The sequence below is a fragment of the Colletotrichum aenigma genome (genome assembly GCF_013390185.1).
Source record: "Colletotrichum aenigma strain Cg56 chromosome Unknown KSG_Cg56_contig04, whole genome shotgun sequence".
In the NCBI taxonomy this organism is placed as follows: Eukaryota; Fungi; Ascomycota; class Sordariomycetes; order Glomerellales; family Glomerellaceae; genus Colletotrichum; species Colletotrichum aenigma.
Window position 1 is genome coordinate 2,875,929 of NW_023500910.1, and position 66,905 is coordinate 2,942,833.

Here is a 66,905-nt window from a genome sequence, read left to right on the forward strand (position 1 = left end):
TAATATAAAAGCTACTTATTTACTTTAATAAAGCTTTTTATTAAAAAACTAGATATATCTACTATTAATCTTAATATTTACACTTATTTTAATAATATTCTTAGTAAAGTAATATAGCTGATTACTTAATTAAGCTAACTATTATAATACTATAAGTATTATTAATAAACATAAACTATAAAAATACTAGTTTAGTTAATAGAAGGCTTAAATAGAGATAGTATAAGTAGTAGAAAAGATAACTAAGCTAATAGAAAATATATAAAAAAAGTTAATAAGTAGGTTAGAAGGTTAAAAAAAACTCTACTATAGTAATTAAACCTAAGTAAAGTTATAAAGTTATTATTAAAGTAATATTAAAAGTAATAAGATTATAATAATATATTTAAGTATAAGTAGGAGAAATAAAGCCAAAGCTAGAAATAGTAATTTATAAGATTATAATTATATAACTTATAAGCTATTAGCTAAAAGGAAAAGTTAGAAGTTATTATAGTATAAGTTTTAAGTAACATTTATAATAGCTAGCTGAGAGCTATATAAATAATACAGTAATATAAGTATTATAGAGGTAGACTTATATTATTAGCTATAAGAAGGTATTATAATAATAATAATAACTTAAACGTCTATAATAATATTAATAATTTTATTAAAGGAAATAGTAACAATATTACTTTATATATTAATTTAGTTAGTAATTTTAAAATTAATAATAATGTTATCAATATTAATAAGCTTAAATTACTATTATTATTAGTATTAGCTCTACTAATTATGTTAATACTTATAATAATAATATATTAAGCGCTTTATATTACTTTATAAAAAAGGTTAATATGTTTTTATATTAGTAATATTATAGAAAATAACTTGTAATAATACCTTTATCAATTTAAATAATAAAAAAATAGAGATATATTATCAATAATATATTCTTAATAATCTAGTTATTTTCTAAAATCTATTAATACTTAAATAAAATATATGGATATTATATATATAGCTAAATAGCTTTACTTAAGAGTAATATAATAATATTATTTTTATTATTATATTATATAATTAAAGCTAAAATATTATATTATTAAAACTTATTCATTTAATAGCTAATACTAAAAATACTATTTTTAGTTATATATATATATATAAAAGTATATAGAAACCCTGTTTTTTCGCCCCTTATGTGAGTAGGGGGTCTAGCATTAGCCTGCCACACGCTTTGACCCCCGGGTACACACTCACAGACGCAGCATTACCAAGTGACGGTTTACAAACCGGTCAAATGGTTATAGCAATAATCGCGCTGCCTGTCGTATCATGAACGACCCAATCAAACCGCCATTGCCTGCTCTATTGTCGCCAAAGCCTCGGCGACAAGATGCGGCTCTACGGCCCGGACTTGCTGCATAGGCAATTACCCGTCGTCGCCGCATTTATCCTACATCTTTGCGTTCAATCGTCAGCTCAACCGTCGACCGTATCCAGTACTCACCCCGCGGACGCATGTGTGGGCGTTTGCGAATTTAAAACGATTAACTACATCACACACACCCTCCCACAGCAGTGTCTGAAAACTAGCTGGCCTGGAGAGAAAGCCGCAACAGACGGAATAGGACTTGGTTATGATGCCGCCGCGGGTAATCCAACAGCCGAGCTCAGCGCCGAACATGCGACAACTACGACAGATGCCGCCGCCAATTCTTCGTTGAGCGGAACTTCGATGCCCTCGCCCACGGACATAAGTAGCGACGAGGAACCAAGCCCAAGGCTCTTCATGTCATTCGAAGACTGGAAAGAGATGATGCTTCGCAAGGCCGGGCAGGATCCATCCGAGTTGAAAAGTCGCCGGACATATGATCGAGGTGAAGATCATGATGGAGCAGCGAAGACCTCGGGGCTGGACAGTCTGGGTGACGATGGCGAGATTGATCTAAATTTCGACGTTGTCTCGGAGAAAATCAACAACATTGCATCGGCGCCGCAAGCATTACCAACTGAGCCGGGAGCGTCAGACCTCCAAGAACCGGTGCTCTACGACGATGGCAGGACCCAATACGATCGAAGCAAGGATGCTGGGAAGACTTGCAAAGAACGATTCTCGTACTCGTCATTTGATGCTGGTGCCACAGTTCTGAAGACAAACAAGGGTGCGAAGAATGCGAAAGCCATCTTAGTCGAAAACAAGGATTCCTATATGCTTTTAGAGTGTTCGGCGGAAAACAAGTTCGTTATCGTGGAGCTGAGCGATGACATTTTGGTTGACACTGTGGTGCTCGCCAACTTTGAATTCTTCTCGAGCATGATCCGGCAATTTCGAGTCAGTGTCAGCGACAGATATCCTGTTAAGGTCGACAAGTGGAAGGACCTTGGCACATTCGAGGCAAAGAACTCTCGAGACATACAGCCTTTCCTTGTACCCAACCCTCTGATCTGGGCAAAGTATGTCCGCGTTGAGTTCTTGAGCCACTATGGGAACGAGTACTATTGCCCGGTGTCTTTACTACGAGTCCATGGCACTCGAATGTTGGAGTCCTGGAAGGACACCGAGACACCCGCCGACGAAGAGGACGTAGCTGATGAACCGCCAGAGAGCATTTCCGGCTCTGTAGGTAGCTCTGATGCGGCCGCCGACTCGGCAGCGTGGGATAGCACATCTCTCTCTTCAACAGGCCGTTCGGGCGAGACCATAACAGCTTGCGATCTTGACTACTCAATGGACCCTTTCCAGCCACTCAAACTGTTCAGATCCTCTGTTTGGGATAATTTTACTTGTCCGAAATTTACAAGGGGTCCCGTCGCAGGAATGATCGCGACGTCACCATTGTCAGAAGCCAATATCGCCGACAAAGGGCCCAACGCTCAGAAGAAGTCGGCATCCGGAATCCCCAATGGGCACATGGGAGAAAACAAACTACCTGTCGCCACAATCATCAGCGGCAATCAACCAGAGATTAGCCCCGAATTGACAGCGGCTTCGGCCTCTGCAACTTCTCACCAAATCAACACGCCGCCGGCCCCCCGCCCAGTAGGAGCAGGGACTGAGGATATGAATGCCAGCTCTTCCCCGACCAAAGCAACATCGCAGACCAATGCTCAGTCTCGATCCAAGAATAACTCAACAGCAGCCCCTGCTTCTCCTACTGTGCAGGAGAGTTTTTTCAAGGCTGTCAGTAAGCGGCTGCAATTACTGGAAGCCAATGTGACTTTATCACTCAAGTACATCGAAGATCAATCACGTTCGCTGCAGGCGACCCAATATTTGACCGAAAGAAAACAGTTGTCCAGAATTGATTCTTTCTTGGACAGTCTAAACCATACTGTTCTCTCAGAGCTGCGGACAGTACGCCAGCAATACGACCAAATTTGGCAGTCGACGGTCATTGCACTGGAAAGTCAACGGGAGCAATCACAGAGAGAAACCGTGGCGCTGAGCTCACGACTCAACATTCTTGCCGACGAGGTGGTGTTCCAGAAGCGAATGGCAATTGTACAGGCCATTCTCCTACTTTCTTGCCTTGTATTAGTCATTTTCTCGAGAGCTATGGCGCAACCCATCTTGACTGGCTCTTTTGATGCCTATCGATCCCCAAGCCTGAACCACCCCCTACCAGGCCTACCAACTGATCGCAATGTCGATAGCTCTTTCACCCCTCGGTATGACAAGTTTGGGCGGCTTGTTGAATGCAGCGACGGCGGTCACTTCGACACTGGCCCATCTCTAGTAGAAGCGCCGAATGAGCACCGTCAGCTACTCACGCCAACATCGGACAGGGCACACGGTTCCTACATCGATGAGGAGGCTGTGCCCGACCCAGATCAAATCTCGGGGACAGATCATGTCCGAGACGTACAGTATCTCGGAAATGAGCCAGACATTGGTTACCAATGCTCTTCTTCCAGCCACAGTACTCTTTCCACAGAGGAGGGAGGATTTTTAACAGATGAACCCTTGACAGCCCAAGACTCTCCCACCCAGGTTACAGAACATTGTCCACCAGCAATCTCGTCTCTGGAGACGCCCCCAATCGCAGTGCCGGATCTAAGGTTCCTGCCATCCAGTCGTGGAGTTGGTTCGCTGACAACGCGCAAGCCACTTCCTGCCCTGCCGGAGTACCCGCCTTAAACAGCACTTGGCTCTGATTGTGGAAGCCGAAAAAGAGTGCATCCAGTGGGACTGCAAAGAAATAAGTATCGGGTCCTCGGTCGGTCTAGGGATGAGAGTATCAGAGTAGACAGCCATGATATGTCTGCGGGCTCTAGCTAGTTATTAATGATTACACATGGTTGACGCCTCCAGAAAGCTCCTGTAATATAGCAAACAAAGCTGTGGGCCCATGCGTTCGGACAACCCAGTTTCATGCTAATCTCCCAGACAGTATGACGACCAAGCGTCGTCCAAAGATCCTTTTTCGCTCACTGTTGGTGGTACATGTATGACTGCATATTGGTCTCGAAGTCGTGTTCCTCGAGGGCGGCCAGCCTTGTTCCTCGGTCGTACTGCGAGCGTCTACGGCGTTGCTCGTCACGGAAATGCTGGCCAGCGTTGGGCGTGAAAAGACCTGAGTCTCGTGTGAGTATCTATTGCCATTCAAAATCCTCGTCTGTCTTACCGACGTGCTCTGCATTCTCGCAACTTCGCTTCATCTTGGACTGATTGTCTGGCTGGGGAAAGGGTTCTTCCTCTCCAGCAAGCTCCGGGATGGGACCGTTGGATGTGTAAAACAGCTGCGTGATAATGAGCAGAACTTTCCATCTCAGCAGAATGCAGAACCGTACCTTGGGACGATAGTGCGCTGCTTCAAGCATGACAGAGCTGTTTCTGAATTTTTGAACCAAGCAATCCTTGCCTTGGATGGCTTCACGTGTCTGATTAGCGACTGGGTTCGACATTGCAACTCAAAGTCTGGATGACTCACTGGCGTAGGAGATCTCGGCGACCTTGTCGCTTTTGAAACAGTTCCATCTCTGGTTGCCCCTTGTGTTGACAAACTGTGGCTATATCAGCACTGCACCGCTGGGCTGTGGGGTATTCACCGACATCGATGATGTCCAGCGGCTGGATGATTTGTTAGCACTCGGCCTTCCCACAAGGTCAGAAAAACACTCACGTCTACGAAGTTGATGAACGCATATCCGACGCTGTGTTAATCTTGCGGTTAGCCTTTGCAAAGCGAGAAGGGATGAGAGGGGGAACGTACTTGCAGTCATTCGCAAAGTCGATCCTCAGATACATGAAATCGTACTTTCCCCAGCTGGACTCGTCTACGATCCGCTTGAGCATGGCTTGATCAACCTTGTTGGGAATATTACGAAGCATGATCTGGACACAGTCAGCTTTGAAAGTCGGATCCATTTGGTCTACGTACAGTTGTGCGGACGTCCGTTCCTTCGCGGATGCGATTGACGTCGACATGGTTGTGATGGCTTGTAACGTTGTAGTACGGGGACCTGTTAACACGGGAGGCGTTCTGTCTTCGAGGCTCGGGTTTTGGGCTGCATGACATCGATCCAGCCGTAGACAGACCTCGTGCTTGAGGCGAGAAGAGCGGACTAACAAACTGGAATCCAGCAGGACTCGACGTAGCTGGCGGCAATGACAAGCGAGAACCACCATCGAGGAGATATCCCATTCCCGGTTGGAACTGCGGCTGGCACAGAATCGGCCACATCGCAAATGGGGGGACCTGGATTCCGAAAGGAGGGCACGTGGAGCCTGGTCCCATCATACTTGTCCCATGTGGCGACATACCCATCTGCGTCGGGTTCTTAGACATAGCCAAAGCCTGGAAGGCGTTTGTCAGGTCCTGGCTAGGAAGGAGGGGGCCAGGAGCTTCGACGGAGCCACCAGGCTCCTCGTGAGTTGTCTGAAATTCATCGCCAGTGTCAATGGAAGACAGACTGATGTGTGCTCCCTTGCAGTCAAATTAGCGTCTGGTGCAGGTGCCGAGAGGAAGAGCTTTCTAGAGGCCAGAAACTCGATGGCATACCTCGATGATTCTGTTGTCGAGCGAGACGACCGCAGACAAGGCTTCTGACGCATCGCTGAACTCTGCGAAAGCCTTGTAAGTGTCCTCGTCGTGTACTTGTTGCGTGTGATAGGCCAATAGATGGCCCTTTGCTTGTAGATGACGCTTGACAACTGCTTCAAGGCGGGATATGTCAAGGACTCCCAAAGGTGTGGCAATGGCCAGGATCGACACCCACGAGCCACACTTCATAGGGGTCTGTCCGGCGTGCTGCGTAAAAGTCAGAAGGATTGTTCTCGGGTGGGAGGGACGAGCAGCATGTACCTCGGAAAAATGAGCTTCAGACATGTACTCCACCTCGAAGTCTGCCTGGACGCGGTGCAGATTGTCGTGGATCAGAACAGAATCACGTATGTCACCGAAATGGACGATAGCCCTCCCACTCCGATGATGGATCTGCCTTGGCTCTTGAACTAAGAGACCTAAGCGTTGGAGCTTCTGGCTGGGTGTCAGTCGGCGCAAAATTACCTGTGGAGATATCGACACTCACCGTGAAACACGACATAAGATCAGCTCCGTTCACAGTCCGACTAGACGACCAAATACTGAGGTACTGTGACAGTTCGCCCTCTTCCTTTTGGCTGGGCGAGAACAGATTGCGGTTCCTGCGCCTGACATGATCAGGAGTCGCAACGGGGCCGACAAAAGGCTGAAAAGCTGAGGCTGTCGGCGAAAGCTTCTGAAGAGCAACATTCGACGTGGTAGTAACGAACGGGTCCTTGTCAGCATTGGAAATTGCCCCACCAAAGGCGATGGAATGAAACCTAGACGGCGTGGTGTCTGGGGAATCTTGTCCGAGGGACTTGAGGAGACGAGACGATCTCGCTGAGCCCTCTTCTGGAGAGAAAGCCGTGAGTCTCGTGTCTGGAGTTCCCTTGAAGGACTCGGCTCCTCCGACAGAAGACCGCGGGGAAGACGGGTTGAAGACCACCGACTCGCGGTTGTGCGCCATGTTGCGTGCCGTGTCCCTGCTCTACGGCGCGAATTGAGGACAGTTAGAATGAAACTTCCCTGTCGGAGTAGAGGAAGGGTGGACAAGAGAAGACAGAAGTAGTGGCGTCCCAATCACCACATCCGGCAAGGGAGGGGGTAGCTGAGGCAAAGGCTTGTCATCACGTACCTGATCGGAGAAACGAGGCTTTTGAATATCAAAGTTGATGCCGTTCTTCCTGTCCTCGAGAACCAGTCAAACACCCCGCAGCATACACCGTAAGGTAGATCTGTGACTGCGGATGGAATGGAGATCGAGAACACCGAGTTGTGTGGGCCTAGACTTGGGGATAAGTAAGGTAAGCCTTGCCGCCAGAAACGGCAGGACAAGACAAGACAGATTTGGGTTGTTTGAGTGTTTGTCCTTGCTTGGCGAAATATTGAGAAACTGAACGGGTGAGTATCTCAAACGATGGAATGGCAAGAAACAATAAAGGAGAGGAAAGGAGAGAGGAATAATGAGACTGAAAGGTTGATGAGGTAAAGGAGAGGAAGGGCGCGCGAGGGCTGCTCGCAGGGTCGGCTGAGGGCGATGGGCTTTCCCGCTTCCTTCCTTTTCGCGAACGTTGTGTGCGTGGAATTAGAAGGCGCAGTGCCCAACGAGAAAACCACAGTAAGTGCTGTTGGTTTAGCGAAGGTACTGAGATACGAGGCCTGTATGCGGCAGTCGCATTTCCTTCCTTCCTTCCCTGTAAAGATGATATTTGCAGGATAGGTGGATTGCACCTTCCACGCCTACATCTTCCAACCTACCTACCATAGGTAAGGAACCTTGCCTACCTACCTAGGTAGGGCAGGTGCCTCCTCACTAACCCTGCCTACCTGACTTACTCCGAGGAAGCAATTGAAGAGTTCCCATGACATGCGTGGAGCTCAGCCTCTGTCGGAAGGCACTCTCCTTTCCCTACCTTCCCTACCACCCTTCCTCTGTCCTGTTTACGATGATACGACCAGTTCACGGCCGACAACTGCAGTTCAGACACATACAGACCACGTCATTCTGCGATACACGATAGCCATACTTCCAGCTCCAAGATGGTAGAGACCAAAGCACCCAGTGCGCCATCTGTGTTTCTAGTCAAGATGCCTGCTCAACCTTCTATCTTGCTGCCTTCTGATGTTAGCTGGTGCTGCCTCCCATAAATGTAACTGATGTACTTCAAGATGTAACTGTCTTTTGGTAGCTAGAGACTTATGTTTCAATAAGTTATCGTCAATATTCTAGGGTGTATTGATCTAGGCTGGGTTGATGTAATGTTAGAGATGGAAGGGGCATTGAATGACGAAAGACGCTTCCACAGACCAGACAAGTGAGAGCACCCCTTATATACCTATGGTTATAGGTGCTTATGTTCCAGGATGTCCCATCTGAAGAATGCGCCAGTCTACACTGGACGGGAGGTTGGAAGTGCACCTTAGGTAGAAGGTCAGTTGTTGTGCACGTTCTCAGAAGGTACCTACTGGCGGGTGCAATGTACCTGGTGGGTGGGGCTGTAGGTAAAACGCTGCGGCTCAGGGTGCGCACTTGCTTCCTCCCCTGCACCTGCATTAGCGGAGGTCCACCAAAGAGCCTCAAACCTCTGACCCTCTATCAACACAACTTCCCCAGCATTTGATCTCAAGCCTATGCTAGCCCACCCTACCCTTGTTCATAAACGTGTCTCAATCAACACTTTATCTCTGATTACACAGCTTTTGTTTTCCACAGAATCGCAGGTAACAAAGGTGGCCTGACGGAAACGAAGAGACCAAAGGGACGCAGCCAGCCTGAGCACACCAGATAGCAACAAGGAGCCATCGACAGTACTGCTGGCTCCGATTAGCAGCCTATGGACGAAGATGCCCCGTCGCCCGCAGACCTATGATGACTATGGTGCTGCTGTACAGCAGGTTGGGCACCTCATTTTACCTTTGGCTGCATTCCCTTCTAGAATGCTGGCGATGCTGATTTATCAACAACCCTTAGATCATTCTGACTTCCACAGACTCGGACTTCCTGGACCAGCTTATCCCCGTGCTCAAAGACGCCTCCAATTCGAATCGAACGCTGTCACTCACACAGAACCTCGCAAGATATGCCGAGGATAGAGAGTCTGATATTGAGCGGATCGGCTTGACGAAGCATGAGGAATTTCTGGGTTCCGTCAACCAGCTACAAACTGTCCGCGAAGGTACCGTCGCTTTGACGGCCGAGATCCTTAGGCTAAATCAGTCCATCCAAGCAAGCACCGAAAAGCTCGCGAACCAAAAGCAAGCCCTCGTCGACACGCGCGCTGTGCGCCAGAACATCGCCGATGCTTCCGAAGCCCTCAAAGAATCTCTGAAGATTCTGCACGCAGTCAACCATGCCCACGATCTGATCCGCAAGAAGAAGTACTACGCCGCACTCAAGTCCCTCGATGACCTGCAAAACGAGCACCTCATACCGACCATTCAGAATAAGTACGCAACTCAGCATAGGCTTGCCGACGTAATCCAGAAGTCTATTCCGGCATCGCAGAAGATCATCTCGGAAGCTGTGATGGCGGATCTGAATACCTGGCTCTTTCGAATCCGCGAAACTTCGCAGTTCCTCGGCGAGGTTGCGTTCTACCATACCGAACTGAGGAGAGCGAGACAAAGAGAACGTGTGGAGCAAGACGGATACCTTACCAAATTCAAGCTCAACTCCTCCATTGAGCTCGTCTTTGATGAAAGTGAAGAGTTTGACGTGTTGGACAATGAGGAGCTGCAGGTCGACTTCACGCCTCTATTCGAGTGCCTCCACATCCACGACGCCCTCGGACAGAACGAGAAATTCCGAGCAGAATACGCTACTACCCGCAGGCAACAGAAGGATCTTCTATTGCCTAGTACCGTTGGACTAGTGGCAGACGATGAAACCTCACTCAGCAGTTTGCTCGAGGGCATCGCAGGCTTCGCCATTATTGAAAAGGCCACAATGCGCCGGGCTCCTCATCTGCGGTCCGCCATCGACGTGAGTAGGGGGAAACGACACTGCCGCGCCTCAAATTGCTGAACTACCACAGGTGGACGAGCTATGGGACTCGATGTGTCACACCGCCATCACTCTGACTTCGCAAGCCCTGAACGAAGTGAGCAATGCCGAGATCCTCCTCAAAATCAAGGGCGTCATAGCTTTATTCATCCAAACCATGGAGGTACTTTTCCCGCTCTGTCGTTACGCTGGAGTTCCGTTAATGCTGAGGCAAATCTAGGGATGGGGCTATTCTGTATCTATGCTCGACAACTTCCTCCTCAAACTTTTCGACAAGTATGCAGAGCTTTTGAAGCGCCGTTTCAGCGAAGACTTCCAAGAGGTAAGCGCCGATGTCCCGCTTGTAGGGAATAGTTCGTAGCTGAGGATTTTAGATCGTCTCAACAGACGACTACATGCCCATGGCAATCAATACGCGCGAGGAGTACGAGAAGGTGGTGAATGTCAGCTGGTTCTCCCAAGAAAAGACCCTGGAAGAGCTCAGGTAAGCCCATCCTTCACGCTAGTTATGCCTCATCATTCTAATGCTTGTCTAGCTTCCCATGCGTCCTGCCCTTTTCCCAAATGTACCCCTTGTGCTGCATCGATATCCGGAACTTCTTGAACCAGTTCTACTTCTTTTCCGACGATCATTTTCAGCATCCCAATGTTATTGACGAGACACTCCGCAAGGTACGATCTTCACTAACGTGACTCTGGAGAGTTGGCAACTAATCGAGCACACTCTAGTCACTTGACGAGTTATTGACAGAGAAAGTGTGCAAGTCCCTCGTTGAAAGACTTAGCTCGCAATATCTGGGCCAAATCGTGCAAATATTGATCAACTTGGAGCACTTTGAGGCAGCATGCCAGGAACTGGAGCAGCTGCTCATCAGAGCAAGGTCATCGACATCGGCTGGTGGCCCCGTTACACTGGTGGCCACAGAAGAATTCCGGAACAATAAGAAGACTGCCGAGAAGCGCATATTCGAGCTCGTCAATTCCAAGATCGATGACCTCGTGGATACTGCGGAGTACGACTGGTATGTGTTGCTGTTGCTGCTCCCGGGGAACATGGCCGCAGTAGTTCATTGCTTTTCGCTCTCGAAACTAACAACACGGCGTAGGATGGCATCAACTACATCCCCCGACCCAAGCAGTTACATGCAGACCATGACACGATACCTTTCCAATATTATGAACTCGACGCTTTTGGGCTTGCCACGGGAGATCAAGGAACTTATCTATTTTGATGCTCTCAGTCATGCTGCCAACAAGATTCTTGTACGTCAATTGATGCCCCATAGCCTTGCTGTTCCCTGTTGACAGGCTGACCCACAAACCCACAGGCACTGCCGCTGTCTCCCGACGTCAAGCATATCAACACCAATGCGGTAGCTGCACTCGCAAAAGATGTCCAGTATCTAACAGAGTTTGTCGAAAGTCTGGAGAATGGGGCGATGCTTCGAGAGAATCTAGACGAGCTCCAACAAACCGTGAACTTGATGCAGTCCGACAACCATGACGAGTTCTTTGACATTTCCATCCGGAACAAGAAATTTGGACGTGTCGACGCCATGAATGGGCCAATTCTTCTAGAGAAGTATGTACTTCGACTCTTATGAGGCAACTCGAATCCAAGTGTCAACTGACATTTATGCAGACTTACGTCGAACGCTCAGGGCCCTACTCGGAGTGCCCCTCTCGCCAACTTCTCATCACGATTTGGCATCATGAAATGAGTCGCGAAGTATTTGGAGACTACAGTGTACACGAACCACGCTCAGGATCATCGATGGACTGGCAGACTGGCATACCTGCCATCTACAGATTGCCAGCTGTGTGACCTTTTTCTTTTCTGACTGAAGCAACTGAATAATTCTATCATCAGGGCGTCATTAGACTGGCATATATGTAGGACATGCTTCATCAACCGTGCCTGGGTACAAAACCTTGACGAAGGAACGCCGTTTACCAACGTGTTAGATGTTTCCATCGTCAACCCTTACGGTCGCCGGAAAGCCTCGAACGCCACGACGCCACCAATAAAGCCACGAAGGAAAAAAAAAAAAAAAAGGGAGAAAACCGAGAGCGGCTCATTCCCTCACCGACCAATCGCCTTTCTGATTCATGCGGGCCTCGAAACGACGTAAAGATTGAGCTTTCCTTTACGCCTTTTCATGTCCAAGTCGGTCCGCCACTATTCAAACTCCTCCGACGACATGGGCGGCTGCTGGACTTGTCAGTCTTTTGTTTTCAAAGCTGGTGTTCTCCTTCAGTCAACTAACCTGCTGAGGTTGCATGGTGCCGTATCCGTACATTCCCTCAATTTCGCCGTACATACCTTGCTGCGCCTGACCATATGGCGCAGAAGGCCCAGGTTGTACTTGGCCAGGATACATGTTGGGGTTCTGGCGATAGTCCTGATCGGGGCCAAGAGCATGTCCGGCGAGTCCGTAGTCGGTCGTTGCCATAGGATGAGATGAGGAGGAATGGTTGGCAGCTTGTGGAATAGCGCCGTGTTGGCCTGATATCTGGGAAGCTGCCTGCGCCGGCACGCCCTGGCCAGCAGGGGCAGCCTGGCCTGCTGTTCGTTTGGCATGAGAAGAGGCTTCCTCTCGAGGAACTATGTCAATCAGGAAGTCAAACATGTCTGATTTGGCCAAGGCAGATGCAATATCAGACCGCTGCAGGGTTCTTCGCTTATTCTCTTCGGCGTGGATCCAGGCACGCATTGTCAACTCGGTGATGAAAATATCGCAGCCCTTGGCGAAGAGAATGGGTGCTTCTGCCGATATCATCTTGACTTCAGGGTCGGCCTTCATGACCTTCTTTATCCGCGCCAAAGGCAGCTGGTGCAGCTTGTAGTCATGGTTATCGCTTTCCAGGTGGTTAATGGTCTGCTGCCAGTAAGTCGTCAGGATGTCTTTGTACTGGCCCGTCAGGCCTTGGTGGACCTGTTGCGATTGAGGCGCATGTCAGCAAATCAAGTAGGAGGGGTGTTCTCGAGTTTGATGGGCACGCACATTAGCCCATGGACCGGTGTACAGTTCGGCGGGAGCAAAGCCCTGGGCAGAGAGCTGTTCATATTGTCAGAGGTGACCGAATCATCAGAAGCTAACCAGCGCCAAACAACACCGCGACCGGTGGTTGGATAGCCGCTGGACGATTGTTTGAAGTGAAATACGAACCGCAGCACTTGCACCTAGTAGCAGAGCAGAAGTCAGCAGTGGCAACAACATGTGCTTCGAGCGACAGCGACGGGGATGCTTTGCGCAGGCACGCGCGGGCTTGACGCGTTTGAATTGCGCGAAGAGCTGTCTTACCGTAGTGACCTCCATGAGACGTATCGTAAACAGGCTGGGCGCGGCCTTGCTGCGCGTGAGAGCCGGATTGGTTCTGAGGGTCCATTTCGATCTATGTGCAGATGATTATTGTAAAGGTTGAGATTGTTGCAGCGTTGGGTGTATGGTGTGAGTAGCGCGGGCACCACGATTGTTGACTAGGGACGGAAGCTTGGTTGTACGGAGGAGACCCGAGGACGTAATCGGGACGAAGTGAAGCGAGGCGTGTGGCTAGGCTGAGATGGGAGTGGAGGATAAACTGGCTGGTGCGTGGGGTTCCGATGGCTGGCATTTGTACTTGCCCGCTCTGCAGCGCACACATGGGTGCTGTATGCCTGGCGACTTGCATGCTGGGTCGGTTCATCGTCTGACGTGCCACCTCCGACCTACCTTATGTGGTCGGGCACCTTACCGAGGGACAACCAGTCCATCGGCAGCTTCAGAGCAATGGTTATCGATTCGCTTGAACGATCCCTTGTCTAGCTAGCGTTCTCTTTTTGTTTTTTCTTGTCAGGTACCTACAGCTGTGCAGCACCTAATCATTTAAGGCGTTATGACGCTAGCCAGCAGCTCCAGAGTGACGTGGCTTGGAGCCGTATGGTGTGTTACACTGTGCCTGATAGATACCTAAGGCATTATGGTACTTAGCATCTATACCTTATCGAACCGTCAGCCAGCGAAATCGCAGGTGCATTATTGTTTGTATTATCTGCCTGTGTTGCTTTACTACGAGGTCGCAATGTCGTCCTAGGAGTGTAAACCTGAAGCTTGGTTCATGTCAGATTCCCGCGCCCGCGGCCCCCGCCGAGGCTCAATCGCGGCTGATTTTTCCCCCGACACATTGCGTAATCCAATCGGAGGTTCGTCCCCGTCCAAGGCACCTTTCCTGATTACACGCCCCACTTAGCCCCAACTTTTACGAGGAAGCTCCATTTGAAGAGAAAGAAAAAAATCTCTTTTACATCGCTAATCCGTCCTTCCTTTCGATTGCTCGTTGAGCTCTTTTTCGACTCAATCAGTCCAATCGTACTTCACCGCTATGCCGGAGTTGTGCGATGAGCGTCTTGACGAACTCTTGAAACAAGCGGCCAGCCGGCTACTGACGAAGAAGTCGTCACAGCCGAAGGATTGCAGCTTGATCGCGGTCGCTTCAACAGAACCAACCGCGGAGCACCAGGGCCAGCCAACGGTACGAGACCAGAAGAGCCTCACGCTTCGTGATCCTAGGCCGACAGAAGAGAAGGTACGTTTTTCGCAACTTTCACCATCATCTCGCCCCAACATCTCGTGATGAGAAGCAATCCTTGCTTATTCTGTTGATGTGGTGTCGGCATCCGTCTTGGACTGCCGCGCCACGCCCAAATGATACTCCTATTTCATAGTTACTCTGAAGCGAAACTCGCCCTCGCGTTTAATGTCTCTGTTGGTCGTTTATCCTAGTATAGCAAAGCTGACGCGTCTTCTCAGAATCTTGACAACGCTGGCCCTCGTTGGTTTGGCATCCCTAAGACGGACCCCAATGATCCAGAACTCAAGCGGGATTTACAAATCCTGCATATGAGAGGAACTGCCATTGACCCGAAGCGACACTACAAGAAAGAGTCTCTGAAGGCCAAAGTGCCTCGTTATGCTCACATTGGACGTATCGTCGAAGGGCCGACCGAGTTTTACAGCGCACGCCTGACCCGCAAGGAGAGAAAGCAGACACTAGTAGATGAATTGTTGAGTGCTGAAAAGGCCTCTGGCAAGTTCAGGTCTAAGTACGAGGGCATCCAGCAGAAGAAAGCGAGCGGCAAGAAGGCCTTCTACAAGAAACTGGTAGAACAACGTCGCCGTGGCGGACAGTAAAAATAAATAAAGGATTCTCGAGACCTCTATTCGTCGCAATGTCTCCGACGCCGTGATTTCTAGCCTACATTGACCGGGCGCTTTTCGTCGAATAAATTGGCTATTGTTCCATGTCGCAGGTGATTCTCATTCACCTTCGCAGGGGACTATGCGAGGGGAGAGAACAAAAAGAGTAATAAAATGGCTTAAACCCTTTAGTCTTATAATTTGGGCTACACCCGGATAGTGTGATTCTCAACATGCGTCTGCACGCCTTAGGCCGTGCTCTTATATGAATAATATATGGAACCCGAAATTTAGCGATTTCTTTGCCGTTCATGGTCTCGTCGTCGACAAGTCCTCTAATCCTATCTGGTTACCCATGCAGCGACCAAAATGCGCGTAACATCGCTATTGCGGCCAACAACCCGCTTTCTGGCGCGGTCAACACCACAGGTGCGTTCCCATCTTTATCACTAAGTGTTCTTGGGTGGCTTCGGAGAGTCGTTCTTTAGCTTACATTCCATTTCCAATGCAGGCCGTCGTCCAGCGACAGCCGTTAACGCGATTTCTTGCCACTGGAGCACCCATCGCCGAAGAGAGCATTGACACGCCCATCGACCAGATTCCCTCTGCAGAAGCTCGCGAAAGAGTGTCAACTACTAGAAAGGCCCTCCCCAATCCCCAACAAGGGTAAGTCAATGACCTTTTGAGGACGACATCCCAAGCGAGCCACCCGATTGCGGACATTTAACTTTTCGTCAGGAAGTCACCGACATTGCGATTCCCACGAAGTGTTCAGGCTCTCTATCTTCAGCCCTTGAGATGCGAAGCTGAATACGGCATTCCCTCATGCGACCTGCAGCTACGTTCTTTCAGTATAAGAAACCTCGAATTCTTCGTCGATTTCGCCCTTCGCGCAGCATACTATCTCAAGCTTCCAGCTTTTGGTCCAGTACCGCTACCTCGTATTACCGAACGTTGGACAGTCCCTCGCAGTAGTTTCATTTTCAAGAAGTCTCAAGAAAACTTCGAACGCATCACCCTACGTCGCCTCATCCAGATTCGCGATGGCAACCCGGAGACGGTGCAGTTATGGCTGGCTTTTCTCCAAAAACACGCATACTATGGCATTGGTATGAAGGCCAACATCTGGGACTTTGGCAAGCTAGGTAGGATCTCGCGTGAGACGTCTACTTGTGCAAATGTTGACGTTCTTCAACCAGGTGAAGGAAAGTCGATGGATGCCATCTCCGAACACGCACTTGGGGCTATCGAACCGAAGTGGGAACATCTGAGCCAGCTCAGAAGTCTGGACACGGTCGAGAAAGTTGAGGAGTTCCTGGCCACCTCGCGGTTTAATACCGACAGTGGTAAGCGGGCGGAAGGACAGCGCCGCTTCGTAAAGGAACAGTTTAAAAGAGAAAAGATGATGAAGAGAAAAGAGGCTGAGTGAGCACGATCTGGGCGGAAGTCCCCAAGGCGCCTTGCTTTGCTGGCTAGCGCCCAGTAAGGTTAGGACAGCAGTAAATCAGGAGGCAGCTCAATTGCCTTGTACTTTTTAAGACTATTGTGCGTCAGCCCGTGCCTGAGTTTCGGACGGCATGAGCATTTGCATAGTATGCTGGGCCAAATGTTGGGGGTTCCTGGTGAAGGCTAAGGACATTCTGCTGTACTACTATTAGTGTGCCCGTCACAACAGTTCAGTTCGCAAGCTGGTCACCCAGTGGCGCCGTGTACCGAAGGTGATTTGAGTACCTGTTGTGTCTTTTTTGCCCGGCGGAGCCTCTCGCAGACATGGCGACCCCGGTACAGCAATATATTCGATTATCCGTCGTTTCTCATCAAATTTGGCCGGAGGTCGTACGTGGCACGCCTTTTGCTCCCAGGTATTATAGCCACTTTCGACATTACACAAAATCACTTTCGTTCTCAATGTGGCGGCAGGCAAGGTCGGGAGCCCGTCAACTTGTGGTCGGCGTGCGCGAATTCCGACGTGCCTCGTCGACGAGCAAACAGAAGGTTGTCTTCTCTGGGATTCAACCCACAGGAACGCCACACCTGGGTAACTATGCTGGTGCCATCCGCCAATGGGTTCATCTCCAAAGCGAACCAGCAGATCAATGTAAACTCATGTACTCTGTCGTCGATCTCCACGCCATAACCGGGACCCAGCAAGCAAAGCAGCTCAGACAATGGAAGAGGGAAACACTGGCCGCCTTGATCGCCGCCGGCATTGATCCCGAACGTTCAACATTGTTCTATCAGTCTTCGGTACTAAAAACCGCATTGTCACTTCGTTGATGGATCGAATTCTCAGCACGAACAATATCGCTGACGGTATCGCTGTTCTAGGTCGCGGCCCATACAGAACTTATGTGGATCTTGAGCTGCACAGCTTCCATGGGTTACCTGTCGCGCATGACGCAGTGGAAGGTCAGTGATATCAATGTCCCATTCTCTTACTTCAGCAACAAAAGTTCCAGCGACTTACCCGCAACAGAGCAAATTATCCTTATCCTCTGATGCAACAATCCTTGACGAGAGTGCCAAAGCATCATTGAAACTCGGCTTATTTTCTTACCCCGTTTTGCAAGCCGCCGACATTCTTGTTCACAGGTTCGTTAGATTCTCTCATTATCCGACCCAGGAGAAATTGTAAGAAGGCAAATTTATTCAGTCGATAATACAGGGCAACTCATGTCCCCGTCGGTGACGACCAAAGGCAGCATCTGGAGTTTGCTCGGGAATGCGCCAACAACTTCAATCATACCTTCGGCTCGCACCTTGTGCCACCTGAAACCATCACTCGTAAGTCTTGCCATCCCAGAAAAGGCGCGAAAGGTCTTTGACATTGATCCTTCAAGCGCCTACTCGCCGGGTTATGTCATTACAACGCCCGGCCGAGAAGATGTCAAAATCGGCGAAAGATTCCAGGTCACGCATTGTTATCACAGACCGGCCAGAAGAGATCCACAAGAAGGTGATGAGCGCCTTGACAGATTCATCAAATGTAGTTTCTTACGACCCCCATGAACGCCCGGGGGTGTCAAACTTGTTGGAAATCCTGTCCGTTTTCGATGGCAAGGGACGGACCCCATCCCACCTAGCCCAAGAATACTCTCAAGCTTCTTTGAAGGATCTCAAGCAGGCTGTTTCTGAAGCTGTCATCTGTGGTCTATCTGGTTTTCGAGAACGATACTTAGACCTTATCTCGACTGATGAGGGAAGGTACCTCGACTCCGTTGAGGCCCGAGGAGCGGAGAGGGCCCGTCAAAGTGCGGAAGAGACCATGGTTGTTGTCAGAGAAGCCACAGGCCTGTAGGCTCGCTCATCTGGACATTTTCGGATGTGGTATTATTGTATCAATGTGTACAGAATGGTCCCGCGGGTAAAATTCTATTTTTTGTAGGGATTCAGCACTTGAAAATATCGTATCCGTGGCACAGTCAGATTTCCGCTTTCATGCTGCGCTCGTGGACAGAAAAAGTCCGGCATACTGCAAGGTTTCCACACCATTTGCAGGCCCGCAGAAACCTGGATGTAATAGACCGTGAGATCAAGACGCGTAGGTGAATTTGGATCCTCTTGAGGCTAGCCACAACTCTCGTACCACCTGTGCTGTCCCTCTTGCGCCTCTCAGGCTATCATTCAATCATACGAAGTTAGTGATTATGATGCATGCGCAGAGATATATTGTCGAAGAACAGTACTGACTTGATAATCTTTTTCAGGAAAACAGCCTTCTCCTCACTCGAAATGTGCTGGCCGGGAAAAGAAGGGTCGAACAAGGCTTGCTCGAGCCAAGCGCGGGCCTTTACCTGATTGCTGACCATCTTTTTCAAAGGTTCACCGAGCCTATCCAGCTCACTCCTCGAGGCGTTGCCGCCAATATTTTGAACAATAGACTGTGCAAGCATCGGCCCCAGTTGAGCAACGGCATGGTCAATTGTCGCTTGCGCTTCCTTATCAGGATCCTTGAGTGACACAAACGTAGCCTGGGTGACTCATTAGTAACTTATTATAGAGACGATGGCTGAAAACATGCCCAAAAATCGGCGGCAGCAGCCTTTGGTAGAGGCTCTCGTCCGTCCAGCACCCTCAATGCATATACGAAGAAGTATTCAGCTAGCGGGAGACATTCGGGACGAAATAGCGCAGTCGGCTCGCGAGATACCAGGCGATTCGTGAACTCGATGCCATTTTGCGCCAGTTCTGTGTCATTCTCTGGTTCTGTGAAGGTTGCTTCTTTAGTGCTGCATCTGAGGCTTGGAACTATTGACTTACCCGGCAGTTGCCGCAAAAGTCCTATGACCCATCTGAGTAATTTGGTTCTAATGCCCTCCACGTCGTTTCTTTTCAAGTTTCTCAGAGAACTCAGAAAAGAGCAGGCAGTGCTCACAAACAGCCCAATACGAGGCACTTCGGACGCTTGCTGGGCTAAGTAGTCGCAAATAAGTTGTGGTGGGAACACGAAAGGCCCAGTCTCTGACTCAGAAAACCCTGTCTTGAAGACATTGCAGATGCTCTCAGCCACTTCTCCGCTTCGTGGAAAAGAGGCTTGAAGCTCAACGATCACAGACATAATTCTAGACTGTATCTGGCCAAGTCTGGAGCCCTGGTCGACAAAGATGTGTTCCCTTTCGCTGTCCAGGTCAAGAGGTAGATCTCCAGGTGCCTGCAGACCTTTGCCGATGCTGATGAGACCCCTCAACGACTTCAGGGCCATGTGTAGCGGGAGCTCTGATAACTCAGACAGGGACGAACAACGATGAGTGTCGCACTCGCCCTGGAACTCAGGCGAGCCCAAGGGCATCGATAGCAGGCGTATTGCCCTGCGGGCATCATGTTCGATAAATGAGAGAAGAACTTCTAAGCGATCGAGTCTTTCGTCATCTGGTGACACGGCTTGTATGACGGCAGCTATGGCACCTAATATTCGCTCGCTAGCCAGACAGTCTAGCTGACCCTGTGAGGTAATAGACTGATACTGCCCTAAGAACGCACTCGCCTCAGGTGCCAGAACAGATCGAGAGGAGAAGCACAGCCTCTGAATGGACCTCGCAGCAGACCCTGCCAGATGAGGATCGTTCAGAACAGAGAAAAGCAACGTCAAAGCGGCCGGGAGACTTTGGGATTCTCGCTCGAAGTAATCAGAATATCGCTCAATCAAAGATATACACGTCTGACGAGTACGCCCTGGCATGATTTGTCGCGATGCCTGGAGAAGTTCAAAGAGAGGCGAGGAAAAAACGGCTCGGAGAGTGTCGTCACATCCGGCGTCTCCAGAGACACATTCGGCCAAGGATCCAAGACAGAAGGCGGCTGCCTCGAGATCTGGCCAGGAGTTGGGCGACATAGACTGCAGCGTTAAGTTTGCAAAGGTCGAAATCAAGGGCGGGCCAGTCACGGTGAATGTTGACTGCAGAAGGTCTGCAACATCCTTCCTTGCATCGCCAAAGCCTGCCCGATCCGCTGAATCCCAGCTAGCTAGCACACTGGGTGGCGGATATGCCACTCGTCGCCAAACAGTCGACACAGCCTCGAGCACGTGAGAAGTGGCTGAGGACACCCATGCTTTTGAATCCGAATCCGAATAGATGCAGTCCGTCAAGGTCTCCACGTATGTAGACCAGAACTCCAGGGCGGGAACGAATATCTTGTCCTCGCTAACAGGATAACCATGGGCCGACAGCAGACCTCGAAGGCGTGCCAGGAAGTTTGATGACCGGTTGTCCACACTGTGAATGAGACTCTGAACCTTGGAGTCACCCAGCGAGATCATAAGCTGCCCGTACTGAATCGAGTCGAATTCAAAGTCGCCTTCAACTAGACGGCGGTATCTTTCATGAGACCAATGAGTCTCAAAAAGGGAAAAAAGGGACTCGTAGTGGCTCTCGGTCAAGAAAACCGAGTAATTGGACAGAACGTCGGCAAGTAATTCCACCGCAACTTCATATAAATCTTCATCGCCTAGGGCCACGATCGCAGGCTGTATCAAAGTGCGGAGAGAGGCAACTAGCTCGTCATTCTGCGAGGACACTCGCTGAGAGAACCAGACCCATGACTGCAAAAATAATGAGCAAACTATCCTATGGAAGGCCACCGCGTGTGTGTAAAGAGCCGAAATACTCACCTGCAGACAAGTCATGGAATCTCGGCGAATGCTGCTATCCGCAGGATGAGCGAACGTGCCGTGATTGAGCACATAAGACATCAACGCCAAGGCATCTGGGGCGTTGCTCATCAGGGAATTATATAAGCCCGAACTGCAAAAATGTGAGTTGAAAGTTTCCTTAAGCGGATGGGGGGCGTGGTACTGTTTGGCTGAGTTCATCTCAACCTTAGATGACTCGTCAACTAAGGTTCCCGAAAACCACAAAGCAGCTTGCAGTTTGTGCGGGTGAAGACTTTGGAGCAGACCCGACAAATCCGACGTCGGGCTGATACGCTCTTGTGACAAATGAGCACCTTCTGACAAGGACCAGCAGAGATGACGAATGCAAGATTCCCAACGAGTTGGAAAGTGCAGGAAGAAAGTGACAAGTGCCGACGAAAGCTTTCTGATGACCAAGGCACCAGATCCGTCGTCGAGTGATTTGACAAACCAACCGACAAGATTTTGCAACAGTTCGGACGCATCATTGCTGTCTAGAGACGAGCTATGTGATTCTGCCATGAGCACAATGTACAAACCTTTTAGAAGTCAGGGAGTGGGGGTGTACCTCTCGGTATTCAACTTGACGATGAGGGTAAGGGCCCCAAAGAACTTGACTTTGTCGTCGTTATGGCTCAAGAGATCGCGAGCAATCCACCAGCCGGAGGGTGATCTCTGCAGACGGTGCAATACTTCCTGTATGCGGGCAATGGCCTCGGGGGGTGCTGGCTCATAAAGAGCGAGAACAAGCTGGTAATCATTAGCAATAGGGAAAGGAGTACCGATCGTGAGACACTTCGCTTACAGCTTCCGCCTCCTGAATTGTTGTTGGCAGCCGTCCGTCCATAGCAGCAAGATTGGAACAGAGCTCAAACAACTGCATGGGATGTTTTCATGTTGATCTACCTAGGTCAGGCGGAGTCAGAGAACTGAGTGTGTTGAAGCTAACAAAGGTGAGGTGGGTTCGGTAGTGATGAGCCTAGTTGTGATAGTGGGTGGGGTTTGGTCAAAATTTGGTAGTCTCTGTAATTGTGTTACACGAGTACCTACCAGAAGTAGGCGTGGCGGCAAACGAGAAGCAGATAGTTACAGCCCAGGTACGATAATCAGGCGATGACAGTTGTCTGATAGATACTGACTGCACAACGGCATTTGTGACGCCTCAGGCTCTGGAGATGCAATTATGCGTGTGATGGGGTTTCAGCCACAAAAAAAAAAAAAAAAAAAAAAAAAAGAAGCATACACACTTAATGCCCTTATCGGGTACCAGCTGTGCTTGTTGTTCCCTAAGGTATATTAAGTAGAGATACACTTCACAGGGGTACTATTACAGCTGCATTTACAGTTGGCAGGCATCTGTCCCTAGATACCTTAGGTGCATACCCCCCGGGCCATCTTAGGTAAGTAGGCAGATACCTACTGGTACGCAGTAGGCAGATATCCAGGTGTCTTGGGTACCCCGCCTACGCTGCCGACCTAAACTACCTACCTACCTTGGGTACACAGCCTACCTAACCCAACTGATGACGACCGCTTCATATTGTCTGGTTGGACCTTACGTACCTAGGCACCTCAGGCTACCTACCTTAGGTAGCTAGGCACATCGACCTACGAACTGGAGACAGGTAAATATAATTGCACCAAAATCAGCGAGCCCCTCAACCGCTGGCATTGGTTCCTCCAGACCAGGTGTCGCATAGCAACAGCACTGTGAGTTCGCTGTAGGTGCTCCACTACCTACCTGGTAAGGTAGGCGCCGCATCTACCCGTCTCACTGGAAGACCCCTCACGCCCCTCACGCCCCTCGTTCCCCTCGTTCCCCTGCCAAACGACTCTGCCTTGCCTTTCCTTTTGTCGAGTTGAGACATCGCCTCTGCCTGTTCCGTCCACCTCATCCCATTACTAGGTGCCCTCTTCACCTCATGGTCTGGAGCAGTTTCCGTCCTGCTAGTGTAATTTTCCGTCGGATTTACTCGAATTCCAGAACAAGCCGGTCTTCTTCAACCCTGCTATTCCACGGTTGTCGTGCCTCTCCGACCAGTGGCTTTCACCGTCGAGCATTGCATCTTTCTGCGGTCCTTGATATGGAGCAAATCGATACTACCGGTCGCCTCTCGACCCTGAGAGAGTTGATGAAAGAGCGCAACATCGATGTCTATGGTAATCTTCCCTTAATTCTCGAACATTCGCCATATCCTCGCCTTTTGCTAATAGCTTCGTTGTGTTCACAGTCATTCCCTCCGAAGATTCACACTCGTCTGAGTATATTGCTGGATGTGATGCCCGCCGCGAATTCATATCTGGCTTCAGCGGCTCCGCCGGCTGCGCTGTTGTGACTTTGGATAGAGCCGCCCTGGCTACAGACGGCAGATACTTCAACCAAGCTTCCAAACAATTGGACCAAAACTGGCTGCTCTTGAAGCAGGGCCTGCAAGATGTGCCTACCTGGCAGGAATGGTCGGCTGAGCAGTCCGCTGGCGGCAAAGTCGTTGGTGTCGACCCCGAGTTGATCACTGCTTCAATCGCCAAGAAGCTTGCAGAGAAAATCAAGAGATGCGGTGGCTCGGATCTGGTAGCCCTTGATGAAAACTTGGTCGACTTGGTCTGGGCTAAAGACCGCCCCGCAAGACCCAAGAATCCTGTTGTCGTCTTACCGGAGACCTTCAGTGGCAAGGACGTCAAGTCTAAACTGAAGGATTTGCGACAGGACTTGGAAAAGAAGAACTCCCACGCCTTCGTGGTATCTATGCTGGACGAAATTGCCTGGCTCTTCAATCTTCGGGGTGATGACATTCCGTACAACCCAGTCTTCTTTTCCTACGCCATCATCACCAACGACAGTGCCACCCTCTACATCGACAAGTCAAAGCTAGGAGAGGCCACCCGTGCGTATCTTTCGGACAACGGCATCGCAGTCAAATCATATGAGAGCATCTTCGAAGCCATAAGTGCACTGCGCTCTTCTGTGGAAAGAGCTGACGACAGTCTCGTCTCCAAGCGCTTCATCATTTCCACAAAGGCGTCGTGGGCTTTGAAGCGCTCTCTCGGCGGTGACGGACTGGTTGATGAGGTTCGCAGTCCAATTGGAGATTCGAAGGCCGTCAAGAACAAGACTGAGATGGCTGGCATGCGTGCGTGCCACATTCGAGACGGCGCGGCTCTCATCGAGTACTTTGCCTGGCTTGAGGACCAACTGGTCGCCAAGAAGGCCGTCCTAGACGAGGTCCAGGCCGCCGACAAGCTTGAGCAGCTTCGCTCGAAACATAAGGATTATGTTGGTCTTTCTTTTGACACCATCTCATCTACCGGTGCGAAGTAAGTGGACGTGGTCTACCGAGCGTGCCCTTCCAGGGACGTTGCAGCTCCCTCACCAACGTCGGTGTCTAACTTGTTCTTTAGTGCCGCTGTTATTCACTATAAACCCGAGCGCGGCGCCTGCTCCGTTATCGACCCCAATGCTATTTATCTTTGCGATTCCGGTGCTCAATTTCTTGATGGAACTACAGACACAACAAGAACCCTGCACTTTGGACAGCCGACAGAGGCCGAGAAGCTCGCCTACACATTGGTGCTGAAGGGCAATATTGCGCTAGACACTGCGATTTTCCCCAAGGGAACAACCGGGTTTGCACTTGATTGTCTGGCTCGTCAACACCTCTGGGTTAGTTTTGATGATCGATTACCCTAGCGATGGACATCTACTGACGTGTGCTTACAGAGAGAGGGCTTGGACTACCGCCATGGGACAGGGCATGGCGTGGGCTCGTACCTCAACGTGCACGAGGGACCCATAGGAATCGGTACTCGGGTGCAATTTGCCGAAGTTGCCCTCACACCTGGCAACGTTGTTTCCATTGAGCCAGGGTTCTACGAAGACGGGTCATACGGTATTCGAATCGAAAACGTGGCCATGGTCACGGAAGTGAAAACGAAGCATTCCTTTGGCGACAAACCGTACCTAGGATTTGAGCACGTCACCATGGTACCATACTGTCAAAACCTCATCGAACCCAGCCTCTTGACGGCAGAGGAGAAGAAGTGGCTCAACGCCCACAATGCGGATATTTTCCAGAAGACCAGGGATTTCTTCGCACATGACCCCTTGACGCTGGCATGGCTGACAAGGGAGACTCAGCCCTTGTAGTGATAGGGTGAGCTCTAGAACCGCACGAAGGCGGCGAGGGTGAAGGTGGCGGCAAATGAGAGTCGGAATACGGAGTTTCGGAAAGGCTTGTTCGATGCAACCGTGTTGAATCGTTCTTTCAGGCCAAGCAGCTGAGGCAAGTCTATGCCGTATCTGTTTGCAAGCTGTAGCGGCCAGATCAGTCCATGATTAAAATTCGCAGAAGATTAAGCAAGGGCATTACGTAGAAGGCAAAGATGGTGAGACCCGCGAGCAGAACCAGTGTATGAGACAGAAAACCGACAAGAAGTCCAGCCCCGAACCCTTGACAGTGTACGTCAGTAATCCAGTCCGTTGGTATCGGGGATGGAACATGGCTTATGTACCAAACATGCTGCCGCTTGAGAGCTGTCTCATCGCCTCTGGACTCAGGCCTCCTCGAGGCTGGCTACGCACGCGCTGGGCAGGCGAGGTTTTCTGAGCGTGACCCGAATCGAAGCGAATGGGGGGGCGCCGGGATCTTAGAGCGCAGGTAATGCCGATGCCGGTGCTGATAGGCAGCACCAAATGTCGGCCAGTAAAGTGAAGAGGAAAAAGACGGCCCATTGACACGGATTGCGAACGCGCAGTGGTGCGATGATAGAAGTTTGAAAGCTCAAGCGGACTATTGTTGCAAATATGGATAAAGCTTAATTCCTGACCTACGTAGGAAGTTGTAGACTAGTACTATCTGGCTGCATGGTGACGTGCCTGTCATATTTTCCTTACTAAGGTAAGTGTTCGAAAGCTGCTAAGACGAATTGAGATGCCAGCACATGTGCCTCACCGATGGCTTAGGTAAGGTGCCAAACATTTGGGGAAGAACCCCAATTACATACTAGGGCACCGACAGCCAAACCGAAAGAGCCTTACGCGGTACAGAATAGTCTCTGCGTAAACCGCGTACTCTCCCCACGTGGCGTTATTGCGTTTGAATAAAGGTTTCGTTCCATTTGCAAAGCTCTCGAGATATACACATGCTTCCGTTATTCTTCTGTTGGCTCTCGAGTTTGAGCACTAATACCGCCAACGCCGTATACTCCGAACCAAATTTTTGCGAAACAAGATCACAACCGCCAACCTCCACATGCCATGGGTATCCGTGCAACCGCGATATAAGAAACGTAAAGGTGGTCAACTAGGGGCGCGACACAATGACCTTGATACAAAGCAGATGCTGAATCGTCCTTTTCCAAGTAACAGAGTACTCAACCTAAACCTCCCCAAACACCACGTATGCGCCGCGCAAGCTGTATGTCTTTTTGCATAATAGTGACTCTCTTGGCGTGTATGGCGCAAAGGTTTGTATCCTCGAAGAGATGAACCAAGAAGGCTTCCGCGGCCTCTTGGAGAGCTTGAATGGCATGCGATTGCCATCGCATTGGTGGCTGATCTCGGGGAATGACCGACTCGGCAATCTCGCGAATCTGGATAATAAGTTAGGCGATCATCGTAACATAAATTCGCATGGCTAATCTACTTACGAGACGTGAAAAGGGAAGTCGACGCAAAAGAAGATCAGTCCCGCTCTGGTACTTTCGAATCTCCCTGAGGGCTAAAGTTCCGGGGCGATAACGTCTCTTTCCACGGTTCGGAATTGGGTCGCCGGCTGCGAGTGGTCAGCACACCATGTTAGGGCAAAAGATTTCGTTAACGTGGAGTGAACCGTACGCTGAACATCGCTCTGTCGCGATTTGCGGCGACCAGGATCTGACTGCCTTGCTTTCTTGGGGGGCATGGCTACAGGGCATGTAAAGGGACGTGGGTAAAGCACCCGGAGGTTTCACCGGTCGATGGAAGATTGATATCGATTGCGAAAGGCGAGAAGTGTAGATGAACCAAGATTGAATTGCGGCGGTTGCGATAGCGAGCTGTTAGGCCAATCGATTCGGCAGCAGTGTAGTCAGGAGGGTTGTTGCGAGCTAAATGATGGTGCTGTATCCGGAATGGAAGTCGAGCTCGTTGAATTTAGAAGGATGGCAGAAGTTGGAAGATGCGGAACAAGGGGAGGAAAACAATGCGAAAGGTTGGAAAGGAGCAGATTGACTTAATGGAGATGGATGGGACGATGGTGAGGCGCGCAAAGGAGTCAATTGACCGTTGCCAACCCCGCGATTTTCCAATTCAGTTTGCGACGACGCGTTAGTCGCGTGCATCTCGCGCGTCATGTTTAATTAAGGTCGGGTGGGCAGGCATGCCCATGTGCGAGCCGATCTGCGTATGCGCCTATGCTTTTCTATGGCATATTAATTTAGCAGCCGCAACAGTCTAGCTGCTTAATGCAATATGCCAAGATCTTAATTGACCCACGCCAGCCTTTAGTTGCCCCGCTCTTGCCGTCATCGGCACCTGTGCTGCGCCCGTACCCAAAATTGGCAACGGAAGGCCGGTGCAGTGTTCTGGGCGTTATGGAGATCGATTGATGGGGCTCCAAAGGCCACCTCGCTCTACGTCTATCTCTCCAAACCTACACATGCAACGTCGGAAGGATCGAACCCCAACGAAACCCAGGGCGACAGCCAAAGGACAACTTGGGTGCATTTCTTCCTGAATCTCTGCAGAACGAAATTATCCTCTTCCCAGCCACTGCCTCTCGCCCTGCTAATCCACGTCCAATACCCCACAGCTTGCACCCGTTTGCTCCGCCTCCGATTGCTTGAACCCGACATTCCCAACTTCGCTGCGACGCCTGGGAGCCATACTTTTTGGGCGATGCGCGTACCTTCTCGATCTTCAGCCTGCCTTCTCTGAAGCACATCATCCTTCGAACGCCTTCCCACACAAAATGGATCAGATGATGGGTGACGGGGGCCGCTTCCCTCTGGAGACGTGGTTCTGGGAAATGCCCATCTGCACAAGATGGTGGACAACAGCAACTGTTTTGACTAGCGCATTGGTCCAGTGCCAGATGGTGACTCCGTTCCAGCTATTCTACAGCTTCCGAGCAGTATTCGCCAAGTCACAGGTTGGTGCTTCACAGTCTCTCTCGCTGCCCGCTTTGAAAACCCAAGTAACTAATGTCTTTGTGTTTCTGTTTGTAGTATTGGCGTCTTCTGACGACCTTTCTCTATTTTGGGCCCTTCTCCCTCGATCTCCTCTTTCACGTCTACTTCCTACAGCGATACGCCCGACTTCTGGAGGAATCTTCAGGTCGTTCGCCCGCTCATTTCTCATGGCTCCTGGTCTACGCCATGACCAGCCTGCTACTTCTGTCCCCGCTGGTGTCAATGCCATTTCTTGGCCATCCCCTATCATCAACTCTGGTTTACATATGGTCGCGACGGAACCCGGATACGCGATTGAGCTTTCTGGGCCTGCTGGTTTTCACAGCTCCATACCTTCCTTGGGTTCTCATGGCCTTTAGCTTGATCCTGCACGGCTCCATTCCCAAGGATGAGATCATGGGTGTCGTTATCGGCCACATCTGGTACTTCTTCTCCGATGTCTATCCACCCCTGCACAATGGTTCGCGGCCATTTGACCCCCCAGGATGGTGGAGGCGACTGTTCGAGAGGCGACCAGCGGATGAGACTGCAGATGGCATTAACAATGACATTGTCGTTGCGGGCGGTCCAGAGCTCGCCCCCGAGGTTCGATGAAAGGCGAGTAGGAATCAGCCCTTTACTGAAGAAACGCATGATACCGGGAGGGAGGGGCTTTGCCCACAGCATGGAGTGGCTACCGCGGCGTTTGGGTCAGTCGGTTGCAACGCTACAGCACGCCTGCCTGTTCGTATTCACCTGATTTCATCACCAGCATGCCCGGCCATCCAGTCAGTCACGGGGAAACAGAACACGACAGGTACGAGCTTGAAGCATATTGCATTTTAGAGACATACTATAGAGTCATTCGAATCCCCCTCTCCAGTTGTTTGAAGCACGATCGGATGTCTCTTGTGAATGGGCTACACTGGCGTGCATTATCGGTTTATTCGTGTGAATCTGTCAAGGTGTCGTTCACTTTTCAGATGCATCCGCAGCGAGCATCATCGGGAGACGGGAGGATTTGATGCAGGCGGAGGGCTAGAGTACCTAAGGTACCTACCTACCTTGAGAACCACGTGCTGATGCCCCGCTGAAGATTGGACGACGGAGTGCCAGAAGCAACTCTCAACTCCCTACCTTAGTGTATCTACCTTAGGTAGGTAGGTGTGGTGCTGCCCGTGTTGGGTAGCAAATTACCCCACCTTCACAGCCAATTGCGTCATTTCCATTGTAAAAGTCCACCCCTGATCAAACCTTTATTCGTCCTGCTTCTCTTAACCATTCAATATCCCGCCAACATATCGAGTCGGTAGCTGTTTCCTTGGGAGCCACTGGATATACAGACTTTCCTGCACTTGAACAACTTCCTACTTCCTGGCCAAATTTCTCGCCTCTGTCCCGCCCGAAACTTGTGCCCATACGTGATCAATCACCCCTCGTAATACTACAAACCATGAAGGCCTATTGGTATGATAATCTGGCTGTAAGTGGGCTTTCCGAAACAACTGCTGTCGGCTTGCCAATGGTTACGTACTCATCGAGCTAACTTGTTTACTGGTTGCAGGGCGACCAGCGTCTAGCGCACGACTCGGGCAAAGAGGTGACCGTCGAACAGCTGAAGAAGCTTGGCGTTTACTACCATCAGATCCCCAACATTGATGGCGTCAACAAACTCGCGTTGGACCGAGGATATAGGAACAGGGATGAGATTATTGTTTCGCCGGAGAAGATGGGCGATGTCTACGAAGAGAAAGTCAAGTCCTTCTTCCATGAGCACCTACACGAGGACGAGGAAATCCGCTATGTTCGCGATGGTCACGGGTTCTTTGACGTCAGGAGTGCGGACGATCAATGGGTTCGAATTCGTGTCGAGAAGGTGTGTTGTCTTCTCCGGCAAACGTTTTGGCAGGAATTGTTCGATCTAGACGGCTGACCAGGATTCAGGACGATCTTATCATCCTTCCTGCAGGCATCTACCACCGATTTACCACTGACGACTCCAATGTAAGTGATGACCCTCGAACATACCCGACGTCAAAATCTTGCTAACAGTGTTATAAAGTATATCAAGGCAATGAGGCTTTTCAAGGATGAGCCCAAGTGGACACCATTGAATCGCACATCAGACCTTGATGTGAACCCGCACAGGGAAGAGTATGTCCAGCAATATCTTCAAAGCAGTTTGCCGGCATAGACCGGAGGTGACGAGTGAGGAGGCTGAGGGGCATGTGACCCTTTGTATTTCGACAGTCTAGCCAATGATGAGCCGCGAGTGGAAAGGGAATTGAGAACTCTTGCGCATGAAAGAGAGCCTGGAAACTCCTGACCATGCCCATCATGTACGCAACAACGCGTGTTGGATTTTGTGTCTCGTACCGTGGGATGGACTGCAGGATATCTCCACGTATCAGTAAGTGGGATATCACGGACTAAACACTTCGTTTCAGATACATAACGTTATCGCGTTTGCCGAAGGTGCATTCGAACGCAAGACCTGGAATATGGTTTTGCTCCGGCCAGCTGGCGCGTTGTCTCATGAGGACATGTATGCTGTCCTCATGTCGTAACTTGTCCTTGTGCATCCTGGATAGAATCGGCCATGAACTCATCGTGATCTGCCTTGCTGTCCTTGCCATCCGCTTCAACACCCGTTTCAGGCGCAACTGGGAAGTTCAGGTGCTTCCAGTCCTCGAGCTCCTCGGTGACCGACCGCAGCCTGTCCCGTATGCTTTCAATGGCATAGCTGCCAAGAAGCAACCTCAGCGGAGGAAATGAGCAGTGAGCGAGCTGCCAAACAAGCTCCGCGCACTTGACGGCGCTTGTTGGTTGCCGATCTCCTAGCCATTGGACCATTCGCTTTGCATGCAGGGCTGGTGAGGTTGCTTGTGCGTAGGCTTCGCTGGCCGGTTTGATGAGGAAGTGACCCCATGTCGGTAGAGGCGTGGGCATTGTATCTGGCTCGTCTCTTCGCACAAAACCTGGCTCGACAAGAGTCGCCTTTACGTTGAACGAGTCGGTCTCGTACAGCATGGCCTCTATGAGACCCTCAACGGCATACTTGGTAGCACAGTACGGACCCAGACCCGGAACGCCCAGAGCACCTGAAGTTGAGCTGAAGATCAAATATCGACCAGCGTTCTGGTGGCGAAAGTAGGGTAGACTGGCCTGTATGATATTGAGAGTACCCATGAAATTGGTCTCGAACTGGTTCCGAATCTCATGCTCGTCTTGGTCCTCACAGGCCCCAATTACGCCGTACCCGGAGCAGTTCGCGACGACATCAACCCGCTGAAACCGATCCAAACTTTTCTCGATAACGCGGGCAACGGAATCTCTGGCTCGTACGTCACACAAGAGACCCAGGCAACTGTCGTTGTCCTGTGCTGACATATCTTCGGGAGTCGTCTCAAAGACTCGACCGACAGAAGTGACGAGGTCGCCATGGGATAAGGCGGACTTGACGAGTGACCGGCCCATATGCCCAGTGCCACCGAATACCTGTGAGGGGTTTAGATGCGGTATAGGTCACTGCAAGGCTTTCCGAACTCACCACCCACACCAGTTGTTTTCTGGGGGCCTCGAATTGAGGTGGATCACAACTTGCTGGAAGTTGAAGTTTGGCTCTAGCCGCGCCGTCTATTGTTGAATGACCTGCACTGTGTTCGCTTGATACGTCCATCGTCTTTTAAAAAATTCTCGAGAAGACAAAGCCTGATCTATGTTATAGCGAGATGATTTAGTAGCAAGTGCATCTAGTGTCGGGATCGATGGGACGGCCAGAAGATGAAATTCCAGCGTTAAATGGCGAAGATACTGCAGCAAGTTTGGCTCTTGGCAATTCGCACGGCGAGTGTTGGAGGTGTCATGTCCCGGGAGTTGAGCTGTGCGGTTGAGAGCATGCCGATCTTAAGGTATCACCGTCAAAGCTAGGCGTCCAGTAGGTACCAACATGCCGACCCAGGTTCCGTCGCCTGAGATTCCCCGGTGTCTCCACATGCCTGGGACGGGAACATGCCTACCTACCTACTCAAGTAGGTACCTAGTTACCTACCATACTACCCAGGGAGGGAGAGCTGGCGCACTGGAAATGCAATAAGAAGATATCCCCAGTCTAAAAATGCAATTATCGACATGAAGCCGAACCAAATGTGGTCCCTTGCTTCACATTATAGCCCGGTCAACCCATTACCAGGGGAGAGCGCTGCCCGCCGAAGCACTACTAGCGGCCCAGCATCTCAATTTGCATTTTGACACTGTAGCCTGTATGAGCACGGATACAGAGAACCTGGCCACGCCGCAATTTGTGGCATGAAATTCCACGACCCTTGATAGGTGCACGCGTGTTCCCTTGCGTTGCATTCCCTTCCCGTACCGCCCGTCTTCGCTCGCGAATATCTCCGTGCCCCCTTTACGCTGTGCACCGTTCCTGCTCGCAACATCTTCGTCCCGCAGCCAGACTTTGCTCTTCAGTTGCAACCCGCCGTACGAGGAACGGCTCGCCGAGGACATCAATCATTTTTGACGCAAGTCATAAATCCACTGCCTCCCGTCGACAAAACCTCCAGAGCTGCCCCTCACGAATTGACGACTCAGCCCTTCTCTCCCGTCAGGCGCAATCGTGCTCCCGATTCTCTAGCCCCAAGCTCGAGCCAACGAAACTGAAGCCAGCTTGCGTTCATCACCGACAACACCTATTTAACAATATCAACCATCGCCAACCATGTCGGACAAGAAGAATGAGGACTACGAGCTGCGCGGGTCCGACTCGTTCGGTGGAGAAAAGGATGGCTTCTTGTCCCAGCGACCACCTCCCAGGCCAAGATCAAACCTGGCCTCGCCTCTGAGCAAGATCGATAACAGCCCTGGCGTTTCCATCCTGGCCTATTGCTTCTCTTCCATTAGTATGACTGTGGTCAACAAGTACGTTGTCTCGGGTCAGTTCTGGAATCTGAACTTCCTATATCTCGCCGTTCAGGTATGCTCACCATTGGCCCCCTCCTGTGGATGCTGCTAACCGCGCGCTACGCAGTCCATCGTTTGTATCCTCACCATCGTCGTCTGCAAGAACCTGGGAATGATCACGAACCTGGCTCCTTTTGACACGGGAAAAGCGAAGAAATGTAACTTTACACACTACTCGAAAGCCACCAAGCTCTGTAGTGCAGGCTGACACGCCCACAGGGTTTCCTATCGCGCTTCTACTCGTCGGCATGATCTACACAGGCACGAAGGCCCTCCAATTCCTCTCAGTTCCCGTCTACACCATCTTCAAGAATCTGACCATCATTGTCATTGCATATGGCGAAGTTTTGTGGTTTGGCGGAAGCGTCAGCCCCCTTTCGCTTTTGTCCTTTGGCTTGATGGTTCTCAGCTCTGTCGTGGCTGCTTGGGCTGATGTTCAACACGCGCTGGGTGGCAGCTCGCACACTGCTGAGGCTTCTGCTGCTGTCTCGACGTTGAATGCCGGATACGCCTGGATGGGGATGAATGTTTGCTGCACAGCCGCATACGTGCTCGGCATGCGCAAGGTCATCAAGAAGATGAACTTTAAGGACTGGGACAGTAAGCTACCCCGAGAACCCCGGCTGTTTACATGCGACAGCCCAGAGGACGATGGCTGATAAATGCTTCATACAGCAATGTTCTACAACAACTTGTTGACAATCCCTGTCCTCATCGTTTGCACGCTTTTGACGGAGGATTGGTCGTCAGCGAACATCGCCAAGAACTTCCCCATCGAGACTCGCAACAGCCTCTTCGTCGGCATGATCTACTCAGGACTTTGCGCAATCTTTATTTCGTACTGCTCGGCTTGGTGTATCCGAGTCACCTCCTCTACGACATACTCCGTGGTTGGCGCTCTCAACAAACTTCCCATCGCCATAAGCGGCCTCGTCTTCTTCGATGCGCCGGTCACATTTGGCAGCGTGTCGGCTATCATTATTGGGTTCGTCAGCGGCATCGTGTATGCGTGGGCCAGAATTCGCCAGAGCGAGGCGGCCAAGATGTCTTTGCCAACTACACAACCCATGAGCGCGAGCTCTCAGAGCAACAAGGATGCGAACTCGTAGAACAGTTGTGGGTTCCTGATAGAAAAGCGGAACTTGGCTTGCCAAGTCTCGTGGGAGAGCATTGCGGCAGCCGAATAAATTGCTGGTTGAGCAACGTGTATCGCGCATCTACGGTTCCTAAGCGGTATTGCCTCAACGCAAGCGAAGGATGCCCGTCTTGCTTTCCCCACGCTGATCGCAATTAGATGCTCGAAATGTTGTATAGTAATACGTTTGACCTCGAGATGCGTAGGCGGGGAGAGGCTCAAGTGACAAGATGTGAGCCTAGGCGTTGAGTCGTCAAACTGCGCTCCACCCGTGTAGTGTTAGGCGGATAGAGTAGCTGTGTTTCAAAGCCACGACTTTATCGTGTACCCCAGAAACCATTCAACAAGCCGAAGCGGTGAGATCGGTTGGGGCGCTTGTGCAGAGACAAGATTGGTTTCCAATGGGGAAGCCGTAACGTGCTTTGGCTCGTAGATTTAAAACTTCGTCCTTTTTCAGACAACATAAGACGGCAGCGGCGTCGGTGTCGGGGAAGACAAGATGATTTTTGGTGTGGCTACGCTGTTCTTTTGGTGTAAATCGACGTCGGTCTTTCTGTGCAAGCACCCTCAACACGTTCTGCCACCTTCGTGAAGCTTGTTTCCGAAACACGTGGGGGTGGGCTTCGGCTGGCTAGGTAGGGCGGAGACTTCACTGTCGGGTAAAGTAGACAGGAGGTACTCGGTCTGTAGACCTTTGTGCAACCGGGAGGTACTCGGTACCATGCCTTGCCTACATGACCACCCGCCAAAACACCTTTGCCCCACCCCTTCCGCCATGCCAAACTCGCTGTCTGAACGGCCTTAAAAGCCAGCCCTGAGCAGGACTGAGGTTAAGGTAGCTAGGGGGACAGGTTAATAATACGTCACACGTGCTCTTTGCAACCACCAGTATATCGCTGCTGCTCTGGGCATGCGCAGCTACTTGTCAGGTTGGGATGACCCGCAACTCTTCTCCCTACTAGCACTTCAGTGTTTTTCCCTTCAGCTGAAGTACCTTACCCACAGGCACCTACTGATCGGCTTCAGTCACGTCCTGGCTTGTCTCTCATCCCACGTCTTCATTCTCTCGTCCGAACGTTCCCACATGACCTAGCCTGTTGTGCTAACCACCGCCTTTCGCTCCTAAGAACAGGACCCAGAACAAACTGCTACGTCTCCTGCTCAGCAGACGACATTCCGCGCCGTTCGCCCAACACAATTTCCCCGACCAGCTTCGAAGAAATGGACTGAGAAGCATTTGAACTCACACGCTCTAGCCTTCCAGTCCCTCGCTATCGCCAGCTTTGTCCTTGGCGTACATGATGTTGCCCTTTATTAACAAGCGTAGGCTATTTGGCATTCCTTGAAATTGAAGTCTTTCGCAAGCTGACCCACGGTGTACCGGCAGCATTCGAGCTACTATCTTCGCGCCTGGGCGCATCCCCCGACGAACGTCAGTCTTCCCTCGCGAGAGTTTACCTACGATCGAATATATACCTATCCATATAGGCCAGCTCCAAGTATGCCGTGCATGCTGACGTCTTTCTTCTGGCAGTCAAGCTCGTCTTCTCGTTCCTCATATCATACCCTCTCGCCGGTCTACTCAAGAGGGTTCCAGATGCCCGGCCAGACCAGAAGAATCTATTCATAATATGGTATGACACACCTGGAGCTCCTGCGCATCTATTTGATTCCTAGCTCACTACGCTGACCATGTTATTTGTGACCTAGCACCTCCGCCTTCTACTTGGTTGGATTGTTTGATCTATGGAGTGGCGTGCGCACCCTTGCCATCAGCTCCATTGGTGTCTACTGCATCGCCAAGTATCTTCGCAGTAGCCCGTTCATGCCTTGGATTGGTTTCGCCTTCGTCATGGGCCACATGTCCATCAGCCATATCGCTCGCCAACTCGCCGACAGCCCCTCATCTGTCGATATCACTGGCGCGCAAATGGTTCTGCTCATGAAGCTTAGTGCCTTCTGCTGGAATGTGGCAGATGGCCGACTGTCAGAGGACAAACTGTCTGATTTCCAGAAGGAGAGACGCTTGGTTGAGCTTCCGGGTCTTTTGGATTATGCCGGATATGTCCTCTTCTTCCCTGGGCTCCTCGCTGGTCCCGCCTTCGATTACGCCGAATATCGCAAATGGATAGACACCACCATGTTTGACCTACCTGCCCAGGTCGATCCCTCAAAGAAGCCTCCTGTGCGGAAGAAGCGGAAGATACCTCGCAGTGGCACTCCAGCTGCATGGAAGGCTGCGAGCGGCTTGGGCTGGATTGGTCTCTTCATGGTTCTCTCGGGTTCCTACCCCATCAGTTACTTGACGGGGCAGTCCTATATGGATCTTAACTTCTTACGTAGAGTTTGGGTCCTGCACATGACTGGCTTGACGGCTCGTCTCAAGTATTACGGCGTTTGGTCCTTGACTGAAGGCGCTTGCATCTTGGCCGGCTTGGGCTACCATGGTGTTGATCCTGTCACCGGCAAGGTGTCATGGAACAGGCTACAAAACATCAATCCATGGGGAGTTGAGACGGCACAAAACACGCGCGCATATCTGGGCAACTGGAATATGAACACCAACAACTGGTTGAGAAACTACGTTTACCTCCGAGTAACGCCTATCGGAAAGAAGCCTGGTTTCCGCGCCAGTCTGATCACGTTCGGCACGAGCGCATTATGGCATGGGTTTTATCCCGGATATTACCTGAGCTTCATTCTCGCCAGCTTTGTCCAGACTGTTGCAAAAAGTGAGTTGCAGTGGATGTGAACTGGCGATTGCAAACAGGAACTAATTCGACACAGATTACCGCCGATACTTCCGCGCATTCTTCATCGACCCCAGCACCGGTTCCCCAACGACCACCAAGATCTACTACGACTGTTTATCGTTCGTTGTAACTCAGTTGGGCATGTCCTTCGTTGTGGCTCCTTTTCTCGTTCTCCAGCTGTCAGGTTCGATTCTGGTCTGGAGCCGCGTTTATTTCTACACTATTATTGGCACAATCGTCTCTATGGCCTTCTTCGCCTCCCCGGCGAAGCAGCTTTTGAAGAAGCATTTGGAAGAGCGTCAAGGAAAGGCCGGGGCTAAGCTCACCCGTTCTCTCAGCCAGGACAGTCTTTCTGGCCGGGAGCCGGTCTTAGGAGTCTCAGCTGATCCTCAACGAGAGATCGACGAAGCCATGGAGGAGATCAAGGCAGAAGTAGAGGCCAGGCAGAAGAGGAAGGCTGCTTGAAATCGAGCCTATCACTTATGCAAAAGCCTCTCATACCTGAAAGTTAAATCACGACGCGATCGTTGTGTCACAGGCTTCAATGGAGTGTGGTAGATTTCGATATGGAAAGTATTGGGGAGATAAGTTACATGTGCAACACGCTACGGGGGGCATATATCCTGTGACGGAGAACTTTGAGAAACGGCCCATGGGCGCTAGTCATTAGACATTTCGTGCTACATAGCTCCTGAACCAAGCCTTTATATACCCATGTCTATGCCTTAAAAATAAAAGGAGACTCTAGAGCCGAGTTCGAACGCTTCGAACATCGGCGTGGCGATCCCCACTTCATGACTCCCGCGTCAGACGCGGGGGGGTATCGTCATTCAGTCTCAACACCCATTACAGATAAAAATCTAGCTTGTCGTCAACTGGAGGCCCGCCTGGGCAAACGTATAATAGTACAATAACTTTTACAGGGATGGAAGAGCACTGATAGCGTCTCTGTTTACCCGGAAGAAGGACGATGAAGTGAAAAAGAGGAGTGTCCGACGAGTTAGGACAAAAAGGTTCGTGTGCTTGCTCAGGTAATTCCAAGTGTCGTAGAGTCGTAAAAAGGGCCGTCGCAGGGCAATGAGTACCCATTCGTGAATCTAATGCGCTGATGTATCGAAGAAATCAATAGAGGTTGTTTTGTGTGATGTACGCTGAAAGCATTAGGTCGGAATGCCCGAAGGTTACGGCAGTTGTCGAGCCAGACTGGGTTCCGAGACGTTGGTCGGGGTCTTGCTGCTACGCGATTTGTCCCCATCCCTGCTTGACGCCGACAACGACGAGAGCTACAATGGCACCTACGACGAGGAGGCCAATAACGGACATGTAGCGATTGAGGGCGCGCCACCACCTGGCGCTTTGGAATAAAGTCTCATCGATGGCCGCGATGCGTCGAGGAAGATCCCCTTCCTCATCTAAGAGACTTGATCGGTGATCGCGCTCCTCCATTTCAGCGTGCGGGTCAGGAGGAAGGGGCAAAAAGGCGGCAATCATCCAAGCTAGGTGCGGTTAGCAGTCGACCCAGAAAAGTTCAACACTGGATTCGCATTACCAAATGGAAGAATGAACCCGAGGGCAAAGAGCACGACTTGCATATTTCGCTTGCCAAGTAGACTATTCTCGGTGGACCATGTCATGGAAGGTGGCTCCCAAATGTTGTAACGGCTGGCCCTTTGGTCACGGCGTAAATGCGGCGACCAAATGCTCGACGTCTTTTTGCGTACACCAGGTCGAAGCTGGCTGTCTAGCGGCATCGGGTTGATTTCCATGGAAGCGGAATCCGACATTGGACCGGTAGCCAGGGGATTGACTTCTCGGGGCCGTCTTCGGGGGCTGTAAATACTCAGCGGAAGGTGTTCCGCACTTGGCGATCGACTCTGGTACGAGCTGGGAGGTCGACTGTCATTCGGATCGGTCATGATGGAGCCCGAAGAGCTCGCCAGAAACTTTCGTTCCCCACTTCCATAGTAGAACCTGTCCAAAACTGTTAGCTGAATACCGTACTCAGTGCCTTAAGTATGGCTGTGCGCTTTACTTACTTAGCCCATGTAGGAATAGATGCCGAGTTGAAGCTGTTGGCCCGCGAACGTGAGCTGCTCGATGAGTGCAGATTACGATCAGACGATGTGTTTGAGAAAAAGCTCGAAAGACGTGTTCGGGAAGGACGTTGGTTCAGTTGATGCAACTCCGTTAACCCATCACCATGCTCATCCTGATCGCTTACTAAACGAAGGGTGCCTCCTCGACTGTGACTAGCTTGGGGCCTTTCGAGCGAGTCTGTAAATGAACGTGAGTGAGACAGAGACCTTTCTTCATTGCCTGCCAGCGATGAGGAGATGCTGAGCATTTGCCGGCTATGGCTGCTAAGGGGTTGGCTGCCACGTCTGGCTGGAACCGACCAGGGAGACACAGAGCGAGATGGGGGCTCGCTTCCTCCCTCACTCTCCGACATGACCGTAGATAGTTGTGAACTCCATTGATGCGGATGAGCTTGCATGTGGGACGGGACAGGTGTGGAGGTAGATGGCTCAGCTCTTCCGTCCGGCTGCCGCGTAGGCAAGCCAGCCTGCACACGTGATCGATAGGAGGCAGCAGGGGCGGTGATTATGTTCGTGGCTGCCTCAACGCTGCGAGAACTGGATATGGACTTAATCGATGCGATGCGCCGGAGAGAGTCTCGCGAGCGAGTTTTGTAGTAGCCAAACCTCTCCCTGGACTTCTTCTTGCTTTTCTTTGGCTTGAGTGGTGCTACCAACAGACTTTCTTGCGAGTATTCCGGGCGAACACGGCGGCGGCGGGCCGTAGCCGCAGAAGAGGGTGCAGGGGATGGGTCGCCGTGTAGAATATAGTTGTGGTTACTGTCGGCGCTGCTGTCTGCAGTCTTCGGAGGACTACGCTCAGCGGAGGATGTTTCTGGGGGGGAAGATCGGCCAAGAATCTCGTAGTTGGAGTGACTCGATGCAGGTGGCGGCAACGAACTGTCCCTTTGAGGGATGCGAGGAGGCGAGCTAGAGTTGTATACTTGGTAATTTGTTGTATCGGAGGATATCGATGGTGGCGGCAGCACACTCTCAGTATCGGCTCGAGGAGGGGAACTGGAACTGTAGATTTTGTAATTTGTCTTGTCCGACGATGTAGACGCAGTGACGGATGATTGAAAAGACGTCTTGGTCTGCAAGTCAGGGGGGTCCGAGGGTGGGTATGGGTCGACGGCTGGCGCCTCCGGCAGCGGCGCGAGTCGAGAATCAGACGGGGAGGATGGGGCGAATGGGGCTTGATTGGCTTCAGGGTACAGAAGAGTTGATTTTCCCTTTTGCTTGAGATCAGGAGTATTGAGAACCTTGCGTAGGCCGCCAACCATGCGGTAATTCCAGGGGGACGAATTGGAGGCGACGGTGCTGGCAATATGATCTCCAGCTAATTGCGTGGTCGAGGATGCTGGGGTTAGTGTAGCTGAAAAGCTTCGGTCCGGAGTCACGGTGGTAGAGCTGGGATGGTTTTCGCTGATGTGTGAGGCGTCTGATGAGAAGCGCTCTGGCGAGGCTGTAGAGGAAAGTGACAATGTGGGTGCTTTGGACGAGCCCGGGTCACCCGAGTTCCTGTTCTGCTGTCCTTTCTGGGGTAGAAGAGAAAAAGTCTTCCCATCTGCGTTGATTGTGATGAGATTGCGGCGACGAGACAAGGGGCGCTTCGCCGAAGGGGTGACAGGTTCATCGTCGGTACTGTACTGTGACGACCGGGATCGTGCATTAACGCGGTAATTATCGGTCAGATGAGGCGGAGTAGTGGGAACAGGGGTAGAAGGAGAGGACGGGCCTCCTGTCCAAGAGTCAGATCGCAGTTTCGAGCCTGAAACACCGCGGTCCTTGGCTGCGACCAATGGGAAAGTTGAAGATGCTGGCGACAGTACAGATGTCAGCGTGCTGGAGGAATAAGAGCGCCGATGAGAGGAATAGCGGTCGCTAGCACGGCTTGCGGATGTGGAGCGATCATCGATTCTGGAGGAGTTTCGGTGACCAAGTTCGGAGGTGTTCGGCGACAGCAATGCTGTTGTTGATGTTGGAGTGCGTGATGAGGTGGCCGAGGCGGTAGAGTCGCGATTCTTGTGGCTTGGTCGAGGAGGGCTGTAGGGGACAACGCGAATGGCAAGAGAATTGGACTGTGACTTGGAGCGCTCGTGCAGCGGCTTCCGTTGGGACCGGGAGGGGCTCCCTCGTGAGGGGCTCCCGGACCCGGACCCGGGCATTCTCGGCCGGGCTGTGCGGGGACGGGGAGGTTTCGGAGACTCTGCCGTAGCTGGGAGCTTTCGGAGACAGCTTCTTGGGTTTGGGTGTGATGACTCGGCTCACCGGGGTCTCCGGGCCATGGAGAGCCGGTGCGTCCCGGCGTGGACTGAGATGGCCGACAGCGGGAATGATTGGGGTAACGCACAGGAGCCAAGTGCGGTCAAAGCTGCTTGTAGTGGCTGACTCGCCGGGAGCAGTTGGTTCAGCTTCGGTGGGTACCGGAAGGCGCCGGCCGGCCTGTGCTTTGGCGGTCCGGTTTGATTCAGCAACCGTACACTGTACAGTGCAAAAACAGTTAGCCGGGTGTCAAGTCCAGAGGTTCGAGCTTGTCGGGCGAAAGAGGGCGAACAAGTTGGCTTGCGGCGGCGCACGTTGTTCTGACAGAGGTTCGTTCGTTGTCTTGATGAAAATCATCCGGAACTGATAGAAATTCAACGGTGTTCGAGCAGGTTGGGTGAACCGCAAATGCCCGATGATAAGTATTCGCTTGGCTGAATCCAAGGTTGTCGACGAGCGTAGGTTGTTCTTTGATTAAGGCGAGGCGGGATGAGCAAGGCGACCAGCACAAGCGAATGAGCGGAAGGGCAAATTTGCCGGGTGGGTTTGCGATTGTTTGCGTGGATCGATGGAAGCTGATCAAGCTGAGCGAGAGAGTGACTGAGGTGAACCGAGGCTTGAGATACTAAACAATGTAAATATCGGGTGACAGCTGAGTAGCCAAGGAGAAGAAATGAGAGTAGGAAGATTATTACTGGCGAATTGCCTGTGTTAATGACTAAAGCAGGGGAGGTGGCAAGAATAAAGATGAAGAGACAGAGAGAGAGAGAGAGAGAGAGAATATAGGAAAGGGAACAAAGGCGCCGAGGACGACGAGGCAAAGCGCTGCTCGGTTGCGCAGAGGCAGAAACCGAACAGGAAAGAAAAAGGATAAAAAAATAAAACGAAAAGGTCGAAGGAAAACGCAAGAGATGGAGGCGGGAGGGAAGGGCAGCAAAAGCGGGCAAGGCATGGTAGGTAGATGGGGACCGGAGAGGCACCCAAGGCAGCTAGCTGCTGCAAGTTCCAGCACAACCTAAGCTCCCAGGCCCATGTCCAGTCCCAATGGAAGCAAGCAAAAGACGTACGTACCTACTGACATGAAGGTACCTCAGTGTGGGCGATGCGAGGCAAGGTGGATTTGAGCAGGCCCACTACTAAGTAAGATGGAAGCGAACCAGGAAACAAGGTGGGCAGAGTCCAATGAACCGACAGGATACTTGGGATATTTGTTGGTTTCGCTTCGAAGCCAGCTTGACTGTCTATACTGCAACGACTGGCGATAAATCCTGGCTGCATGCAGGTCCTGTGCTTCTGACAGGATGAGGCCCGGCTATGAGCACATTGAGATGTTGTTGAGTATAGGCTGCATCTGTGCCAAAGTCAAGTATCGTTGTGGGTAGGTATACCTCTGAGGGACGGTGGATAGTCTCTCAAAAGGCGGTCGAGGGAAAAGGCCAAGCTGGGGTTGAGGAGACGGGATAATCTAACTGGCCCGCCAACATCGAGTCTCCCTATCTCTGCTTCCGAAGCCTGGACCGAAGCAGCAGCAGGGGCAGCAAGAGCAGCAAGGGGCTGGCGCAGACGGGTTGAAGACAAGGGGCCTAGCGAACCGGACCACATTCAAACCAGAAACCAGACACCCAGACCAGCCAGCGAGTCGACAATGGAAGTAATGCGGGGAGGCGGTGCGGCGCCGCGATGCTTCTCTGATGCAGATGAGATGCAGCGGCCGGGGGTGTGTGGTGAGTGGTGAGCAGGATTGCCAATGGCAATCAGCAGACGGATGTGACAGGTCGAGCAGTCGATTGGAAGAAGAAAAGGGGCGACAACCACGGTTGATTGACGACGAATGGATGTCGGCAGCGGTTCGTTCAGCCGAATTGTAGCAGTAGGTAGCGTCGCAGTCGCAATTCGTCAGAGTAGATCGCCTCGAGGGTCGTTAGTCTCCTGATCCTATCTCAAGGCCGCGGCCTTATTCCATCGCGAAAAGGGACAGATGAAGAAGGTGAAGGGAAGTGAGCAATGTGTAAGTAGATTGTCAATCGCGACAGCGACAGCGGCGGCGGGGGCCAATGGTACAAGTATTTGACATGGAAGGCGACAGCCACGGATATTGGAGCAGCCATTTGGCTATGAACGTGGACGTGGAGTCGTGAGACGCACAGAAAACAACAAAAACAAAGCCGTAGTCGCAGGATCCCAGGGCATGAACAAGTCTGGGAGACCTGGTCTTGGGCATCCGACGACGACATCAGACGGGCAGACTTCGTCTGATTCTGCCCGAGTAGGTATGTCCTGCTAGAGCTAAGTCTAGCACGCACTCAGGGCCTTCGACGCTAATCTAGCGCAGGGCTCAGAAAGAGACAGAGACAGTCATGGAATACCTACGGCCTTCCTTTGGACCACCCGACGTCCACCAAACCTAAGGTGCCTTACCTAGGTAGGGTACCTAAGTCCGTGTCTACGCCCCGTAACCAACCGCCACGCGCCGTTGCGACTTACCAGCCAGCGGCTCTGGCAGCTCCCGCTTGACGAATGGATGTTGTGCGAGTCTGAACGCGCTTCTCGCTGTGATCCTATCCATGCATCCGTGGGTCAATCCGGTGTGCTGGCAACACACTAATTATACTAAGACCATCCACGTCTTCAGCGTGCACTCGAAAATGGGACCTTGCGTGGTCCACCACATCTTGGACAGGCAGGGCCAGGATAAACCTTCCACAGCACCTGGGCACTGGAGGCACAAGTGGGCATTTTGCTCGCTACGGTACCCGCAATACGTTTCTCAATCAAACTTGACCTTAAGACTCTTGAAGGATATTTGATGAGATGCGGAGACAGCGTCCGTGAGGTACGGTAAGGTACGGATACGCAATACGTATGACGACAAACCGAAAGAGGAAGTGAATAAACACTGAGAACAACCCTCCTAATCTTGGCAGACCGTCGCAGTACGAGATTCTTTCTTGCTGAGGCGCTCGGTTGACCGTTGCCCATGATGATACGGCAGGACTCAAACGCTCGCCAGCTTCAAGTCGATGGCCGGCAAAATCCTAGCCTCAGGGCGTTTGTCATTTTCAGCGCTGTGCTCTGTCTGACCGCCATTGTTTACTTTGGTATGCTTAAAGCTGTCTCGTTGCTGCAGCCATCGTAGGTCGGTGCGTCATTCCCACTGGACGGGCTTGCCGAAAGCAATATCTCTTCCGTCAGAGATGCAAACAATCATAGAGAATAGGTACGTAGCAGAGGAGAGAACCTGCCTTGAGGCCATCCGTACGAGAGCAATTAATTTTGACAGCGGCGCCTGGAGGGCCTGACGTTTCATTACCTTAACCAGTGGCCTGCTCGGGGCCCGGGCCTGGGCGCTCCCCTGCGGAGAAATAACCAGCCGAGAAAACTTCCAATCTACCTAGGTAGGTAGGTAGGTAGGTAGGTACAGCACCTTACCGTATACGGGGGACGTTGAAGTCGAAGGCCAGGCGAGGGCCGCGGCGCATCCAATGGCAGGATAAGTATAGATCGCGCGGCTCAGTCGCGTTCAACATTTCCGGTACCAACAGCCTCATCTCAGCTTCTAACGCGTTCGTCGGATCCACCCTGCCACCCATTGCCCAGTACCTTACCTTAGCCGCCGGCCCCCTCTGCAGCCTGCAGGCCTTGAATTGATCGTGCATCGGTCGTGTAAGAAACCGCAGCTGTGTGAGAAGTCGCAGCTGTTTATGTGCTAAAAGCACATTCGATCGCAAGACATACACAACGAATGCATATGTGAGAATGAGGCCGTGTTTCTGCCCAAGGTAATGCATTGCAACCTGGCACCGGCGCTTCGAAAATGCGCTTCGAAAACCAGAGGCGCCACGACAGTATAAGGTGCGTCGCGGAATCCCGCACACATGTCCCCGTGGACCAGCTGCCGATGGGGTTCCTGGGTAGGTACCTGAGGTTGATTCTGGGTCTTGAGCCTTGTTACGTAATCAATGGACTTCAGCAACTTGGAGACGTGGGTGCAAGTGTGATACCGCCTCACATCATGACACCAAACCTTGGCCTAAGGTAGCTTTATCTTGTCGAGCCAATTCGTTGCCCTGTGTCTTGAGTTTCTCCTATCGCCAGTCCCGTCTCTCAGTCACTTGGCGACGCCCCCGGGCTGCGACGGCGCATACCGGCTGCTCCATGTCCTCTCCTAGCTTCGGCTTCGGCCCCGACCCAGGGCCGTCTGATATGGTGCCGCCCTCTTTACATCCCTTCGCTGTCAGCGCCATGTTGGTATGTCCAAGTTCTTCAACTGCCACTGCTTGACCCCCCCGCTCATAATTAGCCAGGTTCTGTACACAAGCATTTATGTGCTTCCGCTTTACATCTCGTCGTCCAGTCGTCCCTCGCCAACTTTGTCCAGGGACGACCCGCGAGTGATTCGTACACGTGTCACTTCCGTTCTGTTTTCTACTGTCATCTGCTGCACCATCACTTACATCGTCTTGGCTCAACTTCCGGACGGCGTCCTGCCCATCTCTCCCCTCCACGCCATGGGCTACTGGCCAGTGGGCCTCGCGGAATCTGGCAGCGCTTTGCTTCTCACCTCCATTCTCTTCGCTGGCCCACTCTACGAAGCCCTTCTCATAGACGGACTCTGGGAGGATTGGAAAACTCTAGAGCCTCTTACGCATGTCTGGACCCGGTGGACCACTTGGCGCAACATTGTGATGGTGTGTCACCTCAACTTTCTGTATCCTTTCTTGCAATTTCATACTCACTTGGATCATAGGGACCTCTGACCGAGGAAATGCTGTTCCGATCTGCTTCAGTGCCGCTACTCTTGTGCGCTCATATGTCGTTAACTCAAACCATCTTTCTATCCCCTCTCATATTCGGCCTCGCCCATGTCCATCACTTCTACGAATTCCGCATCACCCACCCCAGAGTACCCCTAATCGCCGCCGTCGCTCGCTCAGTACTACAGTTCGCATACACTTCTCTGTTTGGTGGCTATGCCACATTCCTTTTTTTGCGATCCGGTAGTCTACTGGCCATCGTCTTGGTACATGCATTTTGCAACTCCATGGGCCTTCCCCGGTTCTGGGGATCTGTCGAGCCCCACTGGCATCTTCATGGACATTACACGCACGCAGACGCTCGGAAATGGACGGTATTCTACTATGTACTTTTGTTTACCGGGGCAGGTCTGTGGTGGAAAGGCCTCCTTACCCTCACGGAGAGTTCGTCAACCCTGGTTCCTGGCCGGTTTTGAGACCACCTATAAATACCAATTGAATCATGTCCTCATGTCCAAATCTAGCCCCGGTAAAGACCCAGGCATCGAGAAGTCATCGCTTCTTAATCTGCGCCGACGCAGAGAATCATGCTCTCGCCCTGTCCTGCCTCCGGTTTCGGCCTCTACTTCTCTTCGGGCCTCTGCTCGCAAATTCTGATCAATCTCCTTCCCTTTTGCCCTGCCTACTGGTGCATTCGTCTCTGCCAGTCCGTCCTCGGGCCCTCTAGTGTTCTTCTTCCGTGGCCAGAAACTAGGCAAAGCAATCTCCTGGAAACGGGGTTCTACGCATCGCTCGTCAAACCAGCGGTGCAGACGTGCTTCAATGAGCTGGGCGATTTTAGGCACATCCTGGAGCCTCGATCGGCTTCCTAGAAGGCTACGAATTGAGAGGTCAAGCCGGTAATCATCGAGAAAGTTGAACGTCATCATAGTAGGGGTCGACTGCGAAGGGTTGCTGGGAATGAAGGAGATCGAAAGAGTGCCGCTGAACCTGACGACAGAGACTGACAGTGCCACCGGCAGCACTGCACTTAGCTTCTTCGGATAATTGAGGAGAAGCTTCGTCTCGATGGCCATTGTCAGCATGTCGCTGAGATCCACATCCATCCGAGCTTGCAGCTTAGCTCCTTCCCTGCTGGCAGCGCTGGCATCGAGCGTCTTGCCATTTCCCACACTCAAACCATCCTCGTCCACCGGAATGATACGACAGTTGCTGAAGATGGGGAAGTCCTCCCCAAGGCTCAGCTCAGTAACACGGATCTCGTCCACGAAGTCGGGGCGAGATGTTCCATTAAGAGCCTTCGTGAGAGACGTAAGAATTGCGTCGTCGTGCTGGGCGTCGCTGCGTAACTGGGCAATGGTCTGGGCTATCAGGACGTTGAACCAGTCAAGGCTCTCCGGCTGATGGCTGTCCACATTGTAGTATGTTTTGCTCAAGATAGAGCCAATGGTCAAGTTAGGAGGATTCCGGAGTACGCTAGACTTCTTGCGATTGAGCGTCTGCTGGCCCTGCCGAGCGTTGGCCGTCCGCAGACTCAAAAGAGATCGCTTGTGGGCGAGTGTCCGGGATCGACGTTCCGTAGCTCTGAGCGAGGCCGTCACCTCAGGCGAGGGAGGATCACCAAAAATGAAGAATTTGATAAAGGCCGCTAGAACGATGACCACCGACAGCTGTCCCAGAATTAAGCCCTGGGTGAAGGAAAGTCTGGGAGAGCATTCGTATTGTCAGATCCGCTCTACATAATACTAACGTCTTTTCCTTGGAGAGAATTCGCTGGTTCGTGACTCACGCAGGTTCGGCTTTTGCCGGGCAGGTGTCTGTTGGTAGACTCGTCATAGTCGCAAGACAGCCAACAAACAAGCAGACTGTGGAGTGGCGTTGTTCTCGAGACAGCAGTATAGTTGCATTGAAGAAGAAAGAACCGGGAAATTCGGTTTGCTGTTTGTGCGAATATCCCAGGGCATGGATTGGATTATAGCGATGGCCACACCTACCTTAGGTAGGTACCTTAGGTATGGTAGAGAGTTGCAGTTCCTTCAGGTCTTCGGTAGGTGCCTACCTTACCTAGGTGTACTGCCTCAGGTCCCCTGAATCAAAGCCCCGCACTGTGGGTTTCACGGTCTATTACTGTCTCGACCATGCCTACCTCCCTACCTAAGGCACCACCGTGGCCGAGTAGGTAAGCTCATTGTGTGGCTCAATTGTGTGGCATGCGCCACGAAGCTATGGACGACGACACAAATCGAGGCGGGCATCCTATCCTTCATCACCTCCATCCCTTTGCCCAAACATCGACAATTTCGACGCCTCACTTCTTCCACGAGTTTATCGCAGCCAACACAGCCAAGATCTCTTCATCTGCCTCAACAATTAGCAGTGCTGTGGGCTCCGCATAGTTGCTCGCCTTCCTGCGTCGGACAGAGACACTACATACACATTCGCGACCTACCGAGCTTGTCTCGTGTTGTTGGCCAAGATGGACGTGGCTCAAGCAGTGGCCGGCTACGTATCACGCATGGTTTCATCAGCCGACCCTCTTTCGAACACACAGTCGGCCAAGATGAAGGTCCTACTACTGGACCGGGAAACCGTGCCTATCGTGTCCACCGCCATTACGCAATCTTCTCTGCTTAACCACGAAGTGTATTTAATCGACCGGATCGATAATCCCAGCAGAGAAAAGATGCGTCATCTTCGATGCTTATGTCTCGTACGGCCATCACCAGAATCTATCCAGCTGCTCATCGATGAACTGCGCGAGCCCAAATATGGCGAATACCACTTGTACTTCACCAACGTTGTGAAGAAATCATCGCTCGAAAGGCTTGCTGAGGCGGACGATCACGAGGTGGTCAAGCTAGTTCAGGAGCATTTTGCCGACTTCATTGTCATTAACCCGGACTTATTTTCTCTCGGACTCAGCCTTCCTCATCAACGCATTTGGGGGAGTGGCCCACACACCTGGAACCCGGACGCGCTTCAGCGAAGTGCGGATGGACTCGTTGCTCTACTGCTGGCGCTCAAGAAGAAGCCTTTGATTAGATATGCCAACACGAGCCCGCTCACTAAGAAGTTGGCAACGGAAGTCCGCTATCGCATCACCCAGGAAGAGCAGCTGTTCGATTTCAGAAAGGTGGACACCCCTCCCATTCTTCTGATCCTTGACCGTCGCGAGGATCCGGTCACGCCGCTACTTACCCAGTGGACGTATCAAGCCATGGTGCATCATCTCCTAGGCATCAACAACGGTAGAGTCGATTTGAGTGATGTTCCGGACATTCGGCCGGAGCTCAAGGAAATTGTTCTGTCTCAAGATCAAGACCCCTTCTTCAAGAAGAACATGTATCTCAACTTCGGCGACCTAGGTGGAAACATCAAGGACTACGTGGAACAGTACCAATCCAAAACGCAAAACAACGCCAACATCGAGTCCATATCTGATATGAAGCGTTTCATCGAGGAGTATCCGGAATTCCGAAAGCTGTCGGGCAATGTGAGCAAGCATGTTACCTTGGTCTCAGAGTTGAGCAGGCGGGTGGGCGCGGAAAATCTTCTCGAAGTCAGCGAGCTCGAGCAGAGCCTAGCATGCAATGATAACCATGCGGCCGACGTAAAGGTGTGTGCCAGAAAAGTTCCACGAACGACCATGATCCCGAGCAAGGTTGACTAACTGCTCTCTTGACAGAACATCCAAAAGCTCATCCAGTCCCCGAAGGTAACAAGTGACAGCAAGGTTGCCTTGGTTGCTCTGTACGCACTGCGATATGAGCGCAACCCGTCGAACTCTCTTCCGATGCTCATTGACCTTCTGGTGGCAGCTGGTGGGGTTTCGGTACGGCGAGCAGATCTCGTCCCGAAGTTAGTGTCTTATCAATCGTCTCTGCAGCAGTCACAGGCACAGACAGGCATCACAGACATATTCGAATCAGCGGGTATTTTTGGCTCAGCGGGCAATCGATTCAAGGGGCTTAAAGGTGTTGAGAATGTCTATACCCAGCACAGTCCCCTGATGGAGAGCACCTTACAAAATTTGATCCGGGGGAGACTCAAAGAACAACAATATCCATTTGTCGAGGGTGGCGGGACTACACGAGATAAGCCGCAGGACATAATTGTTTTCATGGTCGGAGGTGCAACATATGAAGAGGCCAAGATGGTTGCGACCATCAATGCAAGCACACCCGGTGTTCGACTGGTTTTGGGCGGCACAACCGTTCATAATGCTTCAACGTATCTCGAGGAAGTCGAAGATGCTGTGTCCTCATGGCCCGATTCGCAGAAAATGGGAACGAGACGGTAAAAGCATCGGGGACCGGACAGAGTTGGTTCCGCGAACTCCAGACAAATGGAAGCAAGCCTGTATCGATCTTTTTATGACACTTCTTCAATGACAATGGCTAATTGGCTGGATGCCTGCCAGTCGTGAATCAAAGTCCTGGCAGATGCTTGGAGGTTTGTTGATTGTCTGCTTTGCACGGCATATATAGATTGCAGATTGCATACTACTTATTAGCCACGCTGTGACCACAGTGTAGTTACGTAGGTAAGGTCGGGTAGCGCCACATCGCTATCGGTGTTTGTTGTCACCGACTGCCGGTCAAGGGGCTAGCAAGTTGGGGCCGAGCGCGGAAGGCGCAAGAAAAAAAAAAAGAAAAAAAAAAGGAAAAAAAAGAAAAAAGAGGGAGAGAGGGAAACAGACCAGACGAGGCTCGGCGCAAGTATGGCGATCGGGTGGCCGACGGTTTAATACCATCTCCTCACACACCTCTCTCCCGAATCATTTTGCTCTCCTCCTTTACTTTGAAGCTTTGGCTGCCCGCGTCGGATCTACATTGTTGGCTTCTTCCCCTGTCAACGAGACATGCGATCCCTTGCAGCGGCTCTGAGGCTTCGACGGCGCGGCTTCTGCGGCTCCGGATGTATGCAACGTCCAAATCCGTCCCGTAGTCAAGGCAGGCGGGGATTTGCTGCTGTGGCAGAGGGCACAAGGTCTGATCGTACTTAACAATCCGATTCGCAGTGCGCTAATACAAGGTCGCAGGCCTTTCGACGTTGTCGTCGTAGGAGGTGGTCATGCCGGCGCAGAAGCATGCGCCGCCGCCGCCAGAGCCGGCGCAAAGACGGCCCTGGTCACCCCGAAAATGGAGAATCTCGGCACCTGCTCTTGTAACCCTTCGTTCGGCGGTATTGGAAAGGGCATCATCTTGCGCGAGATCGATGCTCTGGATGGATTAGCCGGCAGAATCATTGACAAGGCTGGCATCCAGTTCAAGGTCCTGAACCGTTCAAAAGGCCGCGCCGTATGGGTAAGGATTTTCCATCATTTATGGTCGTCCTGGCGGGCTGCATGACTGATTCACCTCACAGGGCCCTCGGGCGCAAATCGACCGAAAACTTTACCAGAGATACATGAGAGAAGAGCTGGAAACGTATCCAAACTTGTCCGTTGTACTTGGCAGCGTCTCCGACATTGTGACAGATGTCACGCTTGATGCTACGAGCGCGGCGAAAAACAGGATTACCGGTGTACGTCTGGAGTCTGGCGAAGTCCTCCCTACCACCCAGGTCATCATCACAACCGGCACGTTCCTGAGCGGCGAGATACACATTGGTATGGAATGTTACCCGGCAGGTCGCATCGGAGAGGATGCCTCGTATGGTCTGAGCAAGTCGCTCAAGGACGCGGGCTTTAGCCTAGGAAGGCTGAAGACGGGCACACCGCCTCGCATTGCCAAGGACAGTATCAACTACTCAATATTGGAAGAACAACCAGGGGACGATCCACCCCTACCCTTCAGCTTTTTGAACAGTCAGGTCGCTGTGCAGGATCAGATGCTCTGCTACATCACTTACACGAATGAAACAACACACGCAATTGTCCGCGAAAATCTGGACAAAACAATACACATTCGGGAAACCATCAGGGGTCCCAGATACTGCCCATCCTTGGAAGCCAAGATTGTCCGCTTCTCTGACAAGGAAAGGCACATCGTGTGGCTGGAGCCCGAGGGTTTTGACAGCGACGTGATTTATCCTAACGGCCTATCGATGACTGTCCCGCCTGAAGCTCAAGAACAGATCCTTCGCTCAATTAGGGGCTTGGAGCGCTCTGTCATGACGCAACCAGGATACGGTGTCGAATATGATTACATTGATCCCCGGAGCCTAAAGTCTACTCTGGAGACAAAGAACATTGCCGGCTTGTACCTGGCAGGCCAGATTAACGGCACTACAGGTTACGAGGAGGCGGCAGGGCAAGGCATTGTCGCTGGCATCAATGCTGGCCGAGCTGCTCAGGGTCTTTCACCAGGCTCTATTTCGAGAGCAGACGGTTACATCGGTGTTATGATTGATGATCTGATCACCAAGGGCGTCACAGAGCCATACAGAATGTTCACATCGCGAAGTGAATACAGGCTGGCGTCTAGGGCGGACAACGCAGATTTGAGGTTGACTAAACAAGGACGCGAATGGGGAGTCGTCACAGACAAGCGTTGGAGCTCCTTCTCTCACGAGAAACAGCAGATGGATGAACTGATGTCTCTGCTCAGGAGAACATCAAAAGCGCCCCAAGATTGGATTCGTGCAGGTTTTCCTTTCAGCAAAATATCTGAATATCGCGACGCTGCTGACATGCTCCTGTTGCGAAACGTCACGATGGACCAAGTTGCCGCTGTTGTCCCTGGGATCGGTGACTTCGCTGAGAACATCAAGTCTCGGGTTCATATTGAGGCCATGTACACACCCTGGGTAAAGAGGCAGGTCAGTGAGCGCAGAGTCCTCAGCCATGATGACAAGGTACATCTCTCATCAGTCGATTACGATGAGGTCCCAGGACTGGCTACGGCGGAAAAGAATGTGCTGAAGGCCATCAGGCCCGAGACTCTGGCTCAAGCTAGGAGGCTAGAAGGCATCACCCCTGCTGGGTGCATCCGATTGGTTTCCTACATCAAGAATCAGGTCCGCATCAAACGAGCGGAGCGCTTGGCAAAGCAGACCGGACAGTTCAAGTTAGAGAACCCGAGGGCTTCCATGCCTCAACTGCCTTGAAGAGGTATGGTGGAAGCCCTCTCACGAATATGAATAGTCATGAATAAACGATTCTGAGCAGTGGTTTCTTTTATTGGAAGCGACCACATTCTCTCCAGTGTCCGGGCAGAGGTGCCCACCAATGACTAGCCCCGTTATATCGATTCTTGATTTTTCCCACCCATAACGCCGTTTTGCATGCATACATAAGATACCATACTCGCTGCGTCGAATGAGTGTACCTAAGTGTGAAGGCATCCCTGGAATTTCTTGGGGTCCATCGTGGTGTTCTTCACGGCCGAAGCTGTCCGGGTCACAGCGGGAGCGCTTATTGATATTTCCGTCTCTTCCAGGCCTTCGTATATGCCTCAGCCCTATGAGCCCTATGCTGGCTTATCCTTGGGGGCGGAAAGGATCTTGACTGCGTCCTTGCTGAAGACGTAACTAGCCCCGCTCCAGACTGTCGTGGTCGCCACAATGTATCTAGCCGTGGTGTAAGTAGTGATACGGGGGTTTGCCCAAGCTTCCGACAACTTACTGTAGAACGGTCAGTGGGGTAGAAAGGTCGTAGGTGAGGACTGGCGCGGCCGTCGTCAGGCCCACCAGGGCAAGTTGCAGGAACGTATTGTATTTGCTGATGGTCGTCGGACGAACTTCGGCCGAGGGCAAAGAGAAGTCCCAGTACCGCGCGAAGGTCTTCGGGGGTGGGAGGGAGATCCAGCGATAGTAGATGGCGGATATCGCAAGACCGACATCGCGGCCTAGAATGATGGCGGCGAGCCAAACTATTTGGGCAGAGCAAAGTCAGCTGTTTCCGTCGTTGATTTCCCCTCCACATCCCACCTTTTCTGGCTTTGTCATGGCCGCTCGTTTTTGTCCCTCTCTCCGAATATCCGTCAAACTGGGATAAACTGACCTGGTAGAGAGCCTTGGGCAGCTAAGCACACCGTCAAGACGGTCATCAGAGTCTTGTCGGCCATAGGATCGATGACGGTGCCTACTACCGTCTGAAGGTTCCATCGGCGGGCGATCCAACCATCAAGTAGATCGGTGATGCCCGCATAGGCAAAGAGACCCAGGGCCCAGGCATGCTGATCGTGCAATATGAAGTAGCCAACGAAGGGTGCGGCTACGAGTCGCGATAACGTAAGAATATTCGGGATGGTATAAATATCTTCATGGAGATTCTTTGGGAACGCAGGGATTTTAGACGCGATTTTGGACGAGGTCATCGCACTGCTGCAAGACGTTGTTAGTCAGGTAGTTCGCTCCAACCGTTGGTACCGAAACAAGAAGCCGTTGCAGCTCAGCGAGACTCCATGCACATGTCCAAAAACATACCTTGTACTCTTCCCATCGCTTCGAGATGTGTAGGGCGCAAGTGGCCATGGGCGCTGTTGAAGCTGAATTGCCTTGGTCGGAAGAGGAGCCGTCAGCTTGGTGTCTGGCCGCCACGCTGGTGACGAGCATGCGACGGGCCATCTACTGAGTCGTTGACCACAATGCGTCAGGGCCGTTCGACCACCAAGCCTGAGCATTACCATATTTGATTCCGGAACTCGACGTCGGCCAGTCGCCAGCTACGGTGCGGTCCGTTGCGAAGGGCACGCTCAGTCCCGAACTTACTCGACGACGGGGACTTTCGTTTTAGCTGCGCAAGGTTCCTAAGCAAGGCTTTACAATTGGCCAGGCTCATGCCAGTAGCGGGGCACACGCTAGGAAGTGCGCCACTTCAGTACCGAGGTTTGGTTGCATGACGATTTTGGATTTATCATTTTGGTCACTGTAACTACAACTGTGACTATAGCAACAGCTCCATCCAGCCGTTCTCTTCAGAGGCTTCTGAACAAGAGAGCATTTATAAACGCTCGACGGCAAAAACGGCGCGCGCCACTGTATCTGTAAACTGTTTTTGCCCCATTCCTACTGCTTTTATGCGCCACAAACATCTTCATTCTCCGCGCAACGCCGCCTCGTCTTCCACTACTTCACGACTCTCGAGGCACACTCCATGTCTGCTTCCGCGAAGTCTTTTTCATCATCGCATAAACCTCCACAGGCGCGCCGAAACCACCAGCACTTACGCCAGTCACGAGTCGTCCTGCTTCGGTTTCCTCAGTTCCACACTCTTCCAATTTCTCGGCGGAAGTATTGTAAGATTCCTTTGCCGTTTGAGAAGTCACGCCCCGCAACATTTGGCACACTGTCGTTCAAGGGCGATCGCCCTAGGCCCCGTTCAGGGCGACTTGTTCCTCTGCACTTTCAAGTTGCCATTTCCTCACAGATCGGACTACTGTCAGTGGCAGGTGTCACCAGTTCTCAAGTCCTATTCATGGCGTTGCTCCCGCTTGGCCACGCAGAGTTTCCTTGAGACATGTATTGATTTTGATCATCCTCCAGTTGGTCGAATGAGTTCCAATCCCGAGAAATCCCGTCGAAGGTGATGTTTGGTGCAGACCTGTCGCCGCCCAAGCCGGATTCGGAGTGTACGTTTCTTGGAGACTGAGCAGGGAAAGCCTCGTGTGATGTCATATCGGTAACCCGCTGTGGCTGCTGCGAGTAGAGCATGCTGGACATATAATTACCCCCCATGGATCTTGCCGGATCGGGCACAGCAGGCAAGCTACCCGTCAGGCTCATGTCCGGCCCTGATGTGGGCTCGTATGCCGTGGAATGACGACGGGGGTGATGCTGAGGTTCCAAGGCTATTGTCCGTGATAAGTCGGGGCCCAAACCTGCGCCAGAGGCATATCTATTTGGTCGGCCCATATTGTCGTAGTACGGGTGGTGTTGTGGTTGCGCGTAGCCAACGTTGCCTACAGACCCAGGCACCGCACTCAAATACTGTGGCATGTAGGATGCTTGTCCAAATTGGGTACCCATGCCACCCATGTGGTGAAGGGAAGGGACGGACATGGCGCGCGACATGCTCTGGTGGTGACTATTGACGGGATACGGATGGGCGAAAAGACCACCGCCGTGAGGTGCTCTCGAGTCATCCATTTCTACCTCGTCGATAGGTGCCCTGAAATTTTGAGACATGATCAGTTCGCCTCGAGGGATGATGGTCGACAATTGGTGGTCTTTAGATGGCGTCAGAAGCTTGCCCTCGGTCACATCTTCCACGTTGTAGTAGGAAACCAGGTGATGTGGAACGCCCTGGTAGGTGACGCTGATGGTTTTTTTCACCAGCCCGTTCTCTTTGAAAGGATACGAGTCAACCAATGAACCGATCAACGCCCTCTCGGCGTCTTTCGTCGGGGTTGAACCATCACCCATACCAGGCATGTTGGCAGCAGCCCCGTTGACACTTCCTTGTCGTGAGGCCACATCACTGGGTTTGGTAACTCCGGTCGTCTTTTTGTTCCTCTTCATGGCACGCTTTTTTTCGCCGGGGGGGAAAGGCCTGTCGAGCTCGCGGTAAATCAAGAAATTGCCTAGGATGCGACTGGGGCTCCAAGCAACGCCGTCGGTCCAGCGCTTGATGCCGGACGAGTGCTCCTCGTAAATGAAGACATTTCCGCTTTTGATAAGGTCCTGTCTTTCACGGTCGTGAGGCCTACGGGGAACGTGCTGCAAAGCACTGCTGAGACAAGCTTCGAATAGCACCAAAGCGTCCAAGGTAGATGCGACGTGTCCTACGAACGTAGGGTTTAGCGGAACGTTGGAATTCGCCATTTTGGCCTCCGGCAGCGTCGAGTCTAATTGTGTGTAAGTTCTCGGTTTCCAACGTTGTCCAAGTAAACAGAGCAGAGTAGAGTTGCGCCACTTACCAACAGAGTACGCGAAGTGCGATGGAGTGAGTAACGAAGTTGCGGTCGTTGCCGTTGCCGTCGCGGTGGGCATATGATGCTGCGCGTTGAAGAACTGATTCTAAAAGGACGGTAGACCAAGATGGTGATGATGATGGTGCAGACTGTGTGGGATATAGTCTGACCAAGATATGTCTTAATGTGTCAAGACTAAGTAAGGTTCGAAAAAAAGACGGTTGGGAGAGGGAGGGTGGGAAAGAGGGGAGGTTATGAAAGGCACTTGATGGGTAAGGTGAATACGATGAAGTGTGTGGAGCTGGAACTGGGAAAGAGTCGGTTCTTGGTTCGGTGTGCGCTGGTCGTCACATCCAGGTCACAGTACCGCCTCCCCCCGTACGCCTCTTTTCGGCGGATCGACCTTGTTCGACGAAAAAATTCGAGGTCAACAGCCACAGCAAGGTGGACAGCGGAACCCTTCGCGTCGAGTTAACCACAGTTGGGCGTCGGATGGCGCGACGGCGAGGCACCTGGTCGTAAATAGAGACGGACAGAGAGGGAAGCTTGATCTGGGCTCGATACGGGCGTCCACGGCGCGTCCAGAAAGTAGCTAGGCAGCTGTACAGGCCAGCCAGGTACTCTTCGTAAATATGGCAGCGGTTTGTAGGTGACCGTGTAAGAGGCTTGTGGCGTGCGTAGGCCAGGAACCGGAGGTAGATGGCAAGATCCAGCGTTTTAAGGTTCGAGCGCTGCACAGACAGACGAAATGGCTGGTCCAAAAGTCCGACGTGCTGTGGGCGATTACTCTGCCTCGTTATGGACGCGGTCAAGGACAGAGAGGTTTGTTTGTACGTATGTGTATGTGTGCGTGGCGGGCAGTTTTTGAACCCGAAGGTGGAAGGTGTCGGATTGCAGATTGACGAAGGTACGAAGACAGACCAAAAGAAGTCAAGAGGTGGTGGCGTATGTATGTGTGAGAGACAGGGGGATATATAGAGAGAGCCAGAGGTAGAAAGAGGCAGTCGTTATGTGAAGGTAACAACGAGTGGTGCAGATGATGCGGCGGTGATTGCAGATGATCTTGCACCCTCGAATGTCGAAGAGAGGCTCCAGAATAGATATAAACAGGAGGGAGGGCCTCGGAGGTTTTTGATTCTGAACCGAGCGGTTGGGCCTCGAGCTCCCAGGTTCGTTAGCTTAGCTTCGGAAGCTGGGGGAGTAGCAGAACCAGAGGAGCAGCAGACGCAGGCACCAAAATGATCAATGGTCAATGGCCAAGATGGAGATCGCGGAGCCGGCGATGGACTTATATCATGTCGGTGCCCGACGGCAGAACTGGTATTTGCGCGTGAAGATCGGAAGACTGGACGAATTTGTAGAGAGAAACGGTCCAGGCTACCATGGGGGTCGAGCAACTGGATAGAACAGAGCGACAAAAGCAGGCCTTGTCAAGTGCAGGGCAGATCGGGCTCAAGGCTCAAGGCTCAAGGCTCAGGGCTCAGGGCTCAAGGCTCGGGATGCCGACGTAGGGCCACGGCCACGGCCTGGCAAGGTGCCGTTGTCGACAAGAGCAGGAAGCTGTTTGAACCCGAACCAGGGTAGCTGATGAAGCTCTACCATGTACGTCAGAGAGCCAAGCAGACAGGGCGGACGGGGCAGAGCGGCGGTTGAGGAGCAATGGTAACAAGCATCAATTTGGCAGTCGTATCAGGAGGGGACGTGGTCGTGGACGACCAGGTTCTGAGAGAGCAGAGCCGATTAACGTGGGGAGCAGGACGAGGCGGAGACGACGGCGGCGGCGGCGGCGGCGGTGGGACGCAAAGACACACAACCCATAATAGGACGTCTCGTCGGTGGCAGCAAGTTGGAGGTTGCAGGGGGGGGGAGGGGTGCGCGAGGATCGGGGAGGGGGACGGTGAATGAGACGGGGGAAGAGGGAGGAGGAGAGGGAGAGAGAAAGAGAGAGAGAGACTGAGGGATGAAGAGGGGATAGGCGCGTGAGTCTGTATCCGTAGTGTGTCTGTGTATGTACGAGGAGGGGAAGGGGTGTAAGGGGGTGGGGGTAAAGAGAGGGTGAAGTTATGAAGGGGAATGAAGAAGGTAAGGATGGGGGTTAGCACAGACAGATGGTCAAAGAGAGAGAGAGAGAGAGAGCGAAAGAGAAGGGTAGGAAGGTCGCAGAATGGAGAGAAGGTGTGTACGGATGGGGTAGTGTAGATTTGGATGCCCTGAGTTTTTGCTTTGGGTGGGTGGATGAACGGGGGGATGGGAGAGGCGGAAGGAAAGAGGAAGAGAGACTCTGCACGTGTGTGAGAGCGAAAAGGGAAGAGATACAAGGACGAAGGCCCGTAGACCTTGGGGGAAACGGTCGGCGATCAAAGGCGGGCGGGCGAACTGGAGAGGATGGCAGGGGAAAGAGAAGACGCCGGGGACTGGTCTGTACATTTTGCATGTCTTCGCGCGAGGTACCTCAGGTAGGGCATGAGCATGGACCTGCACATGGACATGAACATGGACATGGACATGGACGGGGAAGACAAGGGAACTTGGACTTGGCTTGAGCCGATTTTGACGGGGGTTTCCTACTGCTACTTGCGGGCGGCGGGAGGTGTGTTCTGTCTTGATGTTCTGTATCTAGACTATATGCTGATTGTACTCCGTACACCTGCTTGTCTGTCTGGAAGACTTCTGACTGGAGATATGATCGTCTTTCTTTTCCCAGTCTTTGAGGCCAACGAGCTCAAATAGACGTAGTAATGGGACACTAAGCCGAGATGAAGGGAACGGCGCCAGAGAAGGCACCAGGGCATCTCTACCTTTCCCAAAGCATTATCTTAGTTTGGTACGCAGGCACCTACCCACCTACCCACCTACCCACCTACCCACCTACCTACCAACACGTAGGCATGGCAGTAGACACGGCAACGATTGCCAGGGAATGCAAGCCAGGAGGCCAGCAAAGGTAGGACAAGGTTAAGGTATGAAAAGGCAGAAAATGAAATGGCAACTGCTGGCCGGTGCTTGCTTGGTTTGCCTGAATTTGCTTGGGGCGGGTGGCAGATGCTTCTGTCTCTGTCGCTGTGTGTACTGAGTAGGTATGCCTCACCTTACTTACGGTGTCGCGGAGCTTGCCCCGTCTTGTCTTGTGCTGCTGTTCTGTCTTGGCTTCATCTAATGCAGTAGGTGTTTTGCCAAGCGGAGATGGAGGGGGAACAAAGGACAATAGTGGTGGTGGTGCTGGTATTGGTGCTGCCGCTGCTGGCTGTCGAGATGCAGATTTAGATGCTGCCGCCGCTGGGAAATGATGCAGGCACAGGGTGCGTCGCAGTAAGGGAACCCCAATCTTCTACTATTCGTAACTCGTCTTGGTGGAGCCAAGATGAAATGAGGGGTCGAGTCTTAGAGGCCGTGGAGCAAAGAGTTCCCAAGGCCCAGGAACGAGGTACGGCATCTAACATGACACTCCCAAGACGCTGAGGTAAGAAGAAGGCCACCACTTCGACTTCATCCCTTCCGTCGGTTATTGCTCATCCTCCCAGAAGCTCATTGTTGATCCATAGTGATTGGTCATTAGCCTGCGACAGCTGCGTCCTACCGCAATGGTTGCCGAATGCTAGTGATTTTTGTGCTCTTCTCTCGCATGATGAAGTGTGTAGCCGGGCCGTATACATAGCTAGGCAAGATATCTGCTTTTTGCGACGGGGAGCCCCCCCGACGACGACGACAACGACGGCATGCCAGGCCGAGCCGAGCCTGCTGATGGGAGAGTGAGATACAGCCGTGCTGCTGCGCCGTCTATCTGAGGGTGGCTTCTGCTCGTAATCGCCGCCTCTGTGCGTACGATTACATACTGCGTTTCTATGGTATGTCCTTGTTTGGCCAAGCAGTGCCAAGCCACATGAAGTGAAGGAGGGACGAGGCGGAGTAAGCTCAGAAGCACATTGCAAAGGCTGTAGCGCCAATGTCGCGCTGTAGTTGGGTACTCCGGCTCGGGGACGCAGGTATGGCTGCGTCGAAACGGCTGGGTGGAAGGTGGAGGGATGGTGGATAGCGTAAGAGGCAGGGAGGGAGCCATCAAGTGATGTGATGCTATGGGATGGGATGGGATGGGACGCACGAAGAGTGGAGGACCGGTGATGGGCTAAGTCATGGCTGATGCGGATGACAGTGGCATAGGAGAGGATTGACGGCCACGGTTGACCGCAGAGGCGGCTCTAGATAGAGGGAAGGCGAAGAAAAAGGTAGAGGGCTAGCGGTTAATGTTGAATGGTTGAGGAGTGGTGGACAAGGGCAAGAGGGACGGAAGCCAGGGAAGCATGGACAGACAGACCCAAACACAGACACAGACACAGGAAACCGACGTGAATGAAGACAGACGCCCTCGAGGAGGAAGACCTGAGACAAGGATCATGTCTGTACGGGAACTGACGGTACGTAGCGGCCCTCCGGACACTGACCACCCGGTGCACAGGAGGAAAGCCCAACATGTCCGTCCGTCGGAGACAAGGCAACGCCCGACGGCCATGCTGAGAAAGGAAAGGAAAGAAAGCAGACGAAGTAGTTAACGACACAAAGTCAACTCAACTTTAATGTATCCGCACCGCACCGCACCACAATGTGAGGCTGGTGGAGAGACGAGGCGAAGCAGGGTAGGTCGATGTATCGTAGGGCTGCCGCATCAACGCGCGCCAGGCCATCGCCATCCATCCATCCATCCATCCCTCCATCCATCCTTCCATCCGTCATGAGCAGCCAGCAACCTCGTCTTCTTACGCGCAAAGAAGGCTCATGACAGCACAAGCCGAGGCAGTGTGTCGAATCAGCAGATATCGACCGTAACACCGGGCTGGGCTGCGTTGACATGGCGGCAACTCATGATGCCGACTGCAGAGATGCAGGCACGTCGACGGAGTGGGTTAGCGCGGCCTTCTTCGACATGGCGCCCTGACAAAGACGTCGACTTCGAACGCCGTCACAAGGAAACCTGCTGCTCCGAATCCGAACGTCGCCGGGAACCCGGCCGAGAAACATTGTCGGGGAACGCTGCGGGTGAGGCACCGTGCCACGACGTGACTTCAACGTCTACTGAACGTCTTTGAAGCATGCAGGGTGGTAGCACGGCTGGGTTTCGTCTGGCCCTTTTAGTTTGAACCGACTGAACCGATAGAGATGGAGACTGGATGGACGGGGTTGTTTTTACTCAGGCACCGCTCATTTAGCCTGTGATTCTGGCTTCGCTCGATGTCACGCTTTTTTGATTGACATAGGCAGTAGTCAATCCAAGGTGCAGGGCCTTGGGCGACACCCTGCAGTGTTCGGCAAGTGAAGGCAGATATTGCTGGTGGTCCCGCAGTCAGACAGACCAGACCAGACCAGATCAGCCCGTACCTGATGCTGACTTGCCTGGGACTTTGGCATTGGCTGAGGAAATGTTGGTTCAGCTCGTCAAACGCATGGGCATAGCGATTCTCAATGCTCCTGGCTAAACAACCAAATAAGACGAGCCGTTGCTGGATTTAGCACTGGTCCTAAACGCCGACTGGTTTTTCGGCAGGGTGCCGCCCAAGCCACGTTAGCTAGGGATACCGGCCCTTGTGTATAGCCGAGGGTACGGATGGAGGTACCGCGAGGTAGGGCCCTATGCTCCTCCCTCCTGTGTGATGGTACAGAGTATCCGCAGGTGCTTGTGGCTCGTTTTCGTAGTGGCAGGAACTCAGGGAGGCGAGAGAAAAGGGGCGGGGGGGGGGGGAGGGGAGAACGGTTATTGGACTGAAAGCCGACCGGGGGGGGGGGGGGGCAGGGCGAGGGCCACGAGGGCTTGGCTTGGTTGGTGCGGTCGACGACACCTCATTACCGTACGGATACACCCACCATGGCTCGTCGGTTTCGCTCGAGGCCTTGGTATGGGAACCCCGCGCGGGTATTGATTCGTGCCCGACCAGGGCCCAGGTCCCGAACCCTACGCTAGGAACGAACAGCTAGGGTTGGCAGACAGCAAGAGTGAAGAAGGCTTGGTATGGGTGGCATTGGGAACCGATTAGATGTGAATGGCTCCCACTGCTGGCTATTGGACTACGCCGTCAGGTAGTCCGCGGCTGGAACTTTGGTTGGCACAAGATTCTTCCGAACGCAGCACGGGAAGGAAACGATGAATTGAGCAAAAAGTCATGCCAAGCTAGTACAAGGAAGGAACGAACCAGCAGGAGAGACATGACGAAGACCAGGAACGCCGCCGGGCGAAGCGCCGGAAGGGAAGTACCTGCGGAGTATCCGCATACGGTTAGGGTCCATTGGACACCTACCTTACTTTGCAGTACTCCGTACCTACCTTAAGGTACCTTACCTCCATTCCGTGCAGCCGGCACCTTGGGGCCTGCTCCAAGTGCCGAAGAACGAAGCGGCCCAGGCACGACGTGCTAAAATAAAGGCACAGAGACGATAACGGCCACCATGCACAGGAATGAATGAGTTGTGGACGGGATGGGATGGGATGGAATGGAATGGACCTATTGGAATGGGTACGGATAATAGATTGGCCTTTGGCAATACCAATACCGCCCGGGCATGTGGAACGAACGAGCGAACGAACGAACGACGGGGCCGCGGACCAGCGAACACGGCCTGACGACGCGCGACACCACACAACACAAAGCACCCAGATTGTCAAGTCGGCCGGCCGGCCAGCCTGACAGGGTGCTTGTTTCGTCAAGGACGGAGGCAGCGAAGTGCGGCAAAGCACAGCACCCAGAGCCGGGAACCCCAGAGCGTCTCCCCCCCTCCCCCTTGGACGGCCAACAAGCAAGGCTAGGAGCCCCAGCAATGTGGATGAGGCTCAGGTCCCCGAATGAAGAAGAATGATCAACACATGGGTGGGCATCATGGATGGCCAATGAATGGCTGTGAATTCGGAGACAGGATGGGCAGGCTGCCCAAGGTACGGAAGGGTGGGTGAATGGTAAGAAATGGGCGATGGGCGGGAAGAGAGGCCACGGCAGCATGGGATTGAGCAGGCGAAGAGGACTGGAGGGGGGCGTGTACACAAAATGGACTTGAACGGGGGGAGGGGGGTGGTGGTGGTGATGCAATCCTTACGGCGCAAAAGCTTCGAGGAACATCAGGTTGAATGATTTTGGGTCTCGGCTCTTATCCCGGACTGGACACATTTCTATCAGCTTCTGCTGAGTCTTCACTGCTGTCAGTATGCCGGATTACATGGCGAGTGACGAACCTGAGAAGACACCATTCCTTCGTTTGGTCGCACTCATTGCCTAATCACCTTGCCGTACCATGCAGATGTCGCCTGTGCTTCTTCACGCATTGCCGCAACGCTGTTCTCAACGGAGCTTGGACGCGATGCTCATGCACAAGAGACAAACCATCTCATCATATCTTGAGATGGTGTGAGGCGCGTGTTCTCGCTCGCTTGACCAGCTGCTCTAGATTTAGCCTCTGAAAACAGGCGGCCTTTCCCACGACGGAATCAACCTTGTAGACAACGAGGGGTATCTGTACTGCTTGGGCAATATAGGGTTTCGAAGTTCGCCTGATAGCAAGCATGGAGGAGGAGGAGGAGGCCACGATCGAAGTATCGGCGGCGTGGCATCCGCAGTAGGCATTTAGCGACCATGGCCCCGCGCTGGCGGGTGGCGTACAATACTGGTTCAATGTAGCGTATCTGATCATGATCTATGATTGCCTCGCCGAAAACACAAGGCGATGTAGTAGCGGCCGCTGGCCTGCGGGTTGCGCTTCGCCAAGCCTTTCATTCTGACCGCATTGCTACTTGGGCAGCTCCACCAAGCGCGAACATACTTAGTAAAGTCAATGGCAGGGGTACGATACGCGACTGCGAGAAACAAAGCCTCCTGTCGCATTTTTTTTCTGTTTTAATTTCATTGGGCGACATGCTTACGGGCGCAGAACCATAGAACACTAGGGCACAGCAGGAGAGCCAACGCGAACAGAGTTGCGGCACGAGGAACTTTGCGGTTCAGAGTAAGGCCGAACATCCAACAATCTTGAGAAGATGCGCGATCGTCCAATTCGCTGTGCACATTACTCGGGTGGCAGGAAACACAACAGAAACAGATGGGACAACGTTTTCGCATCGTTCCGAACGGCCTCCTGGGACCCTTTGTTCATTGCCCGGAGAAGACATGCTGTCTCCCCGTTGTTGTTTTCTCCTCCTGCATCCAACAGCAATTTCGACGATGCACTGCAGAATATTGTCACGCAGCATAGGCCTTCTACACAGTGTCACTGTAATGTGTTCGCAGATACATGCATAAGGTACAATGAGTGGCAGCCCGTGCGGCTTTGAATGCACTAGGTATCGAAACTAGGAACCTGGACAGCGCGTCAAGTTGAGGAAGGTCGAAGCCAATGTGCCAAGACCGCAGAAATGCATGTGGCAGTGATGGACGCTGTGCAACAACGAATGTGTGTGTGAGTGGATGAGTGTGTGTCCTGCGCCTCTCTCGCACCGAGTTTTGAGCAAGTCAGACAGTGTATGTAGGACATGGATGGAATGAGGCGGAAACGAACACCATCTCGTCTGCAGGAACAAAGCATGCGAGGACTTGGGGGACGGACATGCCATGTTCAACCTCACAATGTGACGAATCAAGGTAGCCCCTGCTCCTCACCCGATTCGTCGGCAATGTGCCCTAGGTTCGGGCGCACATGAGGGTGTGTGCGAGTGGGTCGCCGTTTGTGCCTGTGTGCGCTTTCCATCTCGTTCTTCAGGTGTTGTGCAGTAGCAGGCTACGGATTCAACACTGCAGTCTCCTGTTCTTTCCCCGTTGCTGGAGTTTGGTGAAGTTCAGCATTCGGACGCTTGCGGCTGTTGGCGTTGTGCTAAGGTTGTCTTGAGGATACCTGGGTACATAGGCACCTTGCGCCGTGTGTACCAAATGCCAGCTTGGCCAGCTTGATCGACAGTCTTTGCTGAGGAGGTTGTGCACAGATGATGGAGCGGGCGCCACCTTCAATTGTGTAAGGCAGGTGTGGAAAGCTTAAGTCGTGCCTTGAGGTTTGAAAGTCTTCCATCCACGTGTGTACTTGGTGCCTTACGAACACTTGCTGCAGTAGTAAGCTGAATGAAGCCCGGTGCCGCTCTTCTGCGGCTTAGGCCTTGTTGCCTGGGACATGGAGTAAGGCACCTAGGGAGGCACTTGGGTTCCTGAGGTATCAACAAGTGTGTGCCTGGCTTCCACCAGTGTTTGATGCCGGCGAGTGCCTGCTTCTGAAACTTGACACTAACAACAAACCGCTCGGCCCAGAGTGCAAAACCCTCCGGCCCCGGCCCCGACCCCCGGCACGTCAAGCCTCTGCCGCCGGACGGGGTTGCGATATGGAAGACGTTCCTTACCACCCTCGCAGCCCATTCAATCCTGTCCTCCAATTCTGGTCCAACCAACCCCTTCTCCTCATCCAATCCCTTCCTTGCCAGCCAACGGAGCAACAGTCCTGAAGTCGGCCATCATTCGACAGGGCGGGGCCAGGCGAAGCGAAGCGAGGCGAGCCGGCTCAAGTTTGGTTAAGGAATGTGCTCGTGCTCTTGATCCCGCCAAACTCTCAAATGAGGCACGATGAACGCACACGCGTCGACAGCCCGGAATCGACGCCCTCACAGCCTCGCATCCTTGTAGTGAGCATTCCGAGTCACCGTCATTAAGAAATGTCACCATTCCCTGTTTCTGCTCTTACCATCT

General features: G+C 52.2%; 20 protein-coding genes across 20 annotated transcripts; 12 read left to right on the forward strand and 8 right to left on the reverse strand.

Annotated features, from left to right (window-relative positions):
* Nucleotides 1-1,381: 1,381 nt before the first annotated feature.
* On the forward strand, nt 1,382-4,126 carry CGCA056_v006655 (Uncharacterized protein; the record flags this gene model as incomplete). The annotated part of the gene is made up of 1 exon (XM_037321904.1): nt 1,382-4,126. The coding sequence occupies one exon, from the start codon at nt 1,382-1,384 to the stop codon at nt 4,124-4,126; it is 2,745 nt and encodes a 914-aa protein (XP_037180258.1).
* A 290-nt stretch (nt 4,127-4,416) lies between these two features.
* On the reverse strand, nt 4,417-6,981 carry mei2 (Meiosis protein mei2; the record flags this gene model as incomplete). The annotated part of the gene is made up of 11 exons (XM_037321905.1): nt 4,417-4,562; nt 4,614-4,728; nt 4,780-4,859; nt 4,920-4,992; nt 5,042-5,059; nt 5,112-5,142; nt 5,202-5,323; nt 5,370-5,915; nt 5,991-6,239; nt 6,294-6,467; nt 6,520-6,981. 11 exons carry the CDS (start codon nt 6,979-6,981, stop codon nt 4,417-4,419), a joined length of 2,016 nt encoding a protein of 671 aa, XP_037180259.1.
* A 1,877-nt stretch (nt 6,982-8,858) lies between these two features.
* On the forward strand, nt 8,859-11,738 carry sec15 (Exocyst complex component sec15; the record flags this gene model as incomplete). The annotated part of the gene is made up of 10 exons (XM_037321906.1): nt 8,859-8,909; nt 8,986-9,996; nt 10,049-10,180; nt 10,238-10,339; nt 10,392-10,501; nt 10,554-10,689; nt 10,747-11,039; nt 11,124-11,280; nt 11,346-11,599; nt 11,660-11,738. The coding sequence occupies 10 exons, from the start codon at nt 8,859-8,861 to the stop codon at nt 11,736-11,738; spliced, it is 2,325 nt and encodes a 774-aa protein (XP_037180260.1).
* A 458-nt stretch (nt 11,739-12,196) lies between these two features.
* HAP5 (Transcriptional activator HAP5) lies at nt 12,197-13,407 on the reverse strand (the record flags this gene model as incomplete). The annotated part of the gene is made up of 5 exons (XM_037321907.1): nt 12,197-12,226; nt 12,285-12,953; nt 13,023-13,076; nt 13,188-13,201; nt 13,323-13,407. 5 exons carry the CDS (start codon nt 13,405-13,407, stop codon nt 12,197-12,199), a joined length of 852 nt encoding a protein of 283 aa, XP_037180261.1.
* A 972-nt stretch (nt 13,408-14,379) lies between these two features.
* On the forward strand, nt 14,380-15,188 carry fcf2 (rRNA-processing protein fcf2; the record flags this gene model as incomplete). Its single annotated transcript, XM_037321908.1, has 2 exons — nt 14,380-14,583; nt 14,808-15,188. The coding sequence occupies 2 exons, from the start codon at nt 14,380-14,382 to the stop codon at nt 15,186-15,188; spliced, it is 585 nt and encodes a 194-aa protein (XP_037180262.1).
* A 375-nt stretch (nt 15,189-15,563) lies between these two features.
* On the forward strand, nt 15,564-16,623 carry CGCA056_v006660 (37S ribosomal protein S10; the record flags this gene model as incomplete). Its single annotated transcript, XM_037321909.1, has 4 exons — nt 15,564-15,623; nt 15,706-15,860; nt 15,933-16,339; nt 16,394-16,623. The coding sequence occupies 4 exons, from the start codon at nt 15,564-15,566 to the stop codon at nt 16,621-16,623; spliced, it is 852 nt and encodes a 283-aa protein (XP_037179378.1).
* A 677-nt stretch (nt 16,624-17,300) lies between these two features.
* On the forward strand, nt 17,301-18,492 carry CGCA056_v006661 (Tryptophan--tRNA ligase; the record flags this gene model as incomplete). The annotated part of the gene is made up of 5 exons (XM_037321910.1): nt 17,301-17,441; nt 17,523-17,603; nt 17,671-17,786; nt 17,860-17,978; nt 18,035-18,492. The coding sequence occupies 5 exons, from the start codon at nt 17,301-17,303 to the stop codon at nt 18,490-18,492; spliced, it is 915 nt and encodes a 304-aa protein (XP_037179377.1).
* A 3,381-nt stretch (nt 18,493-21,873) lies between these two features.
* kap111 (Importin beta-like protein kap111) lies at nt 21,874-22,171 on the reverse strand (the record flags this gene model as incomplete). The annotated part of the gene is made up of 2 exons (XM_037321911.1): nt 21,874-22,074; nt 22,130-22,171. 2 exons carry the CDS (start codon nt 22,169-22,171, stop codon nt 21,874-21,876), a joined length of 243 nt encoding a protein of 80 aa, XP_037179380.1.
* A 1,237-nt stretch (nt 22,172-23,408) lies between these two features.
* Nucleotides 23,409-25,468, forward strand: AMPP (putative Xaa-Pro aminopeptidase P; the record flags this gene model as incomplete). Its single annotated transcript, XM_037321912.1, has 4 exons — nt 23,409-23,484; nt 23,556-24,639; nt 24,724-24,985; nt 25,043-25,468. 4 exons carry the CDS (start codon nt 23,409-23,411, stop codon nt 25,466-25,468), a joined length of 1,848 nt encoding a protein of 615 aa, XP_037179379.1.
* Nucleotides 25,469-26,694: 1,226 nt separating this feature from the next.
* hH3v (histone H3-like centromeric protein hH3v) lies at nt 26,695-27,224 on the reverse strand (the record flags this gene model as incomplete). Its single annotated transcript, XM_037321913.1, has 3 exons — nt 26,695-26,913; nt 26,971-27,095; nt 27,158-27,224. The coding sequence occupies 3 exons, from the start codon at nt 27,222-27,224 to the stop codon at nt 26,695-26,697; spliced, it is 411 nt and encodes a 136-aa protein (XP_037179374.1).
* A 1,047-nt stretch (nt 27,225-28,271) lies between these two features.
* Nucleotides 28,272-29,085, forward strand: Derl2-1 (Derlin-2; the record flags this gene model as incomplete). The annotated part of the gene is made up of 2 exons (XM_037321914.1): nt 28,272-28,451; nt 28,528-29,085. 2 exons carry the CDS (start codon nt 28,272-28,274, stop codon nt 29,083-29,085), a joined length of 738 nt encoding a protein of 245 aa, XP_037179373.1.
* Nucleotides 29,086-29,923: 838 nt separating this feature from the next.
* adi1 (1,2-dihydroxy-3-keto-5-methylthiopentene dioxygenase) lies at nt 29,924-30,664 on the forward strand (the record flags this gene model as incomplete). The annotated part of the gene is made up of 4 exons (XM_037321915.1): nt 29,924-29,953; nt 30,035-30,346; nt 30,415-30,474; nt 30,533-30,664. The coding sequence occupies 4 exons, from the start codon at nt 29,924-29,926 to the stop codon at nt 30,662-30,664; spliced, it is 534 nt and encodes a 177-aa protein (XP_037179376.1).
* Nucleotides 30,665-31,026: 362 nt separating this feature from the next.
* CGCA056_v006667 (Oxidoreductase BOA17) lies at nt 31,027-32,149 on the reverse strand (the record flags this gene model as incomplete). Its single annotated transcript, XM_037321916.1, has 2 exons — nt 31,027-31,968; nt 32,021-32,149. 2 exons carry the CDS (start codon nt 32,147-32,149, stop codon nt 31,027-31,029), a joined length of 1,071 nt encoding a protein of 356 aa, XP_037179375.1.
* Nucleotides 32,150-33,190: 1,041 nt separating this feature from the next.
* On the forward strand, nt 33,191-34,541 carry VRG4-1 (GDP-mannose transporter; the record flags this gene model as incomplete). Its single annotated transcript, XM_037321917.1, has 4 exons — nt 33,191-33,445; nt 33,500-33,590; nt 33,652-34,032; nt 34,108-34,541. 4 exons carry the CDS (start codon nt 33,191-33,193, stop codon nt 34,539-34,541), a joined length of 1,161 nt encoding a protein of 386 aa, XP_037179372.1.
* A 1,327-nt stretch (nt 34,542-35,868) lies between these two features.
* ale1 (Lysophospholipid acyltransferase) lies at nt 35,869-37,785 on the forward strand (the record flags this gene model as incomplete). Its single annotated transcript, XM_037321918.1, has 5 exons — nt 35,869-35,890; nt 35,955-35,999; nt 36,102-36,201; nt 36,278-37,299; nt 37,355-37,785. The coding sequence occupies 5 exons, from the start codon at nt 35,869-35,871 to the stop codon at nt 37,783-37,785; spliced, it is 1,620 nt and encodes a 539-aa protein (XP_037179371.1).
* A 771-nt stretch (nt 37,786-38,556) lies between these two features.
* On the reverse strand, nt 38,557-39,633 carry CGCA056_v006670 (uncharacterized protein; the record flags this gene model as incomplete). Its single annotated transcript, XM_037321919.1, has 4 exons — nt 38,557-38,816; nt 38,870-39,291; nt 39,357-39,389; nt 39,542-39,633. The coding sequence occupies 4 exons, from the start codon at nt 39,631-39,633 to the stop codon at nt 38,557-38,559; spliced, it is 807 nt and encodes a 268-aa protein (XP_037180344.1).
* A 6,182-nt stretch (nt 39,634-45,815) lies between these two features.
* On the forward strand, nt 45,816-46,890 carry CGCA056_v006671 (putative CAAX prenyl protease 2; the record flags this gene model as incomplete). The annotated part of the gene is made up of 3 exons (XM_037321920.1): nt 45,816-45,908; nt 45,965-46,348; nt 46,408-46,890. The coding sequence occupies 3 exons, from the start codon at nt 45,816-45,818 to the stop codon at nt 46,888-46,890; spliced, it is 960 nt and encodes a 319-aa protein (XP_037180345.1).
* A 146-nt stretch (nt 46,891-47,036) lies between these two features.
* Nucleotides 47,037-48,250, reverse strand: MMM1 (Maintenance of mitochondrial morphology protein 1; the record flags this gene model as incomplete). The annotated part of the gene is made up of 3 exons (XM_037321921.1): nt 47,037-47,039; nt 47,101-48,118; nt 48,204-48,250. 3 exons carry the CDS (start codon nt 48,248-48,250, stop codon nt 47,037-47,039), a joined length of 1,068 nt encoding a protein of 355 aa, XP_037180342.1.
* Nucleotides 48,251-48,890: 640 nt separating this feature from the next.
* Nucleotides 48,891-53,464, forward strand: MTO1 (Mitochondrial translation optimization protein 1; the record flags this gene model as incomplete). The annotated part of the gene is made up of 4 exons (XM_037321922.1): nt 48,891-50,030; nt 50,100-50,710; nt 51,456-51,720; nt 51,782-53,464. The coding sequence occupies 4 exons, from the start codon at nt 48,891-48,893 to the stop codon at nt 53,462-53,464; spliced, it is 3,699 nt and encodes a 1,232-aa protein (XP_037180343.1).
* A 362-nt stretch (nt 53,465-53,826) lies between these two features.
* CGCA056_v006674 (putative cardiolipin synthase) lies at nt 53,827-54,925 on the reverse strand (the record flags this gene model as incomplete). The annotated part of the gene is made up of 4 exons (XM_037321923.1): nt 53,827-53,926; nt 53,982-54,228; nt 54,360-54,630; nt 54,785-54,925. The coding sequence occupies 4 exons, from the start codon at nt 54,923-54,925 to the stop codon at nt 53,827-53,829; spliced, it is 759 nt and encodes a 252-aa protein (XP_037180348.1).
* Nucleotides 54,926-66,905: the final 11,980 nt, after the last annotated feature.